The sequence below is a fragment of the Micromys minutus genome (assembly GCF_963924665.1).
Source record: "Micromys minutus genome assembly, chromosome: 12".
Lineage (NCBI taxonomy): Eukaryota > Metazoa > Chordata > Mammalia > Rodentia > Muridae > Micromys > Micromys minutus.
Genome location: NC_137981.1, coordinates 19,813,673 through 19,885,606, shown reverse-complemented (window position 1 = coordinate 19,885,606; position 71,934 = coordinate 19,813,673). Strand labels below are relative to the sequence as shown.

At 44.8% G+C, this 71,934-nt stretch overlaps 2 protein-coding genes across 7 annotated transcripts in view; both read right to left on the bottom strand.

Annotated features, from left to right (window-relative positions):
- The window catches only part of TSPAN14 (tetraspanin 14), a 53,118-nt gene extending 49,124 nt beyond the window's left edge, over positions 1-3,994 (bottom strand). For all 4 annotated transcript variants that reach the window (XM_080926032.1, XM_080926035.1, XM_080926034.1 and 1 more), the window contains exon 1: positions 3,884-3,994. The gene's annotated coding sequence lies outside the window, so the exon portion shown is untranslated. The remainder of the gene's footprint in view (positions 1-3,883) is intronic.
- A 24,538-nt stretch (positions 3,995-28,532) lies between these two features.
- On the bottom strand, positions 28,533-48,148 carry PRXL2A (peroxiredoxin like 2A). Of its 3 annotated transcripts, none has more exons than XM_080926134.1 (6): positions 48,026-48,148; positions 38,308-38,478; positions 36,258-36,349; positions 32,999-33,139; positions 31,901-32,065; positions 28,533-29,351 (listed from the first exon to the last, which is right to left on the bottom strand). In XM_080926134.1, the coding sequence occupies exons 2-6, from the start codon at positions 38,474-38,476 to the stop codon at positions 29,238-29,240; spliced, it is 681 nt and encodes a 226-aa protein (XP_080782260.1). In that variant the 5' UTR covers positions 38,477-38,478; positions 48,026-48,148; the 3' UTR covers positions 28,533-29,237. The 3 variants fall into 3 exon arrangements, with proteins under 3 accessions (XP_080782260.1, XP_080782262.1, XP_080782261.1); XM_080926136.1 differs by having other exon boundaries at positions 38,308-38,461; XM_080926135.1 differs by lacking the exon at positions 48,026-48,148 and adding an exon at positions 42,440-42,448 and having other exon boundaries at positions 38,308-38,461.
- Positions 48,149-71,934: the final 23,786 nt, after the last annotated feature.

Here is a 71,934-nt window from a genome sequence, read left to right as displayed (position 1 = left end):
CCAGGAACTACCAGAAAGATAGTAGCTGTCCCAAAACAGGGTCAGGCCCTACCCAGGGGCCTGAGACCCTGTTCCTCAACCCTAAGTGTGTGCCCGCTTCACGCAAGAGAAAATATGCAACTTCAGTCTAGGCTACACAGCTAGCAAGCAGACATCAGTCAAAAGCTGGCCTCCTTACTTGCCCATCTGCACGCTAGATTCGGTTAGGCATCTTCATGCTGAGTGGGCAGATACACCAACTGTTGCTCACAGGCCAGGTCCTGTACTGAGCCAATGCAACTGTGTGCTCTGTCTGAACTCATAGTCAGAGACAGCACTGCTGCACTGCAGAAGGCAAACCAAGCCACTGCCTATTCACCAGACCAAAGGCTCTGAAAACAACCAAGCATGCCTGTACTGGGCACCGGTGAGCAGCTAAGGGTAGCACCCCTTTAATCCCGGCAGAGGCAGGAAGATCTCTGTGAGTTGGAGGCCAGCTTCTAGGATAGCGAAGGGTACACAGAGAAACCCTGTCTCAAAAAAGAGGAAAAAAAAGAAGGAAGGAAGGAAGGAAGGAAGGAAGGAAGGAAGGAAAAGCAAGCTGTAACCATGCCTAAAAAAGGTGTCTGGCTGGATGTACAGACAGGTGACAGAACACAAAAGCAAAACCCAGAGTGGCTAAAGAAATGCCTCTAACAGGCTTCTTCTACCCCGTGTGGAAGCTACCCTACAGTCACCCTACCAAACTGTCATTCTTTTTCCACTGTGCTTCACACTCCCTGTCCTGCAAGCTTGGCCTCAGTCACAAGAGGAATTATTAGAGTACAGCAACTAGGGGCACCTCTCCTGCTCCGCTTCTAGGGAAAGTAACTGCACATCCAGGCAAAGTCCACTGGCCAGGACACAAGGGTTGCCAAGCCTGCTTTCCTTCTCCCAGTGGAACTACTTCTCTTTAAAAGCACTAACACCCAGCGGCAGGAAACAAGGATTGTCACCTCTGCTCACAGGCTCTAGGCTGGGACTTCCTGCTTTTGAATAAAGGAATGAACTAGTCGATGAACAAAAGGACAGGGGTCAGAGGAAAGAGGAGTGTTCTGCCTTTAAAGGCCGCCTCTTCCTATGGGTCATTCTTGGTTATCAAACTTCTACCTTTCAAGAGTGGCAACTCCATCTCTAAACGGTGCTCTTGGACTAATTCAGAACAATGTTCTTGGAGGCACAGGACCAAGAGCTTGAGAAGAAGCAAGTGAAAGACAAAGTGATGGGCATTTATGCTGTTCCCCACCCCCACCTTGAGTGTGGCTACGGTCACGTGACTTGGTACAACCAATGAAATGCCAGAATGAAACCTATCAGGCTATCTCTATGGGGCTAGAAACAAACTGCTCCTACAACAACGGTAACCTAAAGCAGGTTGTGATGCATATGAGGAGACAGCAGAAACAACTAAAACAAAGAACAACAAAAAGGACTTGTTGCTTTAAGCCTCTGAAGTTTGAAGTCTGAACTAACTACATCAAACCCTGATCGCTACAGAAAGCTCTCAGGCCCTCCCCAGCCCCCACACATGCACTCCCCTGGCCTTGTGGGGCAGATACTACAGCATCAGTCACATTAGCAGGGATTCAGGGGTGGTATGCAGCTATCAGGCTAGATGGGTACAACACTCTGGAAACTGGGCCTTAAAGAAACCTGTACTGAAGAACTCGGTAGTTCTGCCTTGAGTCAGGCTTGTTCACTGTATTTAAGCACCTCCAGGAAAAAAGTATTGTCTAAATCAGAGACTTCCAGGAAATCACTCTGACCTTTCTGGGCCACAGTTTTCTCATTAGTAAAATCAAGTAGTTAATGTCTACCGCATTTGGGTTGTTTCAAGGATTAAACAACTAAAGTAAGGCTGGGATAGTGGCTTGATATGTTTCCATAAATACTAAGAAACCCTGTCTATCTCCCCATTATCCATGTATTACCTGTATGCTTGTTCATAAGTTCCCTGGGTTTTACGCCAGCAAGAGACTTTCAAGACTAGCATACTGTCATTTTTTAGTCACTGTAAAAACTGTGTTTAACTCTTTAGCTAAAGTTAAACAAGGTCTAATCCCTAGGCACCTGGTGGCCTAAGTAAGATAAGGCCCCAGGAAGCAGTTAGAGAACCCAGGGCCTCCCTGCACCCTGGCTTCTTTGTAACTTCACCTCATCTATAACCTGCAGGGCAAGCTCTTCCCCACCCACACAAGGCATGAGTTTCATCCTCCATTACAGACAAGTGACAAGAAGCCCTCACCTGTCCTGAGAGAGCTAGCACAGCTGCCCTAAGAAACAGGCAGGAGAATCTTCCCATGGTAGCCAACCCTTCCCTCTCAGTGCCTTTTCTTGGGGACAGCCACAAACCTCTGGAGGATCAGAGGCTCAGACTGTTCGACTAAATGAAGCAACTAAGCCTAGATCAAGTGTGTATCAATGAATCCCACTGAGCACCTACTACAGGTCCACCACACAAAGCTTACAGATGTGAGCCCAGAGTATCTGCTACAGTACTGAGCACCCCAGTCTCTGAATCACATTAGGTGGTCCAAGAAGGAGACCCAGAAATGTAGAAAGGGACATTATCAAGCCAGTCACCAACTGAAGCTGTACGACAAACACACAATAAGAGGAAAATACATCTAGTGACATAGTTTTCCAACTCAAGAGACCGAGGCAGAAGGATGATCATGAATTCAAGGCAACCCTGGGTTACACAAGACCCTGACACCAAAAATATCACAAGACTTGGGGACAGCTAAGGGAGGAGCCAGAGAGCAGAAGTCTGTCTGGGCTTCATTCTAAGGGTCCCAGGGCTTAGAAGTTTTGAAAGAATGGGTGTCTCCAGCAAACTCCAGCTGTTAGATAGAATGTGGGGCCCCAGATTTCCTTTCATAAATAAGGAAGCACTCAGCAGGCACCAACTTCTTCTACTCAGAAGTCAAAGGGCTGTGTGGAAACTGCCTAGGATTTGGCAGGCAACTGACCTAAATCCACCAGTCCTTAGTAACCTTCTAAAGAGCTGAGATCACACCTGCTACAGGCTCCAGCCCAGTGTCCTGCACACGCTGCCCAATACATCTCGATGATGTCCCCAAACACCAGCGTCCTGACAGAGCCACGAAGTGTTCACTGTGGCTGTGCAACCAGCTCCGGGCAAGCACTGGCTGAAGACACTGAGTTCAGACTATACTGACTGCCTCTCACTGGAGACCGAGTTTCAGTCTTCCAGACAAGAGTTTCTGTGGGTCAGGGGCCGAAGTCCTCAAATGTGCACTCTGCCCACCCTCTGCACTGCACGCCGAGGAGGGAAGGGAATAGAGGCTCCACAAGACACAGCCAGTATCACAACTTGGCCAAAGCTCGGGCTAGGTCAGGGGTCGGGTTCTCCTTCCAAACACAGCCTTTAGTGACCAGCACCGAGAAGCCAGGGTCGCCACCTCCTCAAACTCTAGCCGGACAGTGTAGGGCCCCGCAACTGCGAGCACACCCTGGGTGGGTGGGGGCTGGGCGACCGTCCCCTCATCCGGGACCGGAGCTGAAGAAGGCGCCTTCCGCTGGGCTCGCAGGTGAGGACCGGCAGAGCCCAGGCAGCAGCGGGGAGCAGACACACCTTCCGGGAAGCCCGCCGCGCCTCCCACTCGGTACAGCTCCCCAGTTCGGCCCAGCGGGGTCCTGGCTGAGGCCTCCAGAGCTCGCGGGCCGTCTCAGCAGACAAAGCCCGCGCCACCCGCGGGGCCGCCCCCGCCAGTAGAGGGAGTCCCGGGGCCGAGCAGGAGCGCCGGGGAGCAGCCGCCGTCCCGAGAGGACGCTCACGAGGGCCGGCCCGAGACAATAAGGACAGGCCCGACGCTTCAGCGCGGCCACGCGTTCTACTTACCCGGGTGCGGCAGCGGCGGCGGCGGCGGCACGGCCCCGTAGGCCGAGGAAGTTAGAGCAAGTTCGGCAGCGCGGGGCGGGAGGGCGCGACTCGGGCCGTCCGAGCGGCGGGGGCGGGGCGCGGAGGGGCGGGGCCGCGGCGGAAAAAGAGGCGCCGCTTCTTTGCACTGCTCAACCGCCCCGCGCGTCTGGCCCACCCAGGCCCCGCCCCCGCTCTTTGCTCCTCCCCATGTAGTCACCGCCTCATCTTTCGCTCCTCCCCCCCACCCAGGCCTGGCTCCCACAGCCCGCTCCTCCCCCGGTGCCATCAGCCCACATCCCACCGCTGACGGCCCCGCCTACATTGATCACCCCGCCCTCTCTACGCCCCGCCTATGCTCCGCCCCCGGGTCCCTGCGCTCCATCCCCACGGTGCACCCCGCTGCACAAGTGGTCTGCCATAGGTATTGAGGCGGATCGCTGATCCGCCTCTTTGTCCGGCTCTGGGCGGTGCCCCAAGCGGGATTTACCGGGTTCCGCCCTCTCCGTGGTTCCGCGACGCTGGCAAAGCCAATCACTTCTGGCCGCAGTGTTGAGCGCTCCGCCAAGTTAAGCCGTGCAAATACCCCTCTGGTTCTTGGCCCTTGACCAGGCGGGAGCCAAGCCAAGAAGAAATGCAAGTTGCAAGATGCGTGTCTCAAGGGATGCTCGAGGTGGCTGGGAGGTGGAAGAAGATTTGGGAAATGTTTGGTTTTAAGATGGAAGGCATTCCTGCCCAGCCTTGGGAGCCAGTAGCAGGGATGGGGGTGGGGGGGTTAGTCTTCTACAAACGGGTGGTTGAGCCTTAAAGACTTTTCTCCTTCCAGTCTTGGTGCTAAAAATACCAAGCTTCCTTTGGATTTGCTCATTACCTTTATGCTGAGGAGATGGCTGGGCTAATTCTTGGAAATGGGAGGCCTAGATAGATTTACAGTGGTGTCCACACGCTGTGATGAAGAGGCCGACCTCATCTCAGTCTAGTGCAAAGCACAACCTTGTCCTGCTTGGTAAACACGTGTAGTTTTGTGGGAGCTGAGGAACAGATCTGCGCTTCCTGGGCAACACAAAAGTGCCATAAGACTGGGGCTGTTTTTTCACACAGGCAACCAACAGGTTCATTGTAAAGAGAGAGAAAAAAAAAAACCTAGAAATAGAGATTATCTTTCCCCCAGCTTCTTGTGGTTATTTAGCAATGGGGTGTAGCCTGTTTCTATATCCCAGATAACCCAAAGACCTCTCTGGCAAAGAAACCTGTCTATATTATCACCGCTAGCTAACCAAAATGCATCATGGGGTGTCTGATGTGTGAGCACCAGGTCTTGCATTATCCTGGGGGGGGTACAGCAGGTGAAACCTCTCCCTCCACATAGTTTTCAGTAAAAAAAAAGATAAGTCATTTTAAGATGAAATCAGCTTGGAGACAAAGGCGAAAAGTCTGGGATAAAATGAGGAAGTGGTTGGAAAAGGTGAGAGACTGATGTTGAAACCGGAAGCAAAAGAGCAAAAGAATGGAGAGTTAACCTGGGGGCCCCGTTGGGGGTGAGGGGAGTGCCAGTTGGTCCAGAAAGGACAAGTGGAGAGCAGAGGTGGCCAGGGTACACTCTGATGTGTCAAGGAGCTGAAAGAAAACTAGATGGCTATTGTTGTCAGGCGACCGTTGAGTACAAGGCTGGGGGTGGAGTGGAGGCCAGGACAAAACAGGCCTATAGACTGTCGAACAAAAAAAGTTTGCAAGTTTGAACTGAAGTGGGGGTGTGTTAAGATGAATGGTTGAGAGACACAGTTTGGATTTAAGACCAAAAAGACTGATGCCGGAGGAAGAAATGTAGAAACGAAAGGGGTAGTTTTTAAGTGTCTCTCTGTGAGTGGGAAAACAGTGCCTCGTGTATTGTGTGAGGTGGCCACTTTCAAGCTTACCACCAACAACCTCGCTTTAGACGTATTGACTTGTCGATGCCTGATAGACACCTGTGCCCAAGACTGAGAAAGCTGCTTTCGGAAAGGACTTAGCTGTGGTAGACGCTGCTTGAGGCTCAGGTAAGATAAGGTCAGAGAAGTGTCCTTTGCTTTTAGCAGCATGAAGCCACTGGTAAAAAATGCAAAGGGCACTGCTGGGAGAGTGGGATGGGAGCCAGGTGGCAGTAGAGCTGTCCCACATTAATAACCCGATAGGGAACAGAGAGCCGTGGGTGATCGAGGCCTTGGTGACGATGGCTAGGCAGCCCCGATAACCACATCTTCTTTTTGCCTTTCCTAGCGTAATTTCCAACTCTATCTGGCCACATACGTGGCTTCTCAAAATAAAGGCAAATGTTTCTGCTACATATGACAATGCGACTAGGTTCCAGCCAAAAGGAAGTGGAAGGGTCCGTGTGCAAATTCTAAACTGGCTTTAAAGGGAAGCAGTGTGCTTACCTAGGCCAGCATTCTTATCAGGAATGTACTGATGAAATACATGGCCCCAGGAGCAGAAGCCATGTGTTGAGGATATTAACAAACCAAATTAGGATAACTAGGTTCCCAAGGTCTAGAGAATCACCTATTCTGAGCTCTCTTTGTATTTACTGTGTAAATGGAGGGAAGAAAATTATCTTATTCACGTTTTTCTACTTTCCATGTAAAATTTTTTCTTATTTATCTGTCTTTGAGAAAAGGTCTCTCTGGAGCCCTGGCTGGCCTGGAACATCCGTGTAGATCAGGCTGGCCTCAAACTCCACAGAAATCTGCCTGCCTCCACCCTCCTAGTGCTAAGATTAACGATACTTGCAGCCCACTATTTCTAACTTTAATTTGGTTAGCCAGTGGGGGAGGAGGATTTAGATCCAGGGAAAACTACGGGAGGTTTCTATAGTGATGAGAACAATCTGGGGGGGGGGGCAAAGGAGTAATGATCTGATGAGCAGATGAATGAAGTTAGGATACAGGCACACAACAGAGTGGTCAATCACATGACCTTTGTTAGATACAGATCTAATGAAGTCCCACACACCATGGTGAAGGAGAGGGTATAAGGCTACGAAGATGTTTTCAGTGAGAGACTTGATTATATTCACCTGATGATTGCCTGGTTGTGGAGGTTATGACTGCAGAAAAGGTGACAGGAGAGAGTAAAGCCAATACTATGAATCAAGGACAAGGTGACATCACAGGTCCTGGAGGCTGAATAGCCTCTGGGGACATTTCCTGTCTGAAGTAGTTGGCCACAATGCTGCAAGACAGGAAGTGGATGGGATGTGTACAAAATCAACATGGCACACCTTCCCTCCCTCCCTCAGCAGGCCTCAGTAGTTAGAGTGGATGCTTTCTTGCTTGCCCTAGCAACCTTATGAGACTCTTAAAAAAAAAAAAAAAAAAAAAGACAGTTTTTTTTTTTTTTTCTTTTGTGAAGCTTTGGCCATTCTGGAACTCACTCTGTAGACCAGGCTGACCCTGACCTCAAAGGTCCACCTCCCTTTGCATCTAGTGTGCTGGGATTAAAGGCATGTGCCACCATCGATCAATTGATCCTGAGGACTTTTTGGTGACAAACATGAGGACTTCTCTCAAACAACCCTAGACAAATACAGGGGAAGGTGATGTTACATTCAGGTCACTGACAGGATCAAAAGAGTTTGAAATCAGAATTATTTTGGAAATTCAAGGCAATTGATCTTGGGGCTAGTATAAACTAGTTCAAGAGAGGCTTATAATTGGTCCAGCTCTGGTCACATGCCCAGTCTCACACAAACCAATCACTGTGAAGGAGATGGGATACATTACAGGTACAAGGCCTTGTCCAGTCCCCAAGCCAGTGGTCCCTGGCACAAGGACTATGCCTTGAAAAGGAGTGCTGTATACAGAAATCACATCATAATTCCTGGCAGTCTGGTCTACCAGATATCCTCAGGTTCTGAGCACCGGCTGGCAAGTTTTTAGACAAAACAGTGACACTGTCACATTTGTGCTTTCAGGCGATCTCTAAGGCCACAGTAAAAAGGGTGGCTCACACAGAACAAAACTAAATACAGATGGTTGTGAAGGAAACTACTGCAGTGGATTAGGAGGGAGAAGAGACATGGAAAGAGGTGGACAGCTCCACAATGCACTTAGGAGACAGACGTGATGATGGGAAAGGAAGGAACATGGAGATGCCACATTCTGCTTCGTGGACGGTGTCACTAGTTATTAGGTGACTGCTTGCCCGTGTGCGTGCATGTGTGTGAGAAATTTTGGCTTCCACCTCTTCCCTTTGAAGTACTCCTCAACAGAAGGGAGCAATCTGTTGTTTTATAGAGTTTAGAAGAGATAACTCAGCAGCAGTTATAAATTTGACAGTTTTGAATCAGTTGAGGAATTATGCTCACTTCTGTAAACATGTGTGTATGTGTTTGCATGTGTGAAGGTACATGTATGTACATGCGCTGTGTTGATGCCAGAGGACCACCCTGTGTATCAGTTTCATTCAGGTGATGTCCACCTTGTTTTGGAAACGGGGTCTTTCACTGCCCCAGTTATTAACTTGTCTCTTCCTCCTTAGTAATGGGATTATAAGCCAATACCACCATGTCTAGCATTTTTGTTGTTATTGTTAATCGTGGATACTGGAGATAAAGCATAGGTCCTCATATGCTTGCATGGCAAGTACTATATAAACTGAGCCCTCTTCCCAGCCAGAATTGTGCTTCCTTCTTACAACAATGACTCAATAACCAACTAAATTATTTTCGTTGCTAGTGGTCACTGTGGTTGTTAAAAACAACTCTGTCATAGTGCAGTGAGACATCTAAAGGTAAATACTGCTGCTTGACATCTCTGCAGTGTCATTCTGGTTACAGATCCGCTGGGCTGGGGCAGGTTGGTTCTATGCAACAGGCAGACTCCATGTTCACCAGAGTCAGCTTTTGGTGATATATTGGTTGCTCAAGTTCCAGCTTCTTAAATAAAAGGAGAAAGCAAGACAGAGCTATTCCTGTCTCAGGAAAGTAGCACTTCCCACAGTCTGCTGCTTCTGTGTCATTGACCAAAACTGGTTATGTGCCAAGACACTGTTCTCAAAAAGGGACAAGGATCAAGGACAAAACCTAGATGACATAGAGAAATACAAGAGGACTAAAGAAAGAGGGAGAGAGGTTATTGAGGTAGGAGGGGAGCCAGGAGGGTGACCTGTATGAAAGGTAAGAGGTAATGAGGGTTTCGGGAAGATGGGAATGATTCCAGAGAGGCTTGTGAGACAGGCCGAAGAGAGCATGGTTTCTGGGGTGGGTCAGAGAGCATTGGGAAAATGATGCAGGGGAAGTGTGTTTTGAAAGAAGGTCATGAATATGTATAAATGATGTAGGGAAGAGGCAAAGAGGAGGATGACAAGTGTGGGCAGAAACCCAGAAGAGGCTTGCTGGGAAAGAGTGGGAAGAGGTGGGCTTCTGAATACGAAGACAGCCACAGACTGGAAGACAGCCGGCATCTCCCTGAGCCTGGCGGAGGAGAAGGAAGTAAGGGTGCAGATGTTGGTGGTTAGGCTCCTGGGAGGCAGGGGAGGAATGGCCATCCACTGAAGGTAGTTGACAAAATCCAAAAACTGAAGTGAGGAAGAGGTACACCTCTGAGAACAGGCAGGCAAGAAGGTTTGGGGAAGTACTGTGAGCCTCACTGAGATGGGATCCATCCATCCCAGACCTTGTGGCTTGCTGCAACAGTCCTTAGCAACAGGGGTCAGCCCAGCAGTCCTTAGCAACAGGGGCCAGCCCAACTGCAAGAGAGCATGCATAGTAGGCTCTCACCAAGGTTTGGGGTTTGCCAAAAAGGGCAGGACAGAAAAAACAAATCACAGGGCTGAAAACGTTCCCAGTATGGTTCTTGGAATGAAACTCAGGTCATTATGCTTACATGGAAAACATCTTACCAACTTAGCCAGCCCCAGACGCCCCCAGCCCACATGCTGAGTATTGACCAGTGGGAAGAAAGATTAGCGCAGGGGCTGGTAGACTGGGAGAAGAGAAGAGGGGTGGGATTCGAGGGTACCATACATAGAATGTGAAAATGCCAGGTCAAGCAGGGGCTTGTATCCATGGAGTAGATGACCAAGAATAGAAAGGAGGGATCAGTGGCTTTAGGATGAGAAGGTTGAGACCAAGAGGCCAACTTGAGGGTGAGTGAGGGTTACCTCACCAATATATGGCAGGATGTAGGGTGCAGACAACGACAGGGGTCAACAGTTTTGATGGACCGTTCTCTCCAAGACCAGTTTTGAATTACTGTCGCCCTTCTTAAAATAAATCAAGTCCCTTAAGAAAATGAGAACAAAAGTGAAATCTATTTCTTGATCTGTCATGCAGCGCCTACTTGATTTATTCTAGAATGATTTTTTTTGTTTGCTTATTTGTTTTCATTTGTTTTTCATTTTTCAAGACAGGTTTTCTCTGTGAAATCCTGGTTGTACTAGAACTTGCTCTGTAGATGAGGCTGGCTTCAGTCTCACAGAGATCCACCTGACCATACCTCCCGAGCACTGAGATAAATGGTGTGTGCTCAGCTTAGAATGATCTTAAAACAACAACAAAGACAAACAAACAAAACACAAAACAACAATGAAAATAAAAGATCCAAGCACCTCTTAGTCTGATAACTCTGCCCTCTATTGGTTCCCCAATACAAGAAATTGTATTTGTGATAGGAGACCATGTGTGAGCATAGGACTCAGAGGAGTGTGCTGTAGTGGCAGAGGCCAGAAGGAAGATAGTACATTGTGATGACTTGAAGCCAGTCATCTCTCAAGCCTGTTATCCCACCCACAAATTACATCAGTAGTGAGCAGAGTCAGAATGGGTGGACTGTCCGAATCCTTCCAGCCTTGTCCTTGACTCAACCATAATTTACTCCAAATGGGAGAATATAGTTTATCCAAAGAAATAAACCATAGAGGAGATCATATAAAACATCATAGGGAGACAGATCATAAAGGTTAAAAACAAGAGCCCAGGAGTGAGACTGCTCAGATTCCCAGCTGGGACCCTAAAAGACTGCTCATTCACAGCTGAGTTGTTTGTGTCCACTCTTGGAACTACAGGATATGATCAGACGTGAAAGCCACCGGACAGTATACAGCATGTTACACTTAGAACATTCTCATGTATCACGACTTTCCAAAGCTCTGCGTTAGTAAGCTAAAGGATGTGGAAAGGATGCTCGGAGCAGTCATCCAGTCCACAGTGATAGAACCAGGACTATCTGCTCTTACGTCTGGAATAGACTCCTGTCAATCTTCTACTCAGATCTTATACCTGAAGATCTGCATGTTCAGACCCTACCAGAAGAAGAGGCCCAGGAATCACCCCTGCTGCCCCGCCCCTGAGAGGTGGAGAAGGACTCAGATGAATGTTGCAGACACCACAGGTGTCCTTTTCTACCCTTCTCATAGAGAGGGGCTGGGTCATAGCCGGCCGCTTGGGATAATTTGTAAGGAGCTTGTTTCATTGGTAGTAGATGTCTCATGTGCACACTGCCACCTAGGGGCCATTCTTTGAATCTCTAAATTTATCAGAGGTTCCTGTGTGTGTGTGTGTGTGTGTGTGTGTGTGTGTGTGTGTGTGTGTGTGTGTGTGTGTTCTCTGGACTTATCAGGGATGTGTGTGTGTGTGTCTGTTATTTACAAAGGGAGAAAAAAAGGTCTTCAAGTGTGTTTTGATGTCACTCCCAGGAGCACCCTGGCTTTCTGTTCTTTTTACCCATGCAAGACCACAACTCCTTCCCACTCCTAGGACACACAACACACTGCTCTTCCCAGTTCCAGCCTTAGCTCTGTACCCCATCTCCACAAACTGCCTGTGGGCTCAGATTCCTGGGTCTTTATAAACCTGACCAGGCTGTGGCAGAATTGACCTCTTTCTGATCAACTACATCCTCCAGTGTTTCACAAAGGCTGATGAGGCCAGGTCTCAGAATGGGCTGCAGCCACCACATTCTGACAGCGGGCCTTCCTCACTCGTCATGACCCAGGGCCAACACCTTCCAGGTAGTGGCTGCATCGAAAAGATCTAGAGTTTAAATTTGGTAACTCACTTCAAATTGTGCTGGAAGAAGGAAGCAATCCAGCCACAGTTCTGCTCCAGTCACCACCACTACCTCCTGTCTGTACCGACTCACAGGCTGTTACAGAACCTCATTTCCCATCAGCTTGTGAGGTCAGTGAGGTCTCACAGCTCCATTTCTTTCTCCCCCTCCCTTCCTTCCTGCACACCTGCCTCTGGAACAGTCTGTTTCCTGTGTGCTTGGTCTCCACACATGTTGTCTCCTTTCTGCCTCCCCTCTGCCTGGGTCTCAGGGAGGTAGGAAGCCTTTTTGAACAGCTCCACAGCAAGGCTTGTGGTGAGCAAGCCTGGAGGGCTCAGGTCTAGCACTGTCCCATGTCACCCACTCTCCGTGGCCGGTCTCTGTTTTTTACTACCCCAGCTGTTTCTGGCTACATACTCAAGATCATGCCAGATTTGCCCATAGATTCCTTAGTGGGTGTTTGGTCTCTGCTCCCTGCTCTTAGGCATCTTAAAATGAGCGCTGGTCACTCGGGCCAGCCAGCAATATATGTGTTAGACAAATTGTTCTTTGTTAGGGATGAGGGGCAGGGATCAAATTATAGCCCAGGCTGGCCTCAGTCTTGCAGCAATTTATTGCCTGAGTGACCCAAGGGCCAGGATTATAGGTAGGAGCCACTACTCCCATCATTACAGTTCCTGTCACTGTAACATGAGTGAAGAACGTGAGTGTGTGTGTGTGTGTGTGTGTGTGTGTGTGTGTGTGTCGTGTAGTGTACTGTCTGCCTCAGTTGCTGTTGACTGTATTCCTTTTTTGAGACAAGGTCTCTCCCTGGTGGTCTGAATGAGATGCACCACAAGTCTCCATCTTTTGAACATGTGTTCCCCGGTTAGCAGGGCTATTGGGGCAGGTGTAAGAGGTGTGGCCTTAACCAACAGAGTGGGAAAAGATCTTTGCCAACCCCACATCAGATAGAGGTCTAATATCCAAGGTATACAAAGAATTCAAAAAGCGAGATACCAGAGAACCAAACAACCCTATTAAAAAATGGGATACAGAGCTAAACAAAAAGTTTTCAATTGAGGAATATCAAATGGCTGAGAAACATCTAAGGAAGTGCTCGACATTCTTAGCCATCACGGAAATGCAAATCAAAACAACCCTGAGATTCCACTTCACACCAGTCAGATTGGCCAAGATCAAAAATTCAGATGACAGCAGATGCTGGTGAGGATGTGGAGAAAGAGGAACACTTCTCCACTGTCGGTGGGGTTGTAAACTGGTACAACCACTCTGGAAATCAGTCTTGCGATTCCTCAGAAAATTGGATATAATACTACCTGAAGACCCAGTTATTCCACTTCTGGGCAAATACCCCAGAGAAGCTCCAACATACAACAAAGACACATGCACTACAATGTTCGTAGCAGCTCTATTTATAATAGCCAGAAGCTGGGAAGAACCCAAATGTCCTTCAGTAGATGAATGGATACAAAAATTGTGGTACATTTACACAATGGAGTACTACTCAGCTATCAGAAACAATGACTTTATAAAATTCTTAAGAAAATGGGTGCATCTAGAGAATATCATCCTGAGTGAGATAGCCCAGTCACAAAAGAACAGACATAATATGCAGTCACTGATAATGGGATACTAACCCCAGAAAGCTCTGAACACCCCAGAAATAACTCACAGACTATGTGAAGTTCAAGAAAAGAAAAAAGAAAAGAAAAGAAAAAATTATGCTTAATCCTTACACACCAAGAAAACTTTGACTAATTCCAGGTTACATCCTGTTTTACATGTACTTTATGCTCATTTTAACAAGTAAGATCTTAATGCACACTATCAAGCCTTAAAAAAGCCCAAGCACTGACAAAAATGTATTCGTATACTTTTATGCAAAAATGCTTAAAATTTGTACATTTATCTTTGTTTCTTAAAATAAAGTGGTTTAAAAAAAAAAAAACAGGTGTGGCCTTGCTGGAGGAAGTATGTCTTAGTAGATTCTCCTTTAGGGCCTGTCACCTATCTAGCCACAGGCTCTTGGTCCTGACACCAGTGTCAGGTATGGGGTTGCATATTGTAGATTAGGCCTTAAAGCCAATCAGAGAGTGTTTGATTACTTCCATAATACATTTGATACTATTGCTCTGGCGGGCACCATCCTGCCAGATCAGTCCTCACTGTAACTCATGGGATCCATGGCTGGGTAGGACTGATGATGACCTTTCTCCTCTGGTAGTGTGCATTGTATATACTGGCACTATGAAAGCTAAGCAGGTCAGTACCAGTTTTATTTCTCTACCTTCTATGACTGAAGTGTATATGGTGTTTTCAGCAACAAAGTATTAATGTCACATTCTGGTAGATTGTCACTAACAATGGTAATAGTCTATAATATGCCTGGGAGGGTCTTTGGGATGCCACTAGCTGAAATCTCCCAAAGAAGTACCCCAATTTTGGAACTGAACATTTTTTTGCTAGCCTATAGTATGCATCAGAGGAGTGGGTTATTAGTTTTCTAAAGACACGGCACAAAATTGAGAGAGTATGGAAAACTGGGGGATTCAGGGGAGAAATTGGGGATGGATATAATAAAAATTCATTGTATGAAATTCTCAAAGAATTCTAAGGTTATAGAAGAGAGAAGAGAAATTAAATTATGAAGTTTGCAGCTAAACGGATGGAGCCAGAAAGAGCCATCCCGAGTGAGGGAACTCAGCTCCAGAAAGACAAATATTACGTGTTTGTAATATGGATGGAGACTTTGAATTTTTTAATATGTGTGTTTCATTTGGAATACTCATAGAGATCGGGAGGCTAGTAAAGGGCTATAGGGTGTCTTTTGGGGGACATGGGACAGCATGCAGTGATATAACAGGGAAAGTGTGAATCATAGAACAGGAAATATTAAATGGTGGAGATCAGGGTAGAGGAGAGCATACAGAGGACGCTAATTAATACGAAATTCATTTCAATATGGAAACCGACTACTGGGAAAGCATGCTAAAATATAAACTTATACACAAACAAGAAGTTTAAATAGAGTTAGCCTGTGATGAGGGCATTCAGTGTTTAAGAACTGTTTGAGTTTAGGGACTTGAATTTCATTGGATTTTGCCTTGTGTCTAAGACAGTATTTTCAGCAATTTCTAAACCAGCCCTCAGCACTGATGACTATAAAACCACAATGTGGATCATCTTCGAAAAGCATCAGAGATGTCCAATGTCCTACAGCCAAGCTTTACTCCTTTACATAAAAACAAACCAGCACACCATTCCATCAATACCCACATTGCTTTACAGACTGTAGTAATAGTGTGTACCGGCACATGTGGGTGTTGGTGTGTTGGTTAGAGGATAACTTTCAGGAGCTGATTTTTAACCACCTTCTACTGGGCTAGTGTCTTTCTTGTCCCTACCATGCTTCATACTCCAGACTAGCTGACCCGTGAGCTCCGAAGGGTCTCCAAACTCTACCTCTCATCTTGCTACAGGAGTGCTGGGTTAAGATATGCATGATTGTATCCAGCTTTTTATGAGTTCCTGCGATGAAACTCAAGCCATCAGGCTTGAATAGAAAACACTAACCTGCTAAATCGTTTAGCCAGCAATTTACAAGGGGTCTTGTACTGTTGTTTCAGTACAGGGGGCTGCAAATGTAAAGAAGCAGCCCCCACCTACACTGAAGAACATGCAAAATCTAAGTGGCTGGAGAATAGCTGTTCCCAGTAGAGGGCAGTAATGAGCAACAATGGTTATATACAATCTGTCCCTCTTGCTAATGGCAAGACATAACAAAGCCTGTTCAGATGTGCATACCAGCACTGTAAGCAGATTCAGTGAGTCCATTGGTGCAACCTTGCAATGATTATGCTGTTATGTTATTCTTTGACACTTAGAAATGCTTGGAACATTTATGAGATTCTAATTCATTACCAGGAAGAAGAGCACATTTAATGTCAAAGTGTTTGGGGATATCTATCAAGTTAAAAGTATACAATCCTGATTTATTAATTCTAGAAATATGTGGCTATCTAGAGGGCCGTGACCTGTTTCTGTTTTCTTCCATTGGAGGTTAGGCAAAATATGGAGGTAGCCATGCCACTCAGTGTGCACAGAACCACGTGGCTACCCTTTGAGAGTACTGGGAGCCAGGCCAGCCAGCAGGCCTGAGCAGTTTGACTGGGGAGAAGGGCATCAGTTTTATGATCTCTCCATAGCCCAGTGGGGCAGCGTAGGGAATGTCCTCCTGCACAGGGACTTCCTAGGCCCCACCCACACACCCTAGAAGTTTGCCTCAAGGTTCCCTTGATCCACAAAAGCTGGAAAAGGAACAAAAGTCAGATAAGGAGAGTCTGGCCCCTGCCTGGCAGAGACTTCAAAGGCTCCCAACTCAAAGGGCAAGTGGCACCCTCCGCCTTCGAGGCTGGGCGGTGCCTCAGTTTCCAGGCTCCTCTTTCTGGGAATGCCTTGGTTTCCAGGTCCCTCTCTCAGCCCCCAATACCCTGCCTGAAGAACTCCAGCATCCCCCACATCTCTTCTGTTTGAGCTGCATTTGAGGCAGGCACCTGAAAGCAGAACCAGCCTTCTGTCTCTCTAATGAGTTAAAGCTAAGCATGGTCTGGAAGAACGGCCAGGGCCTGCTGGGCCTGCTGGCTCAGGAAGCCTAGCTCTCCCAGACCCTTATCTGGATTTGTGTTCTTTTCCAGCCCCCTGCTCATGCTGCCCACAGGGGTTTTCAGGCTCCTCAAACCATATGGATTTTCTGCAGTTCATGTGGCCTGTATTTCACACCACATCTATCTATAACCCTCTCTGAGGGGGCTGAAGGAAAACAAGCAAATTCCTCATCAGTGAACCAGACAGCAGGTTTACTAAGCACATAATTTGCTAGTATTTGCTTTGTTCAAAATGTGCAGCTAGTTAATACATCCATATGGAAAAATTTATAAATGTACAAAAGCGTATTAAATGAAACACTCTCCTACCTACGTCCCCAACTACTAGCACCTTGTCCTATTGACAGATGCTATTATTGCCAGGTTTTCAAGTGTGTTTTTTTCTGTACATATATCATGTACATATATCAGGGCATACACAGTTGGATTCACTTGAAATTCATTCTTTGGGGAGGAAGAAGGGAGGAAATGAGATAAGTTATAACCACTGAAGTATCCAAGGACAAAGCCATTTTTGAGAAAGACTACATTTCTGGGCTTTGGGGTGAAACTTAGACACATTGGCACCAGAAAGAGATTTGCAGGGATAGGGCAAAGGAAGGAAAAGAGGAGGAGGGAGGAAGAGAGAGAAGAAGGATGGATTTACTTGCTATTCTTGCAATTAACTATGCCCTTGCAGTTTGACAAGTAGACTGTGAGCAAAAGTGAGGTATAAAATTTCCAAGTTGGGTCTTAAGGGGAAAAGGTACCACATCTACAGCAGTTCTGGTGAACCATGGAGACAGAAGACATAAACCTAGGATGATGTAGTAACAGTACAGAAAACCTTCTCTCTGACATTTTCAGCCAGAATTGCTTATGTGCTGATTTTTACACAGGAGAGAAATAAATACCATTCTTGTTTCACCCTACCTAGCAATATATAAATAGATCCAGACAAACTGCATGGATTTCTGTATACTTCGGTTTTTAATATACCAATTGGACTTGCCAACATAGTCTGTGTTATAAATACTTCACAGGACCGGTTTGGTGGGATATGCCTTTAGTTCCAGCTATGTAAGAAATGGAGGAAGGAGGATTACCTGTGCCCAAGAGTTCACAGCCAACTTGAGAAACATAGGAAGATCTTGTCTCAAAACCAAGCCCCAAATATAGTGATATATACTATATGACTTACCCACCAAGCACACTAAACTTTCTTTGCCTTTACTGAGTATGATGGCGCATGCCTTTAATCCCATCACTTGGGAGATAGAAGTGGGCAGATCTCTGTGAGTTTGAGGCTACCCTAGTTTACACAGTGACTTCCAAGACATTCAGGGTTATGTGGAGAGACTCTGTCTCAGAAACAAAACAAACCAAAGAAAAAACTTTACTTTTAATGATTTCATAGAAATGTTATTTGGTGCCAGTGGGGATTTATGTTATACATACATACATACATACATACATACATACATACATACATACATACACACAGTGACCAATTTATTAACATGTAATAATTATGGCTAAAACTGGGTAGTTTTATATACTTAAGATACAATTTTATTTCTTGTTCTCTTAAGTTTTGCACATGTCTAAAACATTTTAAATTGATAACCATGTATATCAACAGAATGTATGTAATGTTTAAACTATTTTCCTCTTCTAGAAATAATCAACCTAATTAACGTATTTACCATATAATAGGAAGTCAGATTTTTGCCTTGCTATGTTGTTGCTATTTTGAAACAGATCTATGAAGCCCCTGCTGACCTAGAACTTTCTGTGTACACCATCCTTGCCTGTAAGTTATGGCCATTCTCCTGCATTTGCTGTTTAACTACTGAGATTATAGGTATGGACCACATCCAGCAGAAGTCATGGCTTTTAAAGTATAGCTTTATTTTGATAAACGTCAATTTAACAAACAACTTCTACCGTCTTGACCTTTAAAACTTAACACTTCTACTAAAAAAAAAAAAGAAAGAAAGAAAGAAAGAAAGAAAGAAAGAAAGAAAGAAAGAAAGAAAGAAAGAAAGACAAGGTGGCCTAGACCATATAGTTCACACACTAAATTATATTCAACATATATATTCCCATCAATGTTATATGTGACTTTGTGAATATTAAGTGACACTAATTGTCAGTGTCTTCTAACCTCAGTTTGGAAGCTGAAAAACACAATGAATGACATACTAAACAGCCACAAATGCTACAGTTTGTATGTGTGAACTTGTTAGAAAAAGTGATGCTGGAAGGAGTTTCTTCCGGAGATGGCTTCTGAAATTTCAGATAGTATTCTATCTGAAAAGTTAGAGCTTTTCATGTTGCAAGCTAAATGATATATTTTACTCTATCCTCACAATCTAAGAAGTCATGGACTTTGGGGTAATTAGTTACTGGCAGTCATGAAGAGATTATTCCCAACTGGTCAATAAAAACAACCTGCTACTGAAGGATGTAGTAGTTTCCTTAGCTTCTGAGAGAACATTATTTTAAACTTTTTTATTTATTATTAGGGTTGTTGTTGTTATTGTGTGTGTGTGTGTGTGTGTGTGTGTGTGTGTGTGTGCTGTGCATAAGTATAGGTCAGGGAAAAACTCTGTGGAATTGGTTCTCTCCTTCCATGTAGTTACGTGGAAGCTGGGATTGAACTCACCTCATCATGCTGGTGTGGTAGATGGTTTTTACCCTCTGAGCCATCTCACAGGGCCCTGCTTTGTGTCACTGAGACAGTGTGTCACTGTGGGGGCCAGTTTGGACTTGAACTGACAACCTTATCGCCTTAGCATCCGCAGGGCATATGTCAACTCTGTGCTGTTTTGTTGTCTTTGTGTTTTTATTTCTTCTTTCTTCTTTTCTTGGGGAAATGATTGTAATTGTTTGCTGTTTTTTTTTTTTTAAGTCTTCTCCACACCCGGTGGTTTCTTTCAAGATTTTTGTTTGTAGTTTGAAAGATTAACTGTTAAGATGTGAATTTGAAATGTGCCCCACAGAGTCATGTAGGCCTTCAGAAGTGGGGCCTGGCTGGTAGGAGTCCTGCACACCTCGGAAGAGTATTACCTGACTGTTGCCATTCTCTGCCTTCTGGTCTACCAACATGTGAGGAATCCCTGTCACGCACTCCCACCACCATGGCTGGAAAGTGTCCCCATCACATATTTCCTATAATGTTGAGCCCAAATCCCTCTGAAACCAGAGCCCAGAAAACTTTTCCTTCCACAGTCTTTTCTGTCGGGTATCTCCATCACAGTTACCCAAACAAAAAAGTAACCATGACAATATGGTGCTAGCACACAAGCACAGAGTTTATCGTCCTTATTAATTAGATTTAGTTCTCACCCCTGTTACTTAGACTAGTCATTTTCATTGTTACTGTTCCTCTCCTTCTCTTGTTACTTCCAGTAACAAACATCCAGTCACAGTCAGCATTATCTGCTATGGCCATTTCAGTGTGTTTTTAGTGTCTTGTATCTTAGCCTTCCTTCCTTTCTGTTTCACAAGTTTCCAACCGATAGTATGTTTTTCCTTCCTTCTCACCATGTCCATCTGTTTACATTTCCCGCATGTGAAATGTAGAAGTGTGTGCTTCTACTTTAGCCATTGACCTTTAGCAGATTAATGATTTTTCCTATTTGATGATTTATTTACTCTATCACCTATATATCTAATCTATCTATCATCTGTTTGTCTGTCTGTCTGTCTACATACTTCCCTCCTATCTACCGATCTGCCTGTCTTTCTAGGCTTGCCTATCTATGACCCCCAACTGACCTCAAACCTTACCTATTCAAAGATGAATGTCTGATCCTCCTGCCTCTGTGCATGCTGGGAATTCAGGTGTATCTGAGTTATGGGGTGCTGGGGATCAAACCCAGGGCTTCATATATGCTGAACAGGTGCTGTGCCAACTGTACCACATTCCAGCCCTAGAGATACCTACAGTTCTCAGACCCCGATCAAGTCAGCCTCCCTCCACGTCTGAGTCTGGTGCTGATGCTTGCTTTGTGCCCTCACACTACCATTCTTTTAAAGATTTATTTATTTTATTTATATGAGTACACTGTAGCTGTCTTCAGATACACCAGAAGAGGGCATCAGATCTCATTACAGATGGTTGTGACCCAACATGTAGTTGCTGGAATTTGAACTCAGGGCCTCTCTGGAAGAGCAGTCAGTGCTCTTAACCACTGAGCCGTCTCTCCAGCCCAAACTATAATTTTGGAACTTTAGTATGCCTTGTGTTTTTTTTCTCGATACTTGAACATAATGTGCCAGATAAAAGGACTCCTATAAATTGCCATTTTGTGATATTGTGATAAAATTTAGTATTAGGAGGAAGAGGAGGCTTTCTTAGTCCTATGATTAATCTTTAATATTTCAGGAAGCTTGTACTTCTGGAATGTGACTTTCACAAGAGTTTTTCTGTCTCCTTTCCCCTCCTCCTTTAATGGGACAAGATTGCTAAGATAGGTTGTATTTGGACATTTTTTACTTCCTACTTGGTCAGTTGGGCGTTGGTAAAATTCCAGCAGGTTTAAACGACTTATTATTTCTGTGGGAAGCGTGTTCGTTGTGACCTGCTCACTAACTTGCCTGACAAAAAAATACACGAAACAAAGTACATGAATCAGGTTTATTATTTACAGATAAGTATCAAGAAACAATAGAAGCCTAAGATTCATTATGAGCAGGTCCTACAAGGCTTGGCAAAGACTGTGGGTGGGTGGTGTTTTGTCTCTTTGTACCCTACCTGCATTGTAGCCAACAGACCCCAGATATTAGTCAACCCTGGGTGTTATGCCTCAAAGCAAAATGGCTGACTAATTGGACTAAAGCATTAATATCCTTTCTGTAGGTGTGGTAGGAAAAGAAACCCATCTGCTTCCCCCCAGTTCCTCTTTATTTCAAGGTCTCAAAAATGTTAGAATCCCTGCATGATCAACAGGCTCAGAGAAACAGGGTAGAGAGCTGTGTGTCCAAAGTCACATGGAGAATGATCCTGTAGCCTTTTTTCCTTGGCTCGATCCTCTCCTTAGAAAAGCTAGCCCTTTCCAACCTTTTGAAATCCTGTGTGCGTGCGTGCACGCACCCATGCATGTGTGTAAGCACAGCCACTGTGTGGAGATCAGAATCCGTCGCCTCTGCCTTCAGCCCTTGCTTTCTCTATTGTTTGAGACAAGGTTTCTTATTGGCTCTTGCATATAAGCCAGGTCCCCTGGCCCAAGTGCTCCTAGGAGCTGTATTTCTGCCTCATTGTGCTACCACACTCGGCATTCCATGGGTTCTAGGCATTCGAACTTGTGCCCCAAGTTGTTTGCCGACCGAGCCATCTCCCCAGCCCACTAGTCTGTTCCATATGCACAGCAACATCCCGGATGTGAAGGCAGAAATTTGTGTCACTTTGTCCTACAATAGAAGATATGAAGTCCTAGTCAAATCTATCTCACTAAGCCCAGGAGGATCATAGCCACAGAACGCCCTGCAGGGCTGTCCACTGTGTTAGATCTGACTCTGTGGTACACGGTGTCTACTCAGGTGTCGGAGGAGAGGTTAGCAGTTTCACACCTTCCTCCCACCTGCTCCAAGAGAGTCTTAGCCATTAGTCAGCACTCAGTTATGAAGTTTCACCTGGGCTGCCTAGGTGTGGGACACCAACTGGACCATGGCTGATCGATCAGGAGACACACCCCTAAATAAAACTGATAGCCACCAGAAGCCATTGGTTTAGGGATGGTGGCTCCCTGAGCCCCTCTCTGGAGCCACCATGCCAGAATGTTGACTGGCTTGCTCCTGTGCAGGTAAGATGCTGTGAGCTCCTAAGTGCAACCATTCTGCCATGTCCTGCAGCCCCTGTTTTGCTTTGGTCCTCCCCAACCTCTGGCTCATACAATCTTTTTTAACCCCGCTCCTGTGATGATGGTGGTGGTGGTGGTGTGTGTGTGATATAAGTAATGTTCACTAACACTGACCAACTCGTCATCCGTTTCTCTGTTAAGCACCATCCAAATGTAGCTATTCTTACTGACGCTCGAATCATCCATTCTTTGTCATGCGAGCCTCTGGAGTTTATTCCTTCCTCAGGCCTCTGTTAAGACAAACTTTTCTGGTGTTCAGCTATCAGCCACCTTCACAAGGAGCTCTTTTTTTTTTTTTTGGTTTGGGTTTTTTGTTTGTTTGTTTGTTTGTTTGTTTTTTATAAAGACTAGTATTACAAAGCTACAGTCTGGGCTCAGTAGCTTCCAGCAGTTTACCCAAGTTTCCTGGATGAACATCATGAAATTTAGGGCATGGGCATCTATTGCCTAAATCCAAAGCAGACACTGGCACAGGCTTAATAGAGCATTAATACAGCGGGAAACATTCCTTTGTCAAAGATTTCACAGTTGTTCCTAAATTGAAAGCAGTGGTTTTCCACCTTGCCTACATACTAGAATCCCCTAAGGACTTTTTATAAATACAAATGCCAAGAACTATCCTAAGTTCTTTATTTAACTGGACTGAGGTTTTGTCGAAGAAGCATAAGTGTGTGTGTGTGTGTGTGTGTTGTGTGCATATGCAGAGGTCAGAGCAGGACATCGAGGTTTATTGCTTTAGTACTCTTTCTTATCTATTTGCAACAATCACCCCCATGAACTTAGAAGTTGCCATTTCTTTGGCTAGGCTGGCTGGCCAGCAACCCTCAGAGATCCCATCTCCCCCATTCTACCCTCTAGTGCGAAGTTTCTAAGTGTACACAGCCATGCCTGGCTTTTATGTGAAGCTAGAGATCTGAACCCAGGTCCTCAGCACTTGCACAGCAAGCCCCCTTATACCCACAGGGCATCTCTCTAGCCCCCAGAAATTTTTTTTTTAAGGTGCTAAGTTCCTGGATGGGATGCAACGTTGACTACAGTGGTTGTCATTCTGTTCCTGTCTTGGCACTTTACCCTGTCTTCAGGGAGCCCTGAACTGTCCTGTTGGGATGGTTTAAATATGTATGTGAGTAGAATCCTATTGGCTGTCTGCTGAGCCTGGCATGGCCCTGGTGGGGACAGAGTGACACAATTCCTGCTCTTGGGACAAGGCCCTCCAACGTGAGTCTCCTCTAGGGTGGATGGCTGCTGTGGACGTAAGGCTTGTTTTCATAATATTGTGCATTTTGAGTTCCTCTGAGGAAAGTTCTCCCTGTTATCGTTAATGACTCCATGAGAATTAGAAACAGCATGAGCCCAAAAGTGAAAGGTTCGGTTGTGTCTCAACAAAACCATAAACACTAGGATCTTCAGGACAGCCCTTGAGGCTATGGGAAAGAGCTCTAAATACATGAGTTTGAAAATACATAATTTCTCAACTATGCAAAAATAAGGATGTGATATGAATTGTATGTGGGCTTCAAGATCTAAAGGAACAAAGGCAGCTGCATTAATGAGCCAACTTGTCAGAAAGATACAAAAGTAGGTAGATAGAAAGGCAGGCAGATTCCCGAGTTCAAAGTCAGCCTTGGACCCAGCAAGGTTAGGCTCAGATGTGGTAGAAATGGTAATTTCAGGAAGGGGTCCTGTCTAGCTAGCTTATTCTCTGTATTTAACAGAGGCAGGACGATCTCTGAATTCTTTTGCAATGTTAAAAGAAAATGTGTGCTTGCTGTTTCCTGAGAACTAAGGGGCTGGCATCACAACATGCTGATTTTTAGGATAATCAAAATGATATGTAATAACTGAATTGATATATAATAAAACCTAGGCCTTGGTCTGCAGGAGATGAGCCGGCAGAAAGTGATAATAGTCCTTTCGAACATCTCTAGGAGGAGCTACCTGAAGATCTCTGGAGAGTAAAAACAGCTCTTCAAGGTATTCTTTTTCTTAACAGGATTTCTAATTTGGTCGGAAGATCCAATAATTTTTTTTTTATATCAGCTTTTCTGACTTTGGTCAGAAAAACCCCATGAGCTATCCAGATAGCTTTTAGAGTTTTTACTAGCAGAGAAAGTTGTCTCAGCCAGAGAGTTTTTATAATAGCAAGAAAAAGCTGTCTAGAGGAGAGCAGAACACACACACACACACACACACACACACACACACACACACGTTCATGTGCAAGAGCACAGTCTGGAAAGCCATCTCAGCAGAACCAGCTTGGACCCATGATTTGATTTTGAGTTGTTCTTTTCACCGATACTCAGAGCCCCTCCATGCCTAGGTCCTTGGTGTGGCTCTTTTAGCTTCACTAGCATTGTTACAATGTGAACAAGTTGATACTTACTCCTCTATTACTCCTCTACCTCATCTCTTCTTCCCGTGTCAGCACATCACAATTGTCCACTGCCCTGTGGACTTGCGCTCTTCATTATTCGAATCTTATAAACGGCAAGAGCTACTGAGGAAAACCTGTGGGGCCATCCTTGACTCCTCGCCCTCACCTCCCGCATCTAGGATCCCCTTGGCTGTGTTTTCTGTCTGCTCAGCTTCTGAGAGTTCGCAGTGCCAGCCTTGCCTGTGTGATGTTTCTACCAACATTATCTATCCCCTAGATCCCAGCCTCTATTCCCCAGTGAACTCCCTTCTTACCAGCTTTGATTTCCTACGGTCTGTTCTCTACAAGCAGCCAGAATACTGGACATTGGATCCTGCTTCTCCTCTTCTTAGAACCTTCCCACAGACTCCCATTTTGGTCACAAAACCTCAGAACTTGGAAGCCAACAGGATGGTTCAGTGTGTAAAAGTACTTCTCACCCAAGCCTGAAGACCTAAGTGTGATCTGATCCCCACTCCCAAAGCTTGTGCCTGCATTTAGACCACACATACACACACACCACACCACACACACACACACACACACACACACACCACATACACACACCACACACACACACACACACACACACACACACACACACACAGTCTGCATCATATCTGCCACCTAGAACTTCACCACAGTCAGCAGTCAGGATTGGGGAAGCCTGGTTCTGGAAAGGTCTTTAAACTATGACTGTTGCTCTTCTCACTTCACACTGTGTTTTTAGAGTGGTCCTTCTCAACTCTGCTGTTTATTGGAATTGCCCCAGGTTACTCAGGGCCATATATATATATATATATTCTGCCTCATTAAAAAAAAATGTTGCCTAGAACCCACCCCAGAGATTCTGGAGCAGTCAGCAGCTTCAGCATCAGAAGTTGTCTTTAAAAGTGAAAAGAAGGAAAAGAACGCCTCTGTTAGTTTAACAGCCAGGAGATGGGGTTGCACTCTCGCTGTCCGATGTGCATTCTCCCAGGACTTAACCAGAGAACGGAAAGGAAAGACTGCTGGCACTTGGATGGAGCTGTTGAAGCTCAGAACCCATAGACATGAACACTACCGTGCCACTCCAAGTGTGCCCTGCCTGTGGAGTAGCTTAACGGCAAGATCACCTTGATCTTGTTAAACATTCAAACCTTCAGGCCCTACCTTGCTATACAGAGATCTTGACAGCGCTAAACCTTAACGGCCCAAATGGTTCTGTCACCTTCTGTGAACAAGAGAATTAAACAAGCACTACACATTCCCCTGCAGCTCAAGGCTGGATGTCCCCTCAGCCTGGGCAGATGAAGGCTACCACAAGAATTTAACATTTGTTCCAGCCAATACATTGACTCTAGGCAGATAACCACCTTTTTAAAGGACATTTATTTTACTCAAGAGCTCTACTACTGAGCAATATTCCCAGCCAGAACATTTACTTTGTCGGGGCAGAAAGTTGATAAAGTACCTTCAGTTGATAAAGTACCTTCTTAGCGTACATGACACATTGGGTTCTATCTCCAGCGCCACATACACTAGGTGTGGTGGCGCAGTCCTCCAATCGCTGGAGAGATGGAGGCAGGAAGAGAGCGGGGGTTTAAGACTGTCTTCAGCTACATGGTTTTTAGGTCTCTAAGAAACCTGGGACAAGTCTCACTAGGCACCCGTGGCTCCTCCCAGGACCTCACCCCGCCCCCACGCTAAACCCCTCCTTCTCAGGGGCTGGGCTTCCCTTCTCTTCCACCAGCTTCTGATCTCGATACCACCCAACCTTTTCAGGGACGCAGTATCTTGGGTTCCTGGCTCATTCTTGGGTTCTTGGCCCACGGCTTCTCTTTTGCCCTCTCTTCATCACTCTCTCCTTTCTTCCTCTTAAGCTCTCTTCCCGACACTCTCACCTCCCATGCCCTAGTTCAGTCCGCTGGTCATGTTAAGTGGACCCTTCCCGATACCCGATACCAACACAGCAGCTCATAAGCATCGGTAACTCCAGTTCCAAGAGACCTAACACTTTCTTCTGGCCTCTACATGCATCTGACATCCACCAGCATACATGCAGACACTCACCTATAAACATAAAGTAAATCTCTAGAACAAACAAAATTCCCGGCCACATCTATACAGAGCTGTGCTGACCTTAGGTCTGTGCTAAGTTATCTCCCTCTCCCATAGAGAGAATGAAATCTACTTCTCTGTCTTAAGCCTCCACCTTCAAGCCTCCGTCTTGATGAGATGCTCCAGTAAAGTGATGGCATTCAGCTTGCCAGCCCTCGGGGATTCTTCATAAATACTTCTGAATGGAAGTACAATTTTCATACCCACTTTAGCAGTGCCGAGGACTAGAACGTTACTTAAAGTCACAAACAGGGAACAGCCCTTGTCTTACAAGTGCTGTCTCCGCAATGCCATGCTGACTGGAGCGAGGACTCCAAGAGCAAACAGCTGGAGAATGTGATCATGGTAAGATGCCCGTGTCATCTGTGAAGGAAGTGTGCTTTTCTAATGTCACCCTTCCCTTCCCTACCCTACCGTAGTTCTCCAAGGTCCGCCTTTCACTGGGTTACAGGCACTCACTGCCATACACAGCTTTTTACCTGACTTCTGGGAACCCAGATTCTTCTGTATACGCAGCAAGCATTTTGCCCATGAGCCATCTCCCTAGCCCAAGGTTTGCTTTTTTAATGCAAGAAACCCTCCATTGTCTTTGGGGCCTCCAAAGAACTTATATTTTATCTTAGCAATAACCAGAGGCCCAGGGAGTACAGCTTCTGGGTAAGAAGTCATATCAACCCATGCAAGTTCCGGAAGAGTGTTGCCTCAAAGACCACAGAGGTCTGCACATCAAGGACTATGTATAGTTCACATATGTCCCCACCCAAAGCCAGATCCAAGTTTGATCTTGGTCCTACGCCACCCTCCTCTCTTCACTCTATACACCCAGCCCCTATCTTGCCTCCCTTCCTGGTTTAATTGATATCCTGTCTGCTCTCCTATTTTCCTAGAGGGCAGAGTCTAGCCTGATCTTCTGATTTCCCACACCTATCCCATGAAACTGGACCACTTGGTGTCCTGGTAGAGACTCCCTGGAGGAAGACTCTCCATGGGGCTCTGTCGACCTTTTACTTGTAAGACAAAATTCAAACACAGCAAACGGATTTCATCACGGGTGTGTCTGTTTCCTAGCTTACCAGATTAGGCTATAAGAGCAATGCGAAAGCCGCTGCCATATTTAAATGTCAAGATCATTATCCAGAGAAGATAGCAAAACTCATAACAAGAATGACAGAATGCAGAAGGGAGTGGTGGTGCATGCCTTTAATCCCAGTACTAGGGAGGCAGAGAGTTCGAGGCCAGCCTGATCTATAAATCAAGTTCCGGGGCAGCCAATGCTAGTACACAGAGAAACCCTGTCTTGAAAAATCAACAATAATAATAATGATGGAATTCTTTTGTTTTTTTGACCATTCTCAACCACCTTAGATGAGTCACTACACTGTCTTCTTCATGGCTTATCCCGGGAGAATATACATTTTTCACTTGTAGCCAGTAGTCTGGCTGTTCTCACTCCTCACCAGAAAACCCTCGTGGCCTGCTGCACCCAACAGGTGCAGTGATGGCTCATGTCTGTAAGACCTGAGCTTAGGAGGCTGAAGCAAAAGGAACGAGGAAAGAGAAACCTACGTACAGAGGTGATTCATGATGCATATTTTTATTAGAGCCAGAGGTGACAGCTTTTTCCAGTGAAACAAATCTCTGTGCCCATAAGGGAAGACCACAAGAAGAAACTTCACTTTGTAATTTACCTTTGTCAATTGCTTTATGTGGCACGCTGACATTAAGTAATGAGTTGTTAACAGAAAACGCATCAAACAAAAGGCTTATATTCCCTAATTATCAAGTCAGCCATCAGCTTTGCTTAGGTGTATGTGTGTCTGTCTGTCTGTCTATCTGTCTGTCTGGGGATCCCACCCAGGGCCATGTGCATGTTAGGTAAATGCTCTACCACTGAGATATTTCTTAGTCCCACTTTTCTCAGATTTCAGATTTTTTTAAATTAGGTATGAAAACAAGAATTACTTCAAATACCAGGACTTAGGACATATTCCTTTGAAGGAAGGTGTAACAGTAAACTTCAAACCTTAAGTTTTCTAGATATTTCCTCAAATAACTTTATCTGGTTTGTTAGATTTTACTCTGTTCTGAGACCTGCTTGCTCTATTGGGCCTACACGGAATGTTAAATTTTCTGGGACCTAAACAGTCAATTTTAAAATACATCACCAATTCCTAGTAAATGTGGCGTAATGGCCTCCTAGCTCTTGGGCCCACAGTGAAAGCACAGCTCATCTGGTGAACGCTGCACAGGCCCTGTTCTCCCCCAGCCAGCAGCTGTACTCGATCAGCTTTGCCCAGAGGCTGGAACCTGTGGCTTGATCTTCTTTACAGCTTCCAGAACAGAGAGTGGGTTCACTCTGTCTCCAAATTCTTTTTCTCGGTGCTCAAGAAGAATGCCCTAAAGGGGAAACAGGAAGGGATGTCAGTCTCCACTGGGAGGTGTTCACTCATGAAACAGACGCTGAGCACCAGCTACCCATTGAGTCCTGGGCGGCTGAGAGCTCAGATCTGAATCCAACCTGGCACCTGCCCTTGAGGAGTTCAGTCTTCTGAGAAGGGAGCGTCCCAATATTTGGGACACATGAAGCTAATCATGGTTAATTAAAGCAAGGGTAGGTGGAAGGCTTCCTGGATGACAGGCAGATAAAAGAACATCCCATCTGGAGAGAAGAGAATGAAAAACCCTATGAAGTAGAGCTCAGAGGCTACCTGGATGGAGGTTGGATGACTGTCTGAGAAGGTAGACCCCATTCTTTTCTCTAAACCTCATAAACTGGGGTCACACTTCCAACACAGTGAAGCAAACACATCAAGATGGAGGACATCACAAAGTGACCTTGAAGTAGTGAAAGGATAAAAGGACATGTTTGAGATCATCAGGAATCCTCTATGTTCTTTAACTCACTGTACTATCTGGATACTTGCCTTAAATTGCAAATAATTTGTAATGTGTCCTGTCATTATAAAGACAAGGAAAAAGAAAAATAGAGAGGAAGAGGAGACAGTGGAGTGGCTTGTCCAGCAGAGGCATTTTCCATATACAGGGCCTTGGGACCTCAGAGTAATGCCTGGGTATCGTACAAGGAGGTAAGACTGAGCCAAATCTTGAGAGTTGTCCTTTGACCTCCTCCCATACACATTGTTATGTGGACATGCCCACACACACACAGCAATAAATAAGAAAGATAAGTCCACCACACTAGGCTGACTATTAGGAAGTGAGTAAGGAAATTTAAATTGTTTACCATGTAAGCCAATGACACGGGAAATAGTCACCATCACTTCGGAGAGAGAAACCAAGCCAGCTGCCCCCCAGCTCTGTTCTAGTACCCTATATGAAGGCTCCACACGCTTTTCACTATTTTGCTGATTTTAGAGTCTCTATATGGCATAGGCATCAAGAATATAGGTTACTATAGTCTTTATAGTAACCAGGCATCACAAATCATTAAAAAAAAAAAATTACTACGTTGAGGCACTTGACATAACAGGACTGCAGAAATGCCCTCCAGGAGGAACTAGGTGAGTCCTGCTGCCCAGCCAACCCAGTTCACCCCACTACCTTGCCAGAAGCTCTGAGAGGACCAACAAACACCACACCTAACAACACCAGGAATGTGCTAGCCTGGCCATGAGTACCCAGTGAATCATCACCAGGCATGAAAGGGCTAGCAGGTGTGCCGAACCCTGCCCTAGAGGCCACCGTAGGAGGCCAAGGTAAGACAATGAAATGCCACAGGGCCAGAACAGGAAAGAAAGGGGCCACCTTCTAGGGTCATCTAGACCAGGTCACCTAAAAAGGCTTCTGAAGATAATCTGTACACAGTGGGGTGCTGTCCTTCTGGGTTCCTGAGCTTAATTGCTCACCAGCCGTAGCTCTGGCTGACTTGCTTCCCACCTCTAGGTCCACTACTTACATGTAGATGGAAATGAGAAAACTAGCCCTGGCTGGTCGGTCATAAGGAAGACATGAATCCATACCTACGGGTACCCCTAACAAGGCAGGTGCTTGGTGGCCATTACTATTATGACATTTTGATATATTTACAAGAAATCAAGAAACAGAATTATGTCAAATTAGATACCAATTAATTAGTGTCTAATTTCTAAATTCTAATACAAATAAGTAAGAACAATGACCAGTGGATTCTTTTTAAAAGATTAGAAACTAAGCTTCTTATTCTTATTTCTTTTCTGTTGTAAGATCTAACAATGCAGACTAAGGCTGTTTTTCTACAGAAACAAAATAAAACAACAAAAATCCAACCACACCCTACACATGTGCATGTGGCTTGTTCTATGAACTCCATGCAGGCTTGTCTCCAGGTCCTCCTCCTGTGACCCATGACTGTCCACTGAAAGCCCCAAGGTTCCTGTCGAGTACTCCCCTGCCTCCCAGGCACACCTCATCTCTCTTTCCCGTACCCTTCCTCAGGGTCCCCGTATTGATTCTGGGTCCCCAGTGCCAGGACTCCTAACACCCTGTTCACAGAAGAAGTCTTTTCCCCCCTACCCATCAACCCCCCCCCCCCCCGTTCTTTCCACATTCCCTTGTCATGCTGCTTCTATTTCTTCTCCCTTTTTATTTTCCTCCACATCCATCCTTGACGGCTTGGGGACAAGCCCATTGAGAACATTCACGAACAATAAAACTGAGCTACCTGGGCAGGTACTGAAACACAGCTTGGAATGGGAAGTCAGTTCACTCACTGGCACAGCTGCCCACCTGCTCTTGGTCTCAAGTTCACCAACTACACTGTGGGCAGCATGACTGTCGGGTAGCCTGACTACAGAGTGTATGTATGAGACACAAGCCTACAGAGGCTGTGTGACTAGTGACAGCTGCTGGGAGGAAGGACGGAAGACGCTAAATGTGGAGATTCATGCCCTCTACTGCAGCCTCAATTCCAGATACCCACAGGTCTGTAGCAAATACTGAGATCTCACCTGTTTTCCAGATCCTATCACAAAAACTCCTCCGAGGATGAAGCCTTCGCCTTCTAGGTTTCCAGAGAAACCGCCATTCCAGGCCCGGAAGGAGTTATACCACACACCCAAACGGATGAGGCCCATGAACATCATCTTCCGCCTCTCTGGACCATAGAACTTTTTCTACAGAGCAAGGAAAATCCCGTGTGAGCAGTCTGCATGTCTCTCATCCCTAAGAAGGTTGCCAAAAGCCCCAGAGCCTGCTACTTCATGTTTTTTCTGAAGCTTAATACGTCACTCCTCCCAGGATCACACTCACTGCCTAGGGAAACACAAAACTGCCGGGGCTCTGACTTCTTTACGAAAACAGAAAAGAAGAAAGAGGAAAACATTTTTAAGTTTAGATTTATGTTATTTTTGTGATGCAGGGATTGAGACCAGGGCCTTGGACATATATGTTAGGCAAGTCCTCTATCACTGGGTTCAACTTCTGTTCTCAAGACATTCAATCTGAGGAAACACCACCTCCCTCCTCCCACCCCCACCATGTGGTTCCCATAGTCCTTACAGCAGTCTCTAGGGAGAGAGAACAAAGGAGGTAGTTGCATAAATTAAGGGGCAAGGGTTTGGCTAAGGGGCAAGGGTTTGGCTAAGGGGCAAGAGTTTTGCTAAGGGGCAAGGATTTTCTGTTCCTTCCCACCCTCCTGAGTTAATTGACAAACTTTCAAGAGTCTGCCTGTGGTATGCTCAGAGAGCTGTGGGACCCTGAAAATTCTGGGAAACTGAAGGGGATGCCTACCTCCAGCTCCAGGACAGACCCACCCTAGGTCAGTGACCTCTCTCGGCTAAGGACTAGTCCCACCAGCATACAGCACAGGGCCCACAAACCTCTAACACACTCTTTCTGTGTTTTATTTTTAATTATGAGTATATGTGCATCTCTGTGTGAGTTTATGCATGTGAGCAAAGCGCTCAGAGGCCAGGAGGACATTGGATCCCTAGGAGTTGGTGTCACAGGCCAAGGTCAGCCATTCAACATGGGTGCTGGAAGCTGAATGTGGGTCCTTTGTAAGAACTCTTACGTACTGAGGCGTCTCTCTAAACCACAAGACGTACCTTTTCGTCCAGAAAGATTTCCCCTTTGAAGTAAGGCTGGAAATCCTCCACTTCTCTCTTAACTTGCTCCTTCACCACCGCATAGAGAGGTACACCTAGCTCGTCCAACTTGGGCTTCAAAGACATCAGGTCCGCTGCTTCCTGTGGAAGACAGGAAGGTTCAGTCACATGAGCTCCCGGAGCTCTGCAGTCGAAAAACAAACCATGGTCCGGGGTTGACACAGAGCAGAGGGACAACGGTAACACAGTTCCAGAAACAAGCTACGCCTATGTAGCCCAGCCTACTCAGCCACAGAACGGGATTTCAAGTGCATTCACCAGCCCAGGCTTTTTATCTTCTTACAGTGGGAAAGGAAGTATGCCCAGGGAGCCTCTGTAATGGTGGCTGCTCCCAAACATGGCCTTCACTCTCAGCCAGGACAGGTTCTCCTACACTGTCTTTCCAGCTCATTCCTGCGCTAGACCAAACTAGCCCGAGGGTCCATCAGATATGCATGTAGGCCATAGAGCAACTGTGGTCTCTAGGCTTCTTCTGTGCAAGACCCTTCCCCCCAAGTCCCTACTGGAACTTTCTCTTTCCATCCCTAGTCTAACCTACTGGAATGCTATCACTGTTCTAGAAAGATTCCCAGACCTGTCCTACTTCTCCAACATGTCCTCTGCTTTCTGCCCATGGCTTTTTTTGGTCTTCATGCCACCACTGAGCGCGGGCACATAGGTTCCAAAGTATGTCTTACTCTAAGACATTCTATTGTTTGCTTCATAGACATCCCAGTGTCTAGAACATGGCTGGATATGGGAAAGGCACTAAATACTTGATGGAAAGAGCTGAAGATAGACAAGGGGAGGGTGTGGCTGTGCTGAGTGGTACAGACATTCTTGATCCTCATGAGCCAAAAGCTGGAAGGATAAACAACACTCTGTGAATCATAGAAAAGCTTCAACCTTAAGGAGCTTTTTCACATTAGAGGTCATAATTAAAAGAACCACCAGGGTTCTACATGTAGCCTGCCCATCTCTGATATACATACAGTGAGACATGAGAGCAATGATATTTTCTATAACAAGGAAAAACAGAAGTGAAAGCGTAGCTAGACAGAACAGCATTGACTATAACATAGTCACAAAAAAACTTCCATTGAGTAGTTTGACCACAACAGAGTGGAGGGGCTACAGTGTCTGACGTGGTTGAAGACCACCTGCTGGAGATTCGATTTACTGCTCTCCTGGGCTCTTTCCTCTGGGGATGTCGCTATATAAAAGCCACTGAGGGGAACAGAGTCATATAACTGCTCTGTTGAGTCACTCACACACCTCTATCCACCCACATTTCTGGACCCTGTAAGTTTCCACAAAATGCTATGCCAAACATAGAACAGAGCAGAACAGAGGAGAGCCGGCTGTGATTAGGAAGAAATTCCTGGGACTTTCTCTGTGCCAGTGGCTTCAAGAGATCACGTCAGAGCAGTTTCTCTGCTGGTGTCTGGAGGCATATTAGATATGGAATTACAAGCCCTCAGTTTACACTCCACCTCCAGGGTGAAAGAAAATAATGAACCCCTAAAGATGGCCCAGTCTAAATGACTGTGACCTGTCACATGACAAGGGGGAACTGAGACTGATTGAAAACTTAGCTTGCCAGTCACCTGACCTTAAAGTAAGAAGATCCTACGTTAACTGGACAGGTTCAGTGCCATGACTGGGGTCTTAAATGCGGAAGAGAGGAAGAAAGTCAGTGTTGGGGGGATGTGATGTACAATGACCTGAGCTGACTTTAGGAGGGAGAAGTCACAAGCAAGGAATATTGGTGGGCTCTGGAAGAGCGCAAAGGCAGAGACATGGGCTTCCACTGCAGCTTCCAGGGGGATTCCAACCTCCAGCTCTGTACAGTGAAGTAACGGAAAACACACTAAGCAGGCAGTCTGGCTTTGTGGCAACCTCTGCCCCGCTGTCTCCTCCTCTTAAAATGAGAATGGTGACTGTGGGCTGTGGTCCTGAGAGGACACTGGGAAGCTGGGCACAGGTTGGGGATGTAGCTCAGATGGCAGACTACTTGTCTGGTACGTGCAAAGCCTGGGTTCCATCCCAAACATCACAGAAAACAACACAGTCGTGGTGCATGTCTGTGACCCCAACACTCAGGAAGTGGAGACGAGATAATCAGAAAATCAAGGGTTACATAGCAAATGAGAGGTCAGCCTAGGCTATATGAGATCCTGTCTTTAAAAAAAAAAAAAGACTGAAGAAAAAAAGTCTTACAGGTAAGACTTTGCAAAGTATGTGTACTCAATAATGCCAGCGAATTCTTTATCACACACAGAAGCAGAAAGAAATTTCCTAGTGTTGACTTAGGCTTCCAGGGAAATTTCTCATTAGGGGCCAAGGGTGTTACTTGGGAAGCCCAATGGTTTCGAGGGCATGAGAACCCCAGTCCATTTTTCTTCTAGTCAAAGCAATTATCTCAGAACTTGGGGCTTTTGATACCACCTAGGCAGGCCATCAAACTACCTTCACCCTCTTTTTACTCATTTATAGAGTGACAGGGCCTGACTCAGGCCCCTGGGAAATTCCTGTTGTACTAGTATTTTGCGTTTCGATAACCATAGTTCCTCTCCCGTTACAGGAATGGCTTCCATTTGAGTTGTCAACCTGGAGCTAACCTGTAAGTAAGCCTCAATGTCACTCAAGCTTACAGGCCAAATGCATCCACACTAATGGTATGACTGAGTCCCTGCCCAGCTGCCCACTCTGAGAGAGCAAAAGGGGAGAAAGAGCCGTTCATGATCTAGGGTGGGTCACAAAGAGCAGGAAGGCTCGCTCTAAAGTGCCTCCGTGAGGAGGTCCCTGCTTGCTGCAGCTTTGACAGTGAGCAGGGAGCATTCCTCTGTGGTCCAGACCCTTATTTCAACAAGTGTGCATCCGTGCGGACCAACAGGAACTCCGAATGCTCTCCTGTTGCTGCCCCGGATTAAATAAAAAGGCAGTGCAGGACATGGCTGCTACCATATTGGGCAAAAGACTTTCGGGACAGAGAAAGTCAGACGTGTGGCTAACCCCGGAGCTAACCCCACCAGGGTATTTGGAGTTGTTAAAAACACAATTGGAGCCAATGTCAAAACAAATGCATAGAGCAAATACCAGAAGCATCCAGAAATGTCAGAAGGGTTAAGAGCACACATAAGCCCTTGGTCCTGATGGAAATACTCCAGACCCCACTGCCTGAATACTTTCCTTACCACAGATCCTCAACGGCACTTACCGCTCGGCAGAGGAAGCAGCCTGGCCTTCGCACAGCCATAATCACAGCCCCGTTCTTTTCCCATAGTTCCTTTGCTTTGAATGTCCTTGGTTCTGAGAGAGAAGAAATAGTTATGGTTTCCTTCTGGCCAGCCCAGTCCTTCTTCAATTGTTCAGCAGCTCCTGAACTACACTGAGCTGCACTTAGCTCCGGACCCAGCCTAGGAGGGGACTAGGATGAGCACTTCATACCGAGGAGAAGGCACGCACAGACAGGGAAGACGCATCTTCCCAAGGAACACTGGTAAGGCTTAACGATCCAACTGTACACTGAAAAGTTACTCCCCCACAAAAACAAACTTTCAACTTGAACATCCACACTTTGATAATTTCTAGCAAAATCGAGACTCCATTTATGGCTGGCAGCACTGGTCAGTCTAATAATTCTGTAGAGCCCAAAAATGAGTTTTATATTTTGACACCCCTCCCACAAATATTCTTTAAGATTTTATTTATTTATTTTATGTATATGAGTAAACTGTTCAGACACACCAGAAGAGGGCATCGGATCCCATTACAGATGGTTGTGAGCTACCATGTGGTTGCTGGGAATTGAACTCAGGATCTCTTAATTAAAGTCAGTGCTCTTAACCACTGAGCCATCTCTTCAGCCTACAAATATTCTTAAAAGCCTATTCAATTTTTTAAAAATTGACCTAAACATTTTTAACTGAAATACTTGCAATACTTCTAGCCAGAAGAAGGTGGGAGATGCCCAAAACGTAGGTGCTTGGGAGAGTCAGTGCAGCCTCACTGTAGATCACCCTTAGTTATTTTAGTATTCCTCAGGGGTACCCATGCACTCGTGGGATACAGTGTGAACAAACTGGAAAGAAGGGAAGTGTAGTCACATGAGATTTTTAAAGACTGGGGTTGAACAAAGCCTTGGCACTTCTCTCTGTACTTTTCTAAGGTGACCTACCATGAAAGTGAGCTACCACACCCTGCCTTCCTAGGGCAGCTCCCTCACCCACTGAGCATATGATAAAGGCTTTTCTCCGGGGCACTAGCCAGAGGATCATCCAATCAGTGAGCCCTAATGTTTACCAGGGAAGTTCCCTGCTATAGCACTTTCTGGCATCAGTGGGAGGAGAGGCCTTTGGTCCAGGCTCATTTTCCCAGTGTAGGGGAAGGCCAAGGTGCTGAGGTGGGAGAGGGTGGTTGAGCACCTTCATGGAGGCAATGGGAGGGGGAGGGGGGATGGGATTGGGGAAAGGGTATAACATCTGAAATGTAATTGCAGAAAATATCCAATAATAAAAAAAAAAAAGAAAGTCCCCTGCTGAGTCTGAGCTCTGATGTGGAAATGTACCTGAGGGGGTGGGGAGTAGGGGGAATATGACTGAGTGGGGCTCACAGCTCCTGCCATGGACTCCAGGTAGGCCCCTACTGAGGACAGGTACACAGGCTCTCCTGTCCTAAAATCAGCTCCCCTGCTGCAGCTTTGCATCACAGGCAGAGTAACCACAAAGTATCATCTGCTCCCCAAATCCCCCCTTTACAATGTGCAGTTTCTCCTGTGCCCTGTACATGCACCAGGAGCACAGGACAGGGTGAGTGGTGTCTCTTGAGCTCATTCCACCCCAACAACCCTATTTGTTTTATTCTTTGTGACAACCTTGAAAGCCTCGGAACCCTTCAAGAATACTCTCCGGAATAGCTGGCTTATTAAGTGACGGTGGAATATCGTGGAGTCTTACGGAGCCATTCATCATTGCAGTTAAGTCAACAGTAACAGAGAGTGAAAAATGACTTTGATAAGAGAAAGATGAATTAGCCACGAATGCGAAGATCACTTCGGTGTGACTTTATAAGCAAGGAAAGGGATACAGCAAAATAAAAATGATTGTGTTGGGCGGCTGCAACTATTTGTGATTTTTAAATTGCTGTTAGATTTCGTCCTAATATTGCTTTAAGAAAAGGGGACGATTTTAAGAAGAAAGCTAAAGGAGTTAAGCATGTATCCTACCATCCTGGAAAAGTACCGAGGCCGACAATGTCACACCCCTTACCTTTTTCCAGCGTTTTCAGGTCTATGTCTTCCAAATATTCCAGTGCCGCCTTCCGGGGCTTGGACAGAAATATGTCTGTGTTGGCCAGGAGCAGTGCCAAAGTGGCGGCCCCCACAGCTCCCACACCGATGGACCACATGAAGAAACTTGGGTCCTGGAGAAAAGACATGTCTGGAGATTGAGAAGAAGGAAGATGTTACTGTTCCCACAGGACAGCTGGAATCTGACCTCCTGCCCAAGGCCCCAGTGGGCAACTAGCCAGGGGGCCAGAGGAGGAGCGTCTGAAGCAAGGAGAGATGGGACTGCTCAGAGCTGCTCAGCTGCTTGTCTGAGCCCCATCTGAGAATTCGGGGAAAGCACAGACACACGAAGGTTTGTGTCCCAAGGAGCTCACTAGAGCCTGAGGAGTAATGAGAGAAATGGCAGCCGGCAGCCGGCTAAGGGGCTTTTCTTGCACCTCTGTTTCCCTGACCTGGGCTGCTTAGCTGGCTGCTTCCCTCTCATTCTCTTTCACATCAAGAGTGGCAAGTGGCTCAGCTATCACCTCCCTGGGTAGGGACAGCCTTCTCATCTGTGACCAGCGGATACTTGTTACCCTATCTGCTTTCCTCTGGAGTTTAAGAATCTCCCAGAAACAAAGCCAGAATTCTATTCATCAAAGCCCCAGCGACTGCCCAGCAGGGCCTCGCTCCCAGGAGACAGATAATCTTACTCAATTTCTGCTAGCTGAGAATAGCTTTCTCACTCATTATAAAATGAAATAGGCTTCCATTAAAAACAAAAGCAAAACCAAGAAAAAAAACAACAACAACAACAACAAAAACCAGTTTCAACAGAGCCAATAAATCAATACATAAAACCACACCTGACAAGAAAGCAGATACTGTCTGAAGTATCTAGAATTGGCCATTGTTAAACACCAGTATTTTAAGAGGACAGTGCTTCTGTCTGTTAGCCCTCATTACATCATAAGCTCTCACCCATCCTGGTTCCTCCCTCTAACCCAGCTGAATACTCGGGTCACTGGGGACAGGACACTGACAGGAACAAGGACAGGAGTAAACCAACTAAGACACTTAATTCCACCTGACAGGATTTGACCTGAAAGTTTCTCCAAAGACTGAGCGGAGGCTGGGAAATCCACATCACTGCTGGGACAGTGGGCTCTGAGGAGGGAGGAAGCGACCTATGGGGGTGACACCAAGACTGAAGCCAGCTTAGGAAGCTCAAATGTGAGTTAGGCAATAAAAGAGAGGCCATGTCTAGTGGCACAGGTCTGTACTTCAGCTTCTCAGCAGGATGAGACAAGAGGAGCCTATGAAGTTCAAAGACATTCTGGCCGATTTATTGAGTCACTGTCCCAATGTAAAAAGAGAGACTGGGGATCAAGTTTTATGGTAGATAACTTTGTAGCAGTATTGTTAAAGTTAAATTAATCAGCCATTTAATTAAAAGCAAACTCCAGGAAAGGGATGGTCAAATAAATACAACACACACAGAAAGAAGGAAGGAAGGAAGGAAGGAAGGAAGGAAGGAAGGAAGGAAGGAAGGAAGGAAGGAAGGAAAAAAAGGAGAAGATTCTAGAACTACTTCACTTGGAGAAAGGAGGAGCTGGCATATATGTTGAAAAGTGTGGTGCCTGCTACTGCTACTATATCTCTGATTTTATCTGAGAGGGAAGAGGGAAGACTTAGAACCACACCAAGAGGTTCTATGGGCAATGGCTCACCACACACAAGTGCTGAAATGAATTCAATACAGTTGAGTGATGAACATTACTCCTACACAATCGAGGTCTCGGGTTCAGCAGGAAAGAACGTTCCACAGGCCTGCTTCCAATTTTTCTTTGGCAAAGTTACTCATAACTGGATTACAGTTCACAGGACGATTGGGAGAGAAAATCACAGCTCCCAGACACCTGCTGTAAACAGGAGCGTTTGCACAGCCTGCAAACAATGTTGGGACCATTATACGGTCTACAAGAGTCTGAATTATGGCAGGTCTACATAATTTAGGAGGCCATGAGTACGGTCATCTGGTCACAAATGTGTAAGCATTTCTGTAAGAGATCAGCTTACAGCAATCCTACCAGTAAAACCAGCAGAGCATTGGGGAGTCTCAGGACCTCCTTCCTACCTGACCAACATATCCCCTACTACACTCTTAGAGGCACACGGATCCATTTCCCTACCACTGAATGGCAAGTATTTGGCTTGTGTGCTCATGATCCCATCAAGGAATTCAACTCAACTAGACTGAACATTTATTTTCATGATTTATTTACAATCAACCTAAGTAGTGATTTTGGAGAACCTAGTATGAGTAAGACACACGATCCTTAAGGAGACAGAGGCTCGGTTCACACAGTATCATAAAAGTAAGTAGAAAGGTTAGGCAGCTTGCACTTGGGTTGTGGTGTCACAAGGAAGGGAGCCAGTCCAGGCAACCACATAATTAGAGGAAGTGGTTTTGGAATTGGTGTGGGACACCGTTAGCAACATGAAAGCTTGCCTGGGCACAGAAAGATCGAGCCTAGCGTGGAACAGACTGGGAGCCTCAGGGAGAGGTGACAGCAATAGGGGCTTCATCCAGCCCATTTTCTGACGGCCACTTGAAGCATCTGGGTTTCCTCATGGCTCTCATTCCTCTAGGATCTCAAGTATTCTCAGGCCTCGCTTCATTCTGTGTTTAAATCACTGGGGAAAACAGACTCAACTCTTCTCTGCAGAATTTGACCGTGTGCTCAAGGTGCCCTAAGAACTCAAGTTCACATGGCCCAGAGACTCCCATCTCCTTACCTCAAGTTCAAGAAGCCTGGATTCAAGATGTGAGCTTCAAAGCTACCCTGAGAGATGATGTTGTCCACCCTTGCCCTAACCCCTACAGTGTTCCAAAAGTAAATAAGTATTTAAAAAAAAAAAAGGGGTGGAGTCACTCCTCTGGGGAGAACACCCTAGCAGGCTCTGCACCCAGGATTTATCAGCAGTACTGGTGGAGGCAGACTTCTCAGTGAACAGGCTCACACTGCCCATCCTAGCAGGTGGCTTGTGTGGTGGTGACAGGCATGGAGAACTAAACACCACAAGTACCAAGCTTCCAGGACTCAAAGCAACTCCTGGCAGATCTCGGAACAGACACCGCCACAACATTCGGCACAGTTTCAGCAGACCCTGAATCACCTATTCCCACTCCCACAGGGGACAAGGAGATAGGTTTTAATAACTAGACAGAACTAGTGTTTTTCCACACGGACCTCCAAGACCACTGACCAGAGAAACAGGAAGGCCAGTAACCCCAAATCTTCTAAATGTCACCTGGCATATTTGGCTTAAGTTTACACTCTCAACTGCCTTGTGAAGCAGAGGACATTCTCCTTGCAGGGGAAACATTAAGGTTCTGAGTTCAGGACCTTCCCTTGTGTCACAGGGCCAGCAGGTAGCAATCCTGCCATCGGTAGTCAATGTGAACGGCGCTCCAAAGCTTAGAGTCTTTCTGATGTCACACTTGGCCTTGCCACACATTCAGAAGAGGGTCCGTGGAGGCCAAGGACATGACCCTCCACCTTCAGAATTTCAAGCAGGAAACGCAGCTCCACTACGTCTGCTTTAAAGGAAATTTACCATAGACCAGCTGTCCCTCTTCTTCTCTCCCCCTCTCTTCCCTTCCTTTAGAAGAGACCCAGGCTCTCCAGAAGAGAACTGCAAGGCTGTTTACAGAAGAGCCAGCCCCCACCTGACAGCCATATTACTCAGCTCCCCACGGGGAGCCTTATCTGATCCCCGTGGCTCCCAGAAAGTGAAGCTGGATAAGACTGTAAATAAACATCGGCTCTAGGAGCTCAGAGTGGCAGCTTTGGTCTGGAGGGAGCTGGGGTGGGTAGAGAAAAGCCAGCTGGAGCCCCAAAGCCAAACTGCTGCCATCTTCAGCTGAACTCCAAAATGACAGAGTGACACAGCCCCTTAGACGGCATGGACACCTTCTGATAGCAACACTAACGGCTTACTTTGGAGTCCCAACATTCTTCTTCATTAACCCCACTTCGGCCCACCTGCTAGCTCATGCTTCATCCAGCTAGGTACCCTTCCCCTAAATATCCATCCTTAAGCAGGCCAAACCTGGGAACAGCACTTACCATGTACCGTGTCCACACCTCTGCTTCTACTGACAAAGGACTCTGACCCACAGGCTGTGTGGGCAGGATGACCAGGCACAGGGAGGGCTGGAGGTGGAGCTCTGGAGTCTCGCCTGGGCCCCTAAGCTTCCCCACTCCACAGGCAGGACTGGGCCACACAGAAACCCTGGGGCTCCTTCAGCTGCCAATGGTTAATCTCCAGAAAGCATCAGAGGTGGCCAGCTGCCAAGGCCCCCTAGCTCTTCAAAAAACTGAGCAAAGTTTTGAGTCATTTGCAATTTGCAGTCATGCAGACTGTGACATTTCTTAAGTGCCAGCAGACTCCCCTTTGCTATGGGTGCATACTAAACCAGGCCCTTAACACAGCCCACATGTCACACTCAGCATCAAAGGGACAGGTCCTTTTGTTCAAGGCTCTTTGCCCAGCCTGCTCTGTTCCATTTCTTTACCCTACACCCAGGAAGTCAACTGGGCTGCCAAGGATCCTTACGTGGTATCTATTCACCATCTCCTTTTCCCTCCACAGTGTGCAAAGGTGTAAGTGTGTTCTCTTAGGCATGGGTCCTGTGCTCAGATAGAGCCTTCAGGTGGTAATGCTTTTAGGAAAGGGTTTGAGCAGAAAGTACCGCTTATTCTGGATCAAAAGGCAGGCATTTGCCTAGTTGGCATGTAAGGGCTGTGAGAACTCAGAGTGTCAGAGTGAGGGAACTCTGGGTAAAAGAATGGCTTAAGTGAATAGTGTATTCTTGAAAGTAGAGTGGTTGGGCTGGAGAGATGGCTCCGTGGTTAAGAACACTGACTGCTCTTCCAGAGGTCCTGAGTTCAAATCCCAACAACCACATGGTGGCTCACAACCATTATGGTAACCTCTTCTGGTGTGTTTCTGGTGTGTCTGAAGACAGCTACAGTGTACTTATAAATAATAAATAAATAAATCTTTAAAAAAAAGAAAGTAGAGTAGTTAGAGAGGGTGCTGTAGTGGCCAGCGATAAAAATTAGGCCCTGTCAGCTCTGGTGAGATAGATGCTCATTGTACAAGAAGCTGAAATAAAGGGTTTGGAGTGATAGGATCATCCTGGCTTGGGACTAGAGAGATGGCTCAGCAGTTAAGAGCACTTGTGAGGCTTCCAAAGGCCTGAGTTCGAGTCCCAGCACCTATATGGCAGCTCATAACCACCTGAAATGCCTCACTGGCACCAGGCAGGCACGCACATGGTACACAGACATACATGCAGGCAAACCTACACGTGAATAAAATAATAAATAAAATTCACTCTGGCTACAGCATGGAGGGTCAAGTGGACCAAGATAGAACCTGGTCAAGTTCCTTTGGCTCTGGGCAGTTCAGAGTAATGGGCCCCTGGGCTTAGACTGCGGCAGTCAGGCAGGAAGAGGCTGGGTAGGAGACTCATGAGATGGTCAGAACTTTGACTGGTAAAGTGTAGGCCAAAGAAAGGAAAATCAACTCTAGGTTCCTGTCTTGAGCACGAGTGTTGCTCACTGAATAGGGAGCTCTAGAAGAGAAGCAGTTTTGGATATAAGACCTACTACCCGGACACTCTGAGTCAGAAGCAGGAACGGGGCTTGGAGGGCATTGCCAATGGCTGAACTGGCACCCAGGAAGGATGTATAGGTTCAGAGAAGCCACCTGAGTGGCAAACCCTTCTTTCTTTAAAGCATTGCCAACTAAAGGCTCTACCTGATTAGAGGGCCCATGCATATGTGAACGTATGCACATCTCTGCACCTTGTGAAAAACAGTCCTCATTTGCTGTGTTTTGGTTGTCTGACTTTGAGGTACAGAAAGGGCGAGGGGAGTGCATCCCTACACCAACAGAACTTGCCAAGGATCTGCTATATGTAATGTAGGTAATGTAATGTACATGTTATGTGTCAAAGCACGGACCAAGGGATTTGCACGTTATTCCTCAAAGTTCACAGCAGAGCAAAGTTAGAAGTACCTGTGGCTGCCTAATTTTACCTCTGCGAGAAAGCTCATTCTGGACACTGCTAGCCTGGCTTTGAAAGAGATTACCCAAGCTTGGGACTTGACCTTGCTGAGAGTTCCAGCTTTGCTACCCACCGGCAAGGTGAACTAATGTAGCTGAAGCCCAGTGCACTCACTGAATAACAAGAACTCGAACCCCCTGTCCCCACTCTCACACTCAGGCTCTGCAGCACCCAATGACTACACCTGCAGGGAGGGACAGCCTTAGGAGCACCCAGCACGACTGAGCTCCTTCTGTGCGAGCACACGCTCACAGGCACACACATGGAAGTCAGACGCTCATTCAGAGAGCTGCCTCTGGGCAGGAACCGATAAAGTCTTAGCAAAACAAAAGCCTCAGCAGTGGGTGGGTTAACTCCTGTCTGAAACATGTAGGGACAGCAAAATATTCTAAACATCAAGGGAACACCTGCCCTGCCCAGCCTCACCCAGGGACTCTTCCCACCTCAGAAAAGGCTGGCCCGAGGCAGACCCAGGGGATGGAAGAAAGGAAAAGGAGGGAAAGCAAAGGGAAGAGGCACAGAACTTTCTTGGCTCAGGCCTTCAGTGAATAGACTAGAAGCATGGTTCCCCGCCTCTCCTCCCCCATCCCCTGTTCTTAATGTCCTCTGTTCTTAAATCTCTACTTCAGTAACTCCTTCATTGAGCTAAGACCCAGAGAAGCTGGCTAGCCTTAAGTCCCATGGGTAAAAAGGGCATCAGTGTCTATGCGGGGACTCAGGTATGGGTCTCTTAACTCCCATTCCATAGCAGCTCACCCTGCTTTGGATTCCCAAGGTCATACACAACCCTCCGTGGCACCTAAAGCTAGGACAGTATGCACATACATGGACGTCACATACTGACAGTGCTGAAACCTGATTATTAGCCTTGAACAAGCTGAGGGTGAGATTCCTACTGAATGGGGTCTGGTGTCTGGAGAGAGCCCCAGTCTCTCCCAGGCCCAATCCTTGGCAAGCAGCTCACGAACCCATGCCAAATGTTTTCTTAAGGACCATTCTGCCCATTCTCTGTTGAGAAGCTGGTCTGCATTTTCCCCTATATACAAGGCCCTGTTCGTTCTGGATGCCATAAAAAAAAAAAAAAAAGCCAGCTTAGCGGTAACAGTCGCAGTGAGAGACAGCAGAGAATTCCCACAAGCACCTATGGAAATGGCCACTGCAGTGACCTACAGTCGTCCGCCACAGTCGTTTTTGTTGTCTGGGGTGAGTGCCTGCCTCTATCCCACCCTCCACTGAGACACTAAGAGTCAGATTGTGAACATATGATCAGAGGAGAGTAAGATGACACACTCAGAGACTGAGGAAACAGAGGCACGACTGAGAGGAAGAGGTAGAGCGGGCTGGGAAGTTCTTTCCCCACCCTGAGAAGTGGTTCCCTCTCAAGATCAGGGCATTCTGCTGACTTTCAGCCTCTTGCCTTGGCTCAGAAAACTTGTTCTCTCAAGACATATGAATAGGGAGGGACAGGAAGATGAGGACAAACCTCAGTTGGGTTCCTGTAACCAAATCCTAACTCTCATTCTGGGCCCCCCAGAGACCATTTTCTTGCTTATCACCTTGGGATCTTCTGAAAAACAAGCTGTATCTGGTGGTGGCACATGTTTGCGAAGAACCTGAAACACAGCAGCACTCTAGTTAACCGAAAAGGCTTTGCTATGGTTTTTGTTTTCTTATTATTTTTCCTTTTTGTAAAAAAACAACGTCGTACCATCCACAGAACTTATGAAGCTCAAAGAGAAGGAAGGCCAGAAAGTGGATGCCTCAGTCTTTCTTAGGAAGAAGAACAAAACATTCATGGGAGGAAATAAAGGGACAAATAGAGGAGCAGAGATTGGAGAAACGATCATCCAGAGACTGCCTCACCTGGGAATACACTCCACATGCACCCAATAAACTCAAGCACTATTGTTGATGCCAAGAAGTGCTTACTGGCAAGAACCTGATATGGATGCCCCCTCAGAGGTTCTGTCAGAGCCATACTGATACAGATGAGGATGCTTGCAGCTAACCATCAGACTGAACACGGGGACCCCAATGAAGGAGCTAGAGAAAAGACTGAAGGAGCTGAAAGGGTCTGCAACCCCAAGGGAAGAACAACATTATCAACTATCCAAACCCACCACAGCTCTCAGGAGCTAAAACACCAACCAATGAGTTCACATGGAGAGACCCATGACTCCAGTTGCATAAGCAGCAGAGGATAGCACTGTCTGGCATCAATGGGAGAAGAGGCCTTTGATCCAGTGAAGGCAAGTTTTCCCAGTGTAGAGGAACACCAAGGTGCTGATGTGGGAGAGGATGGTTGGGAGAGGGAGCACCTTCATGGAGGCAATGGGAGGGAAGGGGGAGGGATGGGATTGTGGGAAAGGTATAAGATCTGAAATGTAAATGCACAGAATTTCCAATTTAAAAAATAAAATAAAATAAAAAGAAAGCAAGCTGAGCAAGCCAGGGGAAGCAAGCCAGTAAGCAACATCCTTCCATGGCCTCTGCATCAGCTCCTGCTTCCTGACCTGCTTGGGTTCCAGCTCTGACTTCCTTTGGTGATGAACAGTGATATGGAAGGAAGTATAAGCTGAATATTAATCACCGTCTACAGAGATAAATCACGGAAGATGCTATAAGCTCTTCACAAAGACTGCCAGAGATGTTAAAATCTCACTTATTCCTGGATTAGTCAATGGTCACCCCAAATATTTGAAACAAAGAATTTTCTGATAAATATCTTCTGAGGACCTAGGGTATACAGTGTGAACCCCAGTTTTGTCTCCAAGGATGGGGAGAAGCAAGAGCACGTAAGACTCTATTAGAATGCTCCATGGCAATGCTTTTCGAAATAAAAATCCAAGAAGTAAGTATTTTCTTGTCCAATAAAGCACTTACCAAGCTCCAAGGGGGGGAAAAGTTGAAGTAAAAATAAAACCAAAACAACTAGGTAACAGGGCTGTGGAAAGATAGGAGGCAGGATGTCTGCGGGACTCTGGGAATATGCCCTCCCCAGGCAACCTTAACTTTCTTTGGCCTCCTTTGGGCCATTTTCACCAACTCCAACAACCCAGCAATTCGGAGCATTGGAGATCTGATCTCATTACCACACCTCAACAACATTATGAAATTTACTACTGAGCTTTCTAAGTCAAAGGTTTGTAACCTTTGGAAGAGAAGGAGGAACAGGTATCTCAGAGACTTCCTGACAGGACACCCAAACACAGAAACTGGATAGCCACGGCCATCCCGGCAGCCCTCGGCCCACATTGGGTAGATGCCCCCTCCCTGCGAGGTGGGCGAGCATTATTTTCAGTGCTCTGTCCCAACAACTCAAAGATCTGGGTGCGAGGTGGACAAGAGCTTTTCTGTCCTCTGTCCCAACAATTCAGACAGCTGGGTGTCACCAGCACCATTCCGAGACGGGAGGGGGGGAAAGCTGAGGGGCTGTCTCTGGGCCCCAAACGTGGAGTTTGACCGGATCGCTGTGGTGGGCAGAGGGCACGTCGGAGAGCGGCAGCCGGAGAGGATCGAGCCGCATCCTCCATCCGGTTTCCACTCTCCGCGGCCCCTGGCCTGCCTAGATCCTCACCTGCGCCCCAAGGACCCCGCCTCCGTGGACCTCACTGGCCCCCTGAGCTGCGCCAGCGGACGCAGGTGCCTCCTCCGTTGTAGCGCAGCATTGAGGACCCGTGGGACCAAGACTTCCCCGCGCCTGCGCAGTTCACCGCCTACGCCACCGCGCCACTTTCACGTGACAGACACGCCCCCTTAGCTCCGGACCGGAGACTGGGTAGAACTGGGGTTGCCTTTGGGCAGTTCTTTGCTTGCTGATTTCCACAGCGCTAGTGTGTGATTTCTGGCGAGCTCTGTGGGGGTGCTGTGCTGTCATATCACACACGTGTGTGTGTGTGTGTGTGTGTGTGTGTGTGTGTGTGTGTGTGTGTGTCAGTTTCCCAGGAGCTGGGATTACAGATGTGACACCACCATGCCTGGCTTTCACCAATTTTTCTCAGTAAGTGCTCATTACTGTCATATAAAGGCCGTAGTCGTCAGAATAGTTTCAAAGAGAGGATTAATTGACTCACACAAAAGAATTAAATACGGGGTTGGGGAGACAGATACAGAGAGATATCACAGAGCAGTTTGCAAAGAATGTGTTGCAGCAGACAGACAGGCACACTGGTCAGAAATGGTCATCTGTCCTGTGTGTGTGTTGGGAGTGTCCACATGTGTGGGCCTGAACACCTAGCCAGAGAACTAGGCTGTCCTTCCTCTCATGTTTCTCACTGTAAGAAGCAATACTTTTACTATTTAATAACACACTGAAGAGACTAGGGAAGGGAAGGCAGTTTTTATTTTACTATCTTGTAGAACTGGGTGTTACCCAAGACAAAAGGTTAAAAATAAAAAAGGCTGGCCTGCCAATTTGGTGGCAAGCCATATGTGCTTTGTACAGTCCTGATCATGAATATTCTTGTCCTCTCGTCCCCATCAGTGTGGTGCTTTGGAGAGTTACAATCATTCCTACTCAAGAGCATCACCCCTTCCTCCTAGAGCTGGAGAACCTGCCCCACTTTCCTGATATGTAGCTTAATCAGTTGCTGCCCTTAATATTAGGATGAAATACCATAAGCGAAAGCAAGTTGGGTAGGAAAGGGTTTATTTGGCTTATACTTCTACAACATAGCCTATCTCTGAAGGAAGTCAGGGTGGGAAACCAAACAGGGCAGAAACTCTGGAGACAGAGCTGATTAACAGACTGTGGAGGGGTGTTTGGTGGCTTGCCTACATTCTGATTTTATGAAGGCTTTTTTTCAATTGGTCCTCCCTCCTCTCCAGACTCTAGCTTGTGTCAGGTTGACACACAATTAGCCATCCCAGGAGCGAACTAACTCTCCACCCTAAGATAAACAGAACACTTGGACAAATGGGTGTTATCTGACAGTTGGGAGAGAGCAGAGTCCTTGTGCCTCCTGATAGATTGGAATGATGTATTTCTTATACTCCGAACCTGGAGCTAAGCTGGTAGCCAGCAAGCTGCAGTGAGCCTTCTCTTTCTGCCCACCACGGCACTGAGAGTCCAAGCCAGTACTCTTATAATCACATCTGGGTTTTTGCTGATACCAAGGGTTTGAGATCAGGTTCTCAGGCTTGAGCAGAAAATGCTATTACCTGCTCAGCCATATTCCAAACCCAGAAGCTGGTTGTCTCCCGGCAGTGTCCCCCTACTCTAGTTCACCTTGGAAGCAACTAACTATGTACAATATCCAAAGGCTTTCTAGATTTGCCTCCCAAGTTTGTAGTCAACCTTCCATTCCATATAAATGTACGGCAATATTCAACCCAGAGAGTCTTTCAGGGAGCTCTCCTGAGCCATATTATGAGTATCTTTGTTTCACTGCTGGGATCCCAGAGCTTGGTCCTACAATAGCATCCAGATGTACCTGGGAGGTTTATGAAAGAAAAAAAGGTCTAAATTGAGAATGGTCATTTGCCTGAGAGATCTGACCTTTCACGGGAAAGGTTTAGTATAATTTGGTACAGTGCGAGTGTATTTATAAAATGCCAATTCACCACTACTCCCAGAAGACTTTTCTCACATGCACCTCATTTCTTACTATGTATCTGGCCTGAAATAGGAACTTTGGCTAAAGGTGAGGAACATTCCCAGGGGCTGCTACTGTGATTAAAACAAGAAGCCAGTTCTTGGAGACATGGGCACTCAGAACTTGATGGTTAATGATTATGGTTAATCCCATCTGGTTAACAACAGTAGAATTCTAGGGTCGGGGATACTAAGAGTCTGATGTGATATACAGACTACTCAAATGTAAGATGACATGCTTATATTCATGTTTCTTTAACATCCCAAATCTCTGGACCTCAGAAGAGAAGACTGGGTCTGAGAGCTAATTAACATGCTCCCAATATCTCAAGTTTCTCTTTGTTCAAAAAGGCACAGGCTGAACTCATTAAACTGCCAGCAGACCAGAAAAATAAGTTATGGGAAAGCCAACACAGGAAAACTTAGTTATAAAGCTCAGCAGATTTTAAAAGATCAAACCAAAACCCTTGAATAATAGGCTGGGCGTGTAGCTATTTTGTAGATTGCATGAAGTCTTAGGTTCAGGTTCGATTCCCAGCACAGGGTCAACTTTGTAAGTAGTACATGCTTGCAATTCCAGGAATTGGAACTTGGCAGATAGAGGCAGATGGATAAGAAGTCCAAGCTAATTTTGGGTGCATTGAAATCTTGTCTCAAAAGAAAAACAAAACAACAACAGCAGTAAAGCCCTAAGCCCAAAATAATTCCCATCACCAAAATCCACATAACCTGAAAGATTTAAAGAGAAAAGCAATTGTAGACATATAAAGATCACAGATAGATTTTTGTTTTTTTTTGTTTGTTTGTTTGTTTGTTTTGTTTTGGAGCAGGGTGTTGCTATGTTGCCGGTGCTCCCTCAAACTTGTAATCCTCCTGCCTCAGTTCCTGAGTGCTGGGATTTGTCATTTGTCTAAGCTAGCCTTAGAATTTGAACCTTAAGAGTAAAAGTTAAAGCTGCCTGGAAGCCTTGGAACAGCTCAGTTAACACTGATGTTACCATCTCAATGGATTGGGATACATTTTTATACCACCAGTGTGTTGTGGTAAAAATACAATAACCTTTTATCCCATGCTAGTGCCCGCACCCTCAGGACCAAATGTCACGTGGGGACCTGGCTGCTACTCTGTCCCACGATCTGCAAGCTGCCCTCTCCACAAGGTTCCCTTTCCAGAAGGTCCACTTCACCCTCCTAGCTACTTCTGTCTTGGGTGATCCACAACCACCCCAGCATGTTGTTTTCACTCACTTTCCCCTGACATGTTGTTGCCAAGTCTTGCACACACACATCCCAACTCCATGGCGGTCTTTGTGTGTCCCGCCACTACACCCTCGTTGACCTCAATCAAGTCACCACATCAAAGAACAAACCAAAATGCTCTGAATCAATTGGTATGCTATAATTTGCCCACCTGGACAAGTCAAATGATCCTGTACAATTCCATCCCTTATAAAATATTCATAACAACCTTTATCCATATAGTGATGTGACAAAAGAAACATCTACATCTGCATCCATGTTGCCCCTCTTGAATCTCCTGCTCTCCTTTCTCTTCTGCCTTACCGAAACTTTGTTCCCGCCCCACTCTCTACTGTCCAATCATGTATCATCATGACATCAGCCTACACCAGTGTCAGTAGAGTAGATAGCAAACAGTAAAATCAGGAGACAGAGCTGGGTAAAGCTCATCATTTAGTGGACAGCATCTTTAGACTCAGCTGTCTTCATCTGTTTGCTCCACAGTGTCCCAAGTGGGCTTCATGACATGCTCCTCTAAGCCCTACAGCATTTTGGCTCACGGGGGAATAATTCAAGAAGGAACTAGTGCAAAGTGTAAAAAAATGGTACCTGGTTTTATTGCTACAAGTCAGTATTCCTATCCTGTATATGCATAAAAAGTCAAATTAAGACCAAGAACTACCTATGAGCCACAAAAATGAGTGGGTACTGATGAGTTACACAGCTCTTCCTGACTTGTCAATATTCTTAACTCGGCTCTTTGGTTCTCACATTCTTGTACTTCAGCCTGCACCTACTGGGTGCTGGGATGACCACTGCGCAAATGTGTCTGGGTTTTTCCTTACTTTTTGAAGCAAAAGGGTGCCATTCTTCCACAGGGCACCTCGCAGAAAAGTCAGTAGAGCCCTTTCTAGAGCCTTCCCGGTGTATTATCAGATAAACTAGTGAGTGATTGGAGGTTGAGTAGCAGGATTATTCTCTCCAAATTGAAGGAAAAGGGCCTTTATAGTGTCCTTTCTGTTACCCTATTAACCAGGCCTGCATTTAGTTGGGAAGGTTTTATTTACACATAATAGAAAAAAAAAAACACCCCAAAGTGTGTGGAAGTGACTAGTTCATTTGTTTCCTTGCTTTGTTAGTCACATGTTGGTATCAGGCTAAGGCTGATTCTGCTATTCATTATAGAGAGGAGAACATCTATACACTAAGAAATGAATGATCCAAGCTTTCCTGTGATGTCTGGTCCTGTGGCCTGAGTAAAGTACTCTGATTGGCCCTAGTATCACTGTGGATCTAGAAGAAAAAACAGAAATGAGACAAACACATTAGGGCATACCTTACATTTCTTAGCAACCAAAGCTATCTCTGCTATTTTTACACTCACCAATGTCTGGATTTGCACACAGTATTATCAGCTGGCTAACAAAAAATTAGTTACTAAGCACATTCTCTTCTTGGTGTGTCTGCTTTGCTTGTTTGGGATTTTGTTTTATGAGCCCCAAATTACTCTATATACCACAGGCTAGCATGAAACTTGTAGTCTGAATGCTGTGGTTGCAACCTGCAGCACTAGCCCAGCTGACACAGTACCTCTTAAGGGATGCTCTGGCTGTGGATAACATTCTGTTGAAGTTGTGGGATTATTGACACAAAATAACAAGAAAACTAACAAAAATATAAAAAGTAAAACACAATACATGTTTATCGTAACCCCTCATTCTTTGGGATTTCTTACGCATTCTAAAAGATTCAGCAACTTTGACAGTATACTACAGCTCTTTGCTGTGTCTCAATTCTCAAACACAATGATCATAAAAGATTTCTTTTAAGTGTGCATTGTTCTTTTCTTCTTCAATACTGTAAGTCTTTCATCTATTTGGAAGAGAATAAGGAAATCAAATCAACATTGATGACAAAACTTATTTTAGTTATGGTAGTTTGAATATGCTTGGCCCATGGGAAGTGATACTATTAGGAGGTGTGGCCTTGTTGAAGGATGTGTGTCACTGTGGAGGTGGGTTTTGAGACCCTTTTCCTAGCTGCTCAGGAGACAGTCTTCTTCTGGCCACCTATAAATCAAGATATAGAACTCTCAGCTCCTTCTCCAGCTCCATGGTTTCAGCCATGCTGGCACCTTGAAGATAATGGACTGAACCTCTGAACCTACAAGCCAGGCCTGATTAAACGTTGTCCTTAATAAGAGTTGCCTTGATCATGGTTATCTCTTCACAGCAATTAAACCCTCATGAAGACAATTGTTATCAAATTTATGTTTGCTGACTCAGGTTACATGAAGGGGAAAGACCTTTTCAGATAATTACCAGTATAATACTTTAGGATTTACACAGTAATGAAATATAACTCCCACCATATAAAAATGTACATAGGGCCTGGAGAAAGTATTCTGTGGCTAAGAGTATGTTCTGCTCTTACAGAGGATCTGGGTTCAGTTCCTAGCACCAACATTAAACAGATTGCAACTACCTGCAATTATAGCTCCATGGGGGCTCATGGCCCCTTATGGACTCTGTAGGCACCAGTCCTCACATTGAAAGGACAACAAAAATCTCATTTGTCTCCATATAAGGACCAGGCCTGATTTCGCAAAGACCATAAACACTAGCTCCAGGAACAGATCATAAATCCCAGAAACTAGGCCATAAGGCACCAGCTCCAGGAATAGACCATAAACAAGGTCATAAAACCCCCTCCCAAAGAACAGCCTAGGGATAACCACAAAATGGAGAAATATCTGAGGATGGACTGGCTGTGCTGGACAGCCCTGTCTCATCCTATGGCTAGATAAATGTTCACAACCTAAGAATGCAGACCACATAGCAGCTACTAATAAAATTTTTGATTACCTAATCTTTCTGGAGTGTTCCTCTGGTTTCCAAAAAGGCCTATATGCCTTTGTCTGGGGTTGCCATTTCAAAAACCTGGCTGACCCCTGCATGCTATGGTTTCTGCAAAATAAACTGTATAATAGAGGAAAAGGTGAGTGAAGACCAAGTATGTGTGCAGTTCCACGTTTTCTGCTCTTGACTGAAGATATGACTAGCTGTTCGTGCCACTCCTGCTTCCCTAAATGGTGCACTGTGTGTCACTTAGAATGTGAGCCAGGGAAGCCCTTCCTTCTTTAAGATGTTTCCCCGCTTAGGGTATTTTATTCTGGCAGCAGGAAACAAAACAAGAACAAGAACTACAATAGAACGGAACCTGACAATGAACCTGACAATGCAAGCATTAGTTAGTTACATCTTTCAGTCTAATGCAACAAACCTGCTTATCTCTGTTACTAGATGCCAAGAGATTTAGTAAAATAAATAAATAAATAAATAATCAATCACACCTTTTCCCCAATACCGTCTTTAAGATAAACAAGAACAAATCAATTTAATTAAATAAAAACTTTTTTTGAGGAAAGGATCTTAAATATCCTAGACTGGCCTAATGCCCATTGAGTAGCCAAGCATGACCTTGAACTTCCTGTCCTCTTGTCTCTACCTCCTGTGTGCTGTGGTTACAGCTGTATACACCAGCTTTGTAGGATGCTGGGGATCATACCTAGGGCTTTCTTATCCCTAGGTCCTAATCAAGACCCATATCTAGGTCCTAAAAAGAGGTTCTTTACCAAGATCTGAATCCAAATATTATAAATAGAATGATGCAAAATTTAATTAAACAAACAGCTAACAATGTGCCTCCATAATAGTAGAAGATAAATTCAATAAAAGCAAATGATGACTGTACACTTTGGGCAAGAACACTACCTCTTTTTACTAATACAATGACTGTATCCTTAGATAACTCGAGATATTCTATTTTAAAAATGATTGGAATTAATTAACTGGCTTGGGACTTAGTTTAGTGATAAAAAGTTTCCCTGCATGGGGAAGACCCTGGCTTCCATCCCCAGCACCATGAAAACAAGATGTTATTTTACAATCATAGTACATCTGAATATATAATTCAGTATGTACCAAGTACTGTCTAAGTCTTTATATGTGATGCTTAATTAAATCTTTGTAACAGCCTCTACAGGTATCATTACATATTCTGCAGACAAGGAAGTTGACTAGGAGTAGTAACTTGACTGAATCACTGTCCTTGTTAGTTTTCTGTCAACTTAACACAAGCTAGGGTTATTTGGGAAGAAGAACTTCAATTAATAAAATGCCTCTATCTTAAAAAAAAAAAAGAAAGAAAGAAAGAAAGAAAAAAGAAAAGAAAATTCCTCCATCTGAGTGTCACAGGCAAATTTGTGGGACATTGATTAATAATTGATTGATAGAGTTCCCACTCAATTAGTGCAGTGCTAGTAACTAGAAGGTGGTTCTGGGGTGTATATAAACTGGGCTGAGTAAGCCCTGGGGAGCAAGCTAGTTAGCAGCATTCCTCTATGGTCTTTGCTTCTGTTCTGTCTCCAGGTTTCCACTTTAAGTTTTGTCTTGGTTTCCATTGATGATGTAAGATGAAATGAACCCTTTATTACTCAAGTTGTTTTGGTCATGGTATTTTATCATAGAAATAGAAACCCAAACAAAGACAGTAGCACAGATAGAAACTGGGTTGAGAGTGGCTCTCATAAGGTTAGATATCATGTTGTTAAATGTTGGGAAGAATTTTTGATCATGACATACTATAGAAAAGTGGCAGGGCACGAGGGATTTGTGCCTACAAGTGATTTTAAACAGTGGGAAATATTCCATTAGCCATTTACACAAACATTCTAAAATATTTATGGGATTTATATTGAACCAGAAAAATGCAAGAGTTATATTAAGGATACCCAAAATGTTATTAAAATTCTTAAAACAGGCTCCAGATAGACAGGGATTCATATTAGTTCTTGATGAAAAATATTATGAAAATATTAAACCTTTTAAATGAATTTATTTAATGTGTCTTCAAATAAAAGCCTTTAAAGCATTATCTCTCTCTCTTAAAAGAATGGAATATTTTTTGATGTAAAGATGTAGCAGAAACTACTGCCTACTTACTTTTGTTCCCTATTAATTTCTATCAAACAGAACCACAGATGGGTTTGGCAGTTATAGATAGGACTTGTCTTCAGAGAGGGTTGGCTCTTACCTCATTCCAGTGACTTATAATTATTTGCTATGACAACCATATACTCTCTCTTCTTCCAGTGATTTTTTTTTCCAAGAATGATAGCTCACTAGTTAAGAACATGTACTGTTTATGCAGAGGATCTAAGTTTGGGTTCCCAGCATCTACATTGGGTGGCTCACAATTATCTGTAACTAAAGATCCACAGAATCCAATGCCTCTAAGGGCATCTGCATTTACAAGCACATTTAACATTCAAACACACCACATATAATTTAAAAGGAAACACACCTTTTAAACAGGGCTATCAGTGGCTGGAGAGAAGTCTCAGTGGTTAGGAGCACTAGGGACTACTGCAAAGTACCCAGCTTTTTTTGTCCCAGCACCACAAGGCAGGTCACACTACCTGTAATTCTAGTTCCAGGAGATCTAATGCTTTCTTCTGGCCTCCGTTGGTGCAATGTCCATTCAGTGCACATACATAACACAGGCAAAACCCTCGTATACATAAAAATAAGTTGTTTTTAATTTTTTTTTACCAAGGAAAAAAAAAGATTTTTATCCTCTGGTGCTCAAATCTGTACAGACATGTAATGACAAGAAGGCAAATGAGCAGCACTTGTTCTTAACAAGCTGAGGGTGTGTGGGTCCATGTTCTGCCCACCTCATGGCACAACTACTCATGAAACACAGGGAGTTTGATTGTGCTTTTCCACACCATCACTGGGATGGGTGGGGGTCGGGGAGGGTGCCAAACTATAGGGAAGCAAGAGACACCACGCCAGGGTGGGAAAGCCAGACCTGCGACAAGGCCAGAGCCATGGAATTATCTGACTCTTGGACATCCAGGCTCTTCTGGGAGTCGAAAATGAGCTGAACAGAGTTGGGGGTGGGACTGGGCTGGGGACAGTGTCTAGCCCAGGGCCAGGGTAAAGGGAAGCTCTGGCTTGTTTCTGTGGTGATTGTTCTTAGAGACAGCTCATGTTTCTAAACTGTTTATTGACTGTTAATGGTGGAAAATGGTTACATACCTATACTGTACACACTTCTCAGGGTGGACCTGAGATTAAATACCTTTTGAAGTGAGGAATGTCTGGGAAGGGAAGTTTATTGGCTAAACACTCAAGGCCTCTAGGTACCTCATTAGCATGGATAACTGTTCTGGGCCTACGTGACCACAGGTCACATTTCCTTATGTAAGGAGTGTGGTGCATGTTCCAGAACAGGAATCTGGCAGGAAGCTAGGAGTGGCCAAAGCCTCAGGTGTGTGCCCACCACCGGTCTCCACCTAGTCTACCTTACCAAGCTTCCTGGCATGGTTTTGTATCTCATAAAGGTGGGGAGGCAGAAGGAATCTTTATTTTTTATCTAATCTAGGACAGCCTACTCAAAAGCATCTTGTACACAGTAAAAGTTTATATTGCTTAACCAGCATTAAGCGATTTTCTGTTACTTATATGTAAATGTGCTATAACCAATAGAATATTGAAATTTTAAAAAGAAGCATAAATGCTAGAGAGTGTCATCACCATTCTCACCAGCAGTGCTTGAGATTTCCAGTTGACACTCTTGCCAACACTCAGTACATCAACCTTCTTGCATATGTTCCCCACTGAAAGCACACCAGCTACTGGACCATTGGAGGAAGGTACATTATGGCTTAATTTATTTGGCTTGTAGTGGTTTAAATGAGAAATCTCCCTCATGGGCTCATGTATTTGAATACCTGGTTACCAGTTGGTAGCACTACTTGGGAGAAGTTGTAGAGTTTGTAGAAATTGGAGGCTTGCTGGAGGAATTATATCACTAGAAGTGAGTTTGATGGTTTATAGACTTACCCCAATTCCAGTTCTTACTTTCTCTGTGTCTGTGCTATAGATGAAAGATGTGATCGTCTGGCTCCCTGCCACCTGCTTCCATCTCTTCCTGCCACATGGGCTCTAGTGCTCTGAAACTATATGCTTAAATGGACTTTCTTACTTAAGTTTCTTCTGGCCATGGTATTTTTTTAAATACCAACCTCCTGCCTTATCATTCCTGGATGTGTTTATTATTGTCTCTCTGAAGAGCTGGGTTCTGGTTCTTAATATCTCCAGTGATATTAAGTCTTATAAATGTCTGTTTATATCAGACTTGCACTCCTGCATGAGCTTCCTGGGCTGGAGACTTAACTCTGGACAAGTAGGCTATCAACAGTGAAGATGCACTCAGCTAGAAATAACACTTATGTTCAGATTCCTTTCTACAGGGTGGAATAGCAATATGCCCTGTTCATTCCTTCCATTCTTTATAATAACTACTAAACTTATTAACTTTGCTTCACTCTGACTTGATCTAAAATCCTTTTCTGTGCCATAGTCAAGAAGAATCCATCTTCCCTTGAGTGGCAGTCTCTAAAGAGAAAGGAAACTCCTACAACTACTGTTGGTGTTGTTGGCTTCTGGCTCCCTGCCACTCCTCATGGGAAGTATGCATTGATTCTCTCTATGTCCGCTAAGATTGAATATACATAGAAAATTCAGAAAGGAACATTACCTGTTGGTAACAATGGTTTTGGTGAGAAAGAAGTACAGGGGTAAGAGATGAGACAGACAGACACACACACACACACACACACACACACACACACACACAGAGAGAGAGAGAGAGAGAGAGAGAGAGAGAGAGAGAGAGAGAGAGAGCTTATAAACATGGTGTTATTGGAAATCTTAAATCGAAATAATTAAAAATAAAGTACTGACAAAAGCAAAAGTGTCCTCACACTTCATATCCCGAGTACCTGGGCTCTGGAAGATGGCTTTCTCCATCTCCCGTTTAACCATGAGTTGTTATGTGAAAATCATCTGTACTGTCATTGAGATTAGAGAGGATTGATGCTCCAAGAAGAAGAGATGCCTTGTCTGGAAAGACCAGCCATTCTATTCACAAGATGGGCACTCTTGTGTTTAGTCTAGAGATGCTTAAAAGAAAGAGCCTTGTAGAGGCTGCTTGTCCCCTCCTCTCTCTCTTGCTCTCTTGCTCTTACCTTCCTGCCTCCTCTCTCTCCTCATTCCCTTACCCCCTCTTTCTCCTCGCACTCTACTCCTTTACTTCTCTACGTCTCTATTGCTCTCTCTCTGTCTCTCCCCCCATTTTCTCTACTACCCTTTTAACTTCCTTCCCCATGCCCTGAATAAACTCTATTCTATGCTTTAAAAAAGGGAAAGAGCCTTGGAGAAAAAGTCTGCAGATGTAGTCCTTTCCCTAGCATCCTGTTCAATGTGACGTGTGTCTAGACAAAAGTCTTAGTTGGGATGATGAAATGCTCTGCCTCTCAGGCTATAGTTTGCTTTGAGTAGTGTTGCAGTAAATATTAAATTTGGAATAGGTTATCTCTTTTTCAGCCCCCATGGCCTCACTCCACAGACGCTGCTTTTAGTACGGAGCTGTGCCTATGAACTCTGTCACTCAGTCTGCATGACGCCTTCTCCACACGGTTTCCTTCCCTGGCGATTCACCACCTACTCTACTGCCCCTGTCCCTGGTGGAATTACCGCCCTGAAATCTTCTCTCCTCCACCACTCATCACAAACATCACTTCAAAGGCAGGTAACTTTTCAAACAGGTTTATATAATAGATTCTCAATTCACAAACCCTCTACACAATAAGATTACATTGAATAGACAAAGATACAAACTGTCTTTCCATATGAGATAAAGACCTATAGAATCTCTTTAAATATTTATATCTACCTATGTCCAATCACAGCCACCAGGATCTAAGTTTGCTTTCCCTAGCTCCATCTTGATCTTTTTTCTTTTTTTCAATCCCTGTTCCTCTTCTGTTTTTCTACCTTTTCTCCGCCTACCTCCACTGTCCAATCACGTATTGACTTAACATAAATCTATATATCACTCCTTTTGTTTACTTAAATAAAACCAAAAGAACAAAAACCAAAAATAACTTTACCTTCAAATGTAAGCTATGTACAACTATTACCACTTGAAAATATTTTAAATGACTATGTTTTCTCAAAGTTAATTAGCTTGGGTAGGCTATAAAACTAAATTAGTCTTCAACTCTGTCAGAAATCTGAGAATGGCCAAATATCTAAAAACATAGGAAGCCTAACACAGTTTTCAGAGCTGAGAGAGGTTATTAAGACAAATCTCCACTAGCAGTCCTCTGTTAGCAACGTGTAAAAGTAAGTCTTCAGCCTTCTGGTCCAGGATTACTGACAGACTTTGGAGTGCAGGAATCTTGAAAGGCTAATAATTTTGGCTCTGCAAAGATTATCAGTCGACTATTCTGCACAAAGTGTCCTTTTCTGGACAGTATTAGTCTGTTGATGAATTTGGCAGTTTCTGCCCCGTGGCTGCTTAACCATAAGCTATACCTTACCTCGAGTTACAGATGCTCAGTTTCTTCATTGATTCCACCAAAGGAAAACTGTAAGGAGCAGATAAATTTATGGATTTCTGCCACCATCTCCTTCCTGTCTCCTTACTGGAGATCCTCTTTATTATATCCTAAAGTACTGTACTTCCTCATTGGCACAGGCACAGAAACCTCAGGAGCTGATCTGGTAGCAGAACACTGGTTTCTGTTTCTAAGGAATACCACGGGACTGTGAGTGCTGGTCCGACTCCGGCAAGTGTTGCTGTGCTCACTCCGCCCTCCCTTCACAAGACACCGGCTCAATGCTTTTGTCTAGCAGGTCTTGTCTTTGGTGATCTGGAATCCCTGTCACCCTGTCAGTTGCCACAGAACTGATCCCCATGGAACCTGCAAATAAGCTTCCTTTCCTTTGGAACCTACGGTGATAGCTCTGACTTCTCCCTGGCACCAAGGGAATGGCTCTAGCCAGGGACCCAGTTCAGAAGCACTCACACTTCACTAAGAGATCCTCACATGTCTCACTCAACACACAACCTCTTCAGCCACACTTTGGTTCTGCCTCAGACTCCCAGGTGTCTTGGCACACATGCCACCTTTCTCATTCTTGATGGCCCTTCCTCATGCTTATTTGCCTACGAAAGTCTTCATGCTTCAATGCTTAAGGAAGCTTCACTTTTCCCTTTACATTCTTTTTGGATTAGTCCCTTTCTTTGAGACTCCTAGAGTTGTTTCTTTCTTTTTATTTTTTTTAAATTAGTACTACCCTGTTACAACCTTTTCTACCTGAGTACCTCTATAAAAGGCAGAGACTTTGTACACCCTATCTGTTAGAACAGGATTGATTGAGGTGATATGAAATTAAAAGAGGAAATCAGCCTCTACAGAAGAGCATTCTCCTTTAATCAGAACAACAGAGGTCAGCCTGTCTTACCACAAGAGCAAGGGGTCTTATGGGGCAGAAAGTGGAAATTTTGGATGGGAAGGTTTTGTTCAAAGACTGATTTTTGGTGGAGGTCTGATTGTGTTGGCATGACTTCTAGTTCTCCTGACATTTTGACATTTTGTCAGGAGCCTTCTAGTCCCTAAGACATGGACAACTCTTCCTACAGGGAGTTTCTGAGACCATCTGAGGCTTTTAGGTTATTACTCTTTCACTGACCACATTCCAAGCAAGGAAATGTTGACTCTTAGGAAAAACCATTGGTTCTGCTCATAGTGACTTAGTCCTGCTACAGTATAACTTACCTTGCAAGAGAGGAGATTCTAAAATATATATCATCTGCCCTCCAAAAGTGTTGTTCTTTACAAGATGTACTAAAAATTGTATAAATCTAACAGAAGGTTAAGATGGCTAATAAAAATGTCTCTTGTGTAAAGAAAAAGGACAATTTCTTCTGTTTTGATGGTTTTTTTTTTTTTCCTGCTCTCTTCTCTCCTGGCTCCTGCACCCTACTAGGAAGGGAAGCCTTTTTAGTTTTTAATACATTTTTGCAATTATAAAAACTACTTATTGTGTATGATCCACATGTGAGCATGCTCATTCCATGCATGTACATGTGGAGGTCAGAGGACAGTGTTTTGGAGTCAGTTCTTGCCTTCCTTTGTGGTTTCCAAAGACCCGACTCAGGCCATCAGGCTTGTACAGAAGGGCTGTTTTTCAGCTGCCAAGCCATCTTGTTGGCCTTGGTTTCCATGCTCCTTTAAGAAGAACTGTTTGCTGTTGTACTTGGTAAGCACCGATGTCACAACTATAGGCTCCAGAATCCCCTACAAATAAGAAGCTACACTGAATACATACAACTTACTAAAAGACATAAGAGTATGCTGAAGTCTTCCATAAAAACAGATTTTATAGGTGTTAGTTACTGTTGACAGCAGAAAATATAGGGGGCAGAAGAGATTTGGATAAGAACATTTTATATTCTGTATTATAAGTCCACATATTCACTTCCTGTTGTGAAAAGGAATCTGCACATTCATCAATAGCCTAACACACAATTAGTAGCGTGTATTGAATTAACACTCTACACTTTAGATGGACCCATAGAAATACTCAGAAAATCTGAGAGGAGTATAATAATGAGAGAGACATAGACATTCATTTCATATCCCAGATATGTGGCTGATCACATGACTATAAAGACAAGCCTGAACTGTGAAATGATTGACTACCTTTATTCCTCCACCCCTGTGTAACCTGCTGGCTGGAGAGGAGATCTAAAACAGATTGGTTTCACGATACTCATTTGCAACCTTCTCTGACCACTGACTCACTACCGCAACATTTAGAGATTTGATTCTTGACTCTGCATATTGATATTTGTCCAGACAGGAGTCACAAACTCTGTCATTTCAGTTACAGTGGTGTCCCAAATGTAGCTGGCATTTGGATTATGGGCATGAAACCAGAGAGTGTCTGTGGATCGACTCAGTCTTTTCTATGGTCTCCTCTAAAGAAGGTTTTTGGTTAGTTGCTTCTGTATGTCAGTGAGCAGGCAGGCACACCTGTACTTAAACATCAATCATCTTAATCACTGGTCCACTCAGTCACCACACCAGATCCAGTCACTATCTGAGAGGCTTGACATTGTTATAACGTTGTAAAAACAAAACAAAACAAAACCAAAGTAGTAATGAAATGTGCGACTGAACTCATTTATCTTTTTCTTTGAAAACTGAAAAGTCAAGCCAGAATTTAAAGGGAAAAAACGAACAAAAAACCCCAAAACCATATTACACACTCAAGTTTGTAGCAATGCCACTCACAGCAGCCAAGAAGTAGAAGCCACTTAAGAATCCATCCACAGGTGAATGGACAAAATCTGAGATAGATTGGTCTACCAATCTCACATTCAGAGTGTAAGTGGATTGGCCCAGGGTTTTTTTTCTCCAAAGACAATTCTGCTATTAGTGATTAGTTATTTCTATACCCTGACTAGCAGGCACGCCTGTGCTCGAACACTGTCTACCCATCTGCTCAGTGTGCTGTGCTGTACTGAGTCCATCCCACTGTCTGTTATGTGGGGTGTATTCCAATATGGGTATTTGCTAGTTCAATACTATATGTAAATGCATATGTGCATTTGTATGCAAATATCCATCCTCTATCTATCTATCTATCTATCTATATCTATCTATCTGTCTGTCTGTCTGTCTCTTTCTTTCTTTCTTTCTTTCTTTCTTTCTGTCTGTCTGTATCTATCTATCTAGCTATCTATCTGCCTTCATTCCTAAAAAATGGAATTCTGACAAATGCTACAACATGGATGAGCCATGGAAACATTATCCTAAGTGAAGAAATGCAGTTATAAAATTACAAATATCACAACATTCCACTTTATGAAGTACATATGATGGTCAAATTCACAGATAGAAAGTTCAGTGGAGGTTGCAAGGTGAAGAGAAAAACAGGGAGTTATTTAATGAGGTTTGAGTTTCAATTCTTTCAGACAAACAGCTCTGGAAGTCTTGGATGCCAGTGCAAACACATACGTACTACTGAACTGTATAACTAGTCAAAATGTCAAATTAGATTAGGTCTGCTTTCTAGAAACCACAATAAAAAAGTTTAAGTAAACAAAACTCAGAAAACTCAGGATGGAGAGGTGGCTCAGAGTTTTATCTCAGAAGGCAGAAGCAGGTAGATCTTTGAGGCTAGCCTGGTCTACAGAGTTACAGGATAATCAGGGTTACATAGAGAAACACAGTTGGGAGAGGGGAGAAAGAGCACTTACTGCTGTTAGAGAATCAGAGTTCAGATACCATCACCTACATCAGGTAGCTTACAATGTCTGTAACTGTGGGTCCTCTTCTGAACTCTGTGGGCACATCCACACCCATACAAGTAGCTAGATCCACTGACTCACAAGTAGTTAAACAGATATATACATAGGGCTGTGAATAAACACACACACACACACACACACACACACACACACACACACCATGCATGTACATTTTCATCAGTCTTGTGGTTTTCTTTATTGTGTGTTGGGTTTTTATTGTACTAGAATGTGTATATGGAATAAACATCACCAGTGCCTTGGGTTCTGAAGATGGCAGAAGCCCAGGGTGTTGCCAATGAATGGCAGTATGGGCACACACAGACCCTGGGGGATTTCTGAGCCTGGCACAAGAAGTCTCAATCCCAGCAGACACCAGCTTACCTCGTAGCAGTTTTCTAGGCCTTCTACTTGGTCTGGATAAAGCTCCTAGCTCCTGCTTTTAGAGATTTGTTAGCTCAGAGTTTCTGAAACTCCTCTGCCTGCACAGCATGTGATGTCACCGAATACAGAATACTTGGAGGTTCCCTTCCTCGGCCCTAATTTACATTTCCAGTCATATCTTATTAGACCAACATTACACAGCTATCAAATTTCAGACATAGGGTCAGGGTTGAACTGTGTATGTGGAAGGCTTTATCTTTGTGAGCACAGACAGTCATTTATCTCACAACAGCTGTGCTTTCTCTGAAGAAAACAAGGTTAACAGTTTCTAGTCAGCATGGGGGCTGATGAGACATTGCATTCCAGGTCTCTCTTTCAAGCACCCTGCAAACAAAGCCAAGGTCACTACCGAGAGACCCTCTGCTACAGCAGAATGGGCTTATTCTCTTCACTGAGACATTGTCTTAGTTCAAACCTCTGCCTCTGCTCCTCTCACAATAAACATTTCTCCACCAAGGCCCAGACCTATACCCCCTTCTTCTCTTCCTGAAGGCTTTACAGACCCTTACGGGAAACACCAGGGTTGATTTATAATCGCTGGGAAATGATCACATCTCTGTACTGTTATGTAGCTGAAAGGTAACTGCTATAGATGGGTAGGTCTTGCTGAGTAACCGCAGAGATGCTTATGCCATTTGGGAGGCTCCAAGGTAGTTGCTTAGGCTTCTTCTGAGCATGCGGGAATATTCTCTTTGTAGACATCATCGCTCCTATCACCAAACTAAGTCTATGAAACCCCATTAGGTAAAGGGCATTAGTCTCATTAGCTGGTGCAAGCTTTGGCCAATAAAGGCGTGTGACTAAAAAAGGCTCTCTGAAGAATATCACCTAGGTCCTGATAGGTTGTCGGCTGTGCTTCAACTCTCCCAGTAAATAAAACTTTGGGCAGTGCAGCTGGTTTCCCTTTTGAGTCCATGGACCTAGTCTCTGTCCCTCATTTTCTGCCTGTGTTATATTTCAAAGTCCAGGACACTTCTCTGCCATCCACCAGAGACAGCATTCCTGCCTTGAATGCTCTCAGAATTTCAGGTGCCTGTCTTGAGGCACAGCTGCAGTATACCATATGTGGTTAATGCTCCGCTAGATGAGAGGATTAAGGCCAGGATTGCCTGTTGGACTGACTTCTTTTTCTCCCTGCCTTCCTTCCTTCCTTCCTTCCTTCCTTCCTTCATTCATTCATTCCTTCATTCCTTCCTCCCTCCTTCCCTCCCTCCCTCCCTCCCTCCCTTCCTTCCTTCCTTCCTTCCTTCCTTCCTTCATTCATTCCTTCATTCCTTCCTCCCTCCCTCCCTTCCTTCCTTCCTTCCTTCCTCCCTTCCTTTTTTTTTTTAAATTTAAATCTCACTGGCCTGGAACTGTATATGCAGACCAGCTGGGTCTTGAACTGTGGCAATACTGTTTTGTTGACTCCCGAGAGCCACATGTATGGGACCACACCACCACACCTGGCTCAAACTCTCTTTCTTTTACGTTTCTACAGAGGAAGGGTCTCACTATGTAGACCAGGCAGGTCTTCTTTTTTTTTTTTTTTTTAAAGATCTATTTATTTTATATATGTGAGTACACTGTCACTATCTTTAGACACACCAGAAGGTAGCATCTGATTTCAATTACAGATGGTTGTGAGCCACCAGCCCCAGGCTGGTCTTAAACAAACTGTGATCTACCTGTCTCAGCCTCCAAAGTGCCAGAATTACAAATGTATGCTCCTGTACTTGGCTCCAATTTCTCTTTGGCATGTGCTTTGGCATGTATGGCTCATGCTTTGGTATTTATTGGTTGGGTTCTTAACCGTTATGGGTTGATAGGATTATTTTAATAATTACATTAATTACAAGTTACCAGATGCTTGTTTTGTATCTGGCGTAGTGCTAATCCCTATATACACTGTCTCTGTTCTCAGTTCTCCCATATTGTATAAAACAGTGGGCTTTCAGACCCTGCCTTGCTGTGACGGACTCTATCTTATAAGCATCTTTTGACCTTGTTCTGAGGATGGAGAATGCTGATGTGTCTGGGTAGACATGTGAATGGTACCATCTGTCTGACACCACTGTGTGGCACAGACTGACCAACAGCTTAATCCTTGGAGTGATCAGTTCATCTCAGTGAATTGAGCAGGGACTGGAGGTAGGCACAGGGCATGTGGAAACTGCATCAGGAAAATCAGGTCCAAGAACTTCCTGGGCACAGCAGACCAAGGGAAGACTAGAATCCTGGATCCCATAAAGAGGTAGCACTGTCAGTGGGCTCCATCTACTTGGAGTTTGTCAAGAGACTGACAGGCAGAAAACTCTCACTAAGCCAAGGGCTTCAGCACAGGTTGGTCCTGGCTGCTGATGTAGGCTCCTTGACTATGTCATCATCCTCCATCTTCTCCTTTATCTGGCCATGGCCCTGCCCTCTCGTTACTGAAGCTGGGCCTGCTCCATCCTGTGGCTACTGGTGGCAGAGGGAATAGCTCTCCAGACAAATCTGCTGGTTCATTTATTTCAACCCTACAGAACCTTGCTTCCCAATTATTTCCTAGTTTTGGCTACTCGGGCTTCTTTAAAATTCCTCGTCTCGCCTTAAATCCTAGAGTTCAGAAGGCAGAGGCAGAAGATCTGTGAGATGAGGCCAGCTTGGTCTACAAAGTGAATTCCAGGACAGCAGGGGCTATGCAGAGAAACCAAACCACAACCCCCACTCCAAAAATGAAACAAAACCTACCAAACCAACCAAACAACAACCTAAACAAAACAACACAACAACAAAGATCACCAAAGACCAAAAACAAAACAACAGAAAAAAAAAAAGCCTTTGTCTCTTTAGGCTTTTACAGCTGTTCTAGAATACATGCACGCGCAAGCGCACACACACTCACATCAATAAATGGGCTATACAGCTGGAAGGCACAGACTTTTCAAGATCATACAGGGAAACCAAAAGGGAAGACAGAGAAACATAAGCATGGGGATAGCTGCCTGTCATACCAGCAGGACAGCACACACTAAACACACCCAACTCCTCCCGAAGAGAACAGCTCATACCGAAGGTCCACTTAGATTATCTTCTATTTGCCTGGCATAACACAGCTGTCCTTCTGCAATAAAAGTCACAATAGCTGCTAAATGGCAAGCAAAAGCCGAGTTTGAAATATGAAGCAGATGTGACACAGATATTAGGTGACAAGGACGCCAACATAATGATGATCGACATGCTGAAGTCCTGAGTGGGAAAAGGCGGAGGGAATGTAAGAACTGCTGGGTCGTGCAGAAAGGGAAATGCCAAAAATAATCCACATAAAAGTGCTCTGCCACAGAGAGTTCCCATTATGGAGTGGGGTAGCATCCAAGACCCCAGAATCACGGGGTGCTTCTCACCCGAACTCTTAGTCTAGGAAAATGCTTGAAACTATACCCTGGAAGAGCTTTAGTGAGACTATGGAACCTAGCAATGCCAGAAGGACAGAGTTGCCTGAGGCTTTCGAGTTCTACCCTAGGGTGATTGGGATGGGACAGACTCACTCTCCTCAAGCTTTATGGCTACTGTTAATTTCCTTGTTTAGTTTTTTTTTTTTTTTTTTCATTTATTTTGGACAGTAATTTATTTTCTCTTTGTCATTTCTCCCTTTCAAGAATGAGATGTCAATTATATACTTGCCTCATGGCTATGTTCTAGAAGCCATTTGTTAATCCCTTTTTTTCTTCCTCCTATCCTTTCTCCCACCCTTCTCTCTCCTTCCCTCCCCGCCTCTCTTTCCTTTGATCCTTCCTTTGTTCCTTCCTTCCTCTTTTTTTTTTTTTTTTTAACTTTTTTGAGACAGGGTGGCCTGGAACTCAAGATCTTCTGTCTGTGTCTCCTGAGTGTTAGGATTACAGGACTGTGCTCTGACACTGGCTAGTTGGTTCCTTTAATCAGCTCAGAGTTGGAGAGAACTTGCCCAAAAGGTGAGTATCACATTAGTCTCACAAGAGTTCATTCAGATGAAACTTTGTACTTTGAACTGCTCAGTTGGTGCTAGAAGTTTGGACTTCAGACCTATTTGTATAGATTGAATGCCTACAAGGAGAGTTTGGAAGGAGAGCTAGGATAGAAGACCATGGTTCCAAGCTACCTCCCCAAATTCATGTCAGAATGTTGCTGCTACATTTAGATGTTGAGATATATAAACTTACTTTAAAATTTTTTTGAAAATATGTCATTTCCCCTTCACTTTCTTCCCACCAGACCTTCCCATCCATGAACCCCTCCCCCAATGCTCTTCCAGATTCATGGTTGCTTTTTCTTTAATCAGTGTTATGGACATGTGTGTATGTGTATGTGTGTGTATGTGTGTGATATCTATTACACACATACATAATATATCTATGTATACATGCATACATACATACATACATACATGTCTTTTTAAATACAAAAATACAATCTGCTAGGTCAGTATACTATTACTTGTTTTCATGACTGACCATTTGGTAGATAACCAGTTTTCTGTCTGTAAGACTATTTCTCTGACTAAGATGTGATGAGATTCGAAAGGCTTAGCTCTCATAAAGGAACACTGTTATCAAGAGTAGCTTCAAGTAGCTTTGTCATTGCAGGAGTAGGCTCTAATAAAAAAAAAGTTTGCCTGACCCTCATCCCCTCCCCAGACACTCATTTTCTTGTTCTTTTGTTTTCACTAGGACATGAGACAGCAAGAGGGGTTTTACCAGATGCAGGTAGGCTCCTTGACCCTGAGCTTCTTAGACTTCAGAATTCTCAAAAATTACTCTTTGGCCTTCACAGATTATGCTATTTCAGGAATTCTACAAATATTACAATATGCAGAAAGATATTGCTAAAAGTAGAAAGAGAAACAGCCAGAGATAGAGTAAAGGAATTTAGCTTCTTTCTCTCTCAGTAACAACTCAAATAGGAGGAAGTCAGTACATTTACAATCACCAAAAAGTGCTACCAATCAATTAGATTTTTATTAATGTTTATAAAATATTTCACTGAATAACAATAAAAAGCATTCTTTTAAAAAATTCAGTCAGATTAAATTTGACCTAAAGCAGCCTCCATATGTATTGAACATTAGGAAAGAAACTGTAATGAACCACAACCAGGTTGTATTGTTATGACAGATAAGATGGTCTTGATCAACCATAACAGCCAAGCTTTCGCTGCTCAGACACATCCAAATGAGTTGAATGCTAAAATTAATCCAATTAGACTATCTGTGGGAATCTACAAGGTATAGGTGAAAGAAAGCAAAGACGATTTGGTTTGGTGGAAGCTCTTCTATGCTCACGGATTAGAAGACTCAATATGGCTAATATGCCAATTGTTTCTAAATCGAGTTATAGATTGAACAAAATTTCAGTAAAATTCAAGCAAGATATTTTGTAGTGGCCAACAAGTTCAACATAAAGTTTATATGAAATGTAAAACATTTAAATAACTAGTTTAGTAATAAGGGCTGATGTACTGTCAAAACTTTTTTTGAGATCCCATCTCAAAACTTCCTCTACATTTGCACTGCTTACAACTATAGCCCAACAGCTCTACCTACTCACAGCCCAGCCGCGCATGCGCACAGTCCAGTGGATCAGCAAACAGGCCAGAAATAGGCAAGAACAGACAACTGATCTTTGACGAACGCACAAAGGTGACTCATAGGAGAAAGGGCAGTCTTTCCAATGAATGGTGCCAGCATAATCAGATAAACATATGGAATAAAAAAGAATCTGGATACACACCTTGAATCTCCCACAAAAGCTGATTCAAAATGAATCATAGCCCACCCGGCCGTGGGCTGAATGCAGTCAGCTGCCTCATGGGTTATGTGCTGAAAACTCGGTCTTTAATGTAACAGTAGTGGGAGAAGGTAGGACCTTTAAGAGGTGGGAGGTGATCATCAGGTCATGAAAGTACCACCCCGAAAGGATTAATGGCTGCCACTAAGAAATAGGTTGGTAACCAAGAGAGCTGGCGCCATGACAATTTTCTCCTTGTGGGAGAGGGGGCTAGGTCATGTCTACATTCCTTTCTTCTAAGGTCTCAATGAGAAACCACAGCTGGACTTCACCAAACTTTCTTCTGGGAAGCCCGTGAGTTTATTGGGCTCCCTTAACAAGCAGGGGTGAGGGATTACTGACGGGAATCCCCTCTACTGCAGCCTCTCCCACGAGACCCAGAGGCCATATGCAATTAGGGCAGGTGACTGGGTATAGAGAGTCCAGATGGATAGCCAAGTGAGGCTCAGATGACTCTCCCATTCCCTCCTTCTGTGAGGGACAGTCGACAGCCTACAAACAGACACAGACGAACTTAGAGTTGGTGGCAGTTTGCACAGAGGACAGTGTCGTACAACAGTTGGCTAGTACAAAATACGTATTTTCTCTCTTTCTCTAGCTCAAATGCCTCCTCTCTGCATGTGCTGGTTTCCCCTTCTGCTTTTCAGCCATGTTGTAATACTTGAAGCACGATGCTCTTATCAGAAGCCAGGATCATGGTACTCTTTAACATCCATCTCTGCTTTCAAAATCCAACGCCAAAAAAACCAACCAACCAAATAAACAATAACAAAAACCTCTTTCCATAGATTATGCAGCCATATGCATTTTTATTATAGAAATAGAAAAGGGATCCAGACAGGACCAAGCATAAAATATTATGGCCCCTTCTTCATGGGTCTCTACTTCCTTTATAGTGTTTCTACTCTTACTACTGTCCTCTGCAGTTACAAAGAAAGCGCATTTTAAGGGGTAGCTGAACTTGGTGGGAGCTCAATAAACAATCACTACTATTTTTGAGTTGCTCATTGCTTAGCAGTCTTGCAAATGATTCAGACCTATTATATAAGCCAAAGTAGGGCATTTTTACAGGAAATTGTGTGCTAGCTAAATTCCCAAGAAAACACACACACACACACACACACAAAAGGAAACGTTTCATTTAGACCTTTAAAAGCATTTTATCCTTTGTGATTCATACACGCATACAATATAT

Excerpts from the sequence above, each read along its gene's own strand:
- PRXL2A (XM_080926134.1), bottom strand. The coding sequence starts at position 38,476 with ATGTCTTTTCTCCAGGACCCAAGTTTCTTCATGTGGTCCATCGGTGTG. Across the intron at positions 36,350-38,307 it reads CCTGAAAACGCTGGAAAAAG|AACCAAGGACATTCAAAGCA; the intron begins GTAAGGGGTGTG and ends CTTCTCTCTCAG. Across the intron at positions 32,066-32,998 it reads AAATCTTTCTGGACGAAAAG|AAAAAGTTCTATGGTCCAGA; the intron begins GTACGTCTTGTG and ends CTTGCTCTGTAG.